The sequence below is a fragment of the Struthio camelus genome, chromosome 11, assembly GCF_040807025.1.
Source record: "Struthio camelus isolate bStrCam1 chromosome 11, bStrCam1.hap1, whole genome shotgun sequence".
NCBI classification, from domain to species: Eukaryota; Metazoa; Chordata; class Aves; order Struthioniformes; family Struthionidae; genus Struthio; species Struthio camelus.
The window spans coordinates 13,337,437-13,409,295 of NC_090952.1; the positions used below are offsets into that span (position 1 = coordinate 13,337,437).

The following is a 71,859-nucleotide window of genomic DNA, read 5'->3' on the forward strand; positions in this document are numbered from 1 at the left end:
TTTTCAGCATCTCACATCACTGAGCATTGTAGGATTCACAACAGAAGCAGCAGATGAAACGAAGTGCACGGCCTCTTGGAATAAACTTGCACAGCCTTTCAATCAGCACCATGCTTCCTTGCATCAATAACTTACCTTCTTTATGTCTTTTCCCTAGATCCAACCTATTCCAGGATGAAGTAGCAATTAAACTCTTACAACACAGTTACACGTAGGAGCTTTGTACGTTTCAGTTGTTGTGCTTCTATGTTTATGTTAAAGCATTTTTTAATTTTACAAGTCCACGTTTCTACACTGTGGGCTTGAGGCAGTGCAATGAACAAGATGTTATACCCTGCGTCTGTTAGAGTAAGATAACCATGTACCAATAAGATGCAAGCACTCCTTGGTTTTCATGTGATAGTTTTCACATGATTATTTTTATGCTGCAATGAAACACTGCTTTTCTTTCATAGGAAGAGAGGACAACAGCTCTTTTTGTGCTGCTTCCCAGGAAGCGTAACAACATCTTTAGCTTTTAAGACTGACCACTGAGAGCCCCCGCAGTTCCACTGCACAGTAGGGCCACTAATGCCAGGAAGAAACGGAGTAGTCACTGCATTTCAAATGAGCATTGGTCAGCCCTAAACTATGGAAGAAATTTTAATGCAATAAAAGACAGTATTTCTTGGTGGACAGTTTAATAGAAGTTAGTAACTAGATGCCAGATTTCTTTCAAACAGAAAGATCTGCTCCCCTGATAAGTAATTTACTAGTTTAGGACATGTTCATGGTGTTCTTAACTAGACATAACTCTCTTTTAAGACCTTACTGATGATTTAATAACTTTATCCCCATTTCACTTTCAGAAGTATTTTTAATATCCATTTACAGAACATAATACAAATTGGTAACAATCCCAAATTTGAAATATTAGCTCATAAGCAGCACAACTGATGTTATCTGCTTTTTAAAATAATAAAGCAGCCATACCAGCATTTTTGCAGACCCTCTGCTAGGAGAGAGCAAGAAATGACTGATAAAAAAGCGTGCAGGTAGCATCCCATAAGTTGATGGCTAAAGAACACAGAGGCACGAAAGGCAGAGAGCGCCTTCAAGGGCTCACACAGCAAAGAGCCCAGCTGCGGTTCGGAGAAAGTTTCTTCCCTGATGAATAAGGTTTTAGTGCATACAGACGACTGGCTCAACCGTGGATGCAAGAAAAACCCATGAATCAGAAGTGACATCCCAGATGCACTGGGTGTTTCTGTTCCCAATCTGAGCCCTGCAGCTGAGGTACGTATGAATTCAATCTCTATTTTTAACCAATTCTATTTGTCAATGGACAAATCTATCTGCTTTGTGGTATTCACCAAAACCCAAGCTGCTGTTTCACATATTTATTTAAAAAAAATAATTTCAGAGGGGAAAAAAACAGTAAGCAGTCCAATGGCAGATTTATTACAGTTTTGGCAAGTAAAGGGAATGAATCTACTTTATGAACAAAAAACAGCTATAGATAAGTAAACTGAAGAATTCTTAATCAAATGATAAACTGGAAACAGCATATGCAATATATATTTATATATAAATATACTGGTTACATTCTTCTTAAATAGATTATACAACATTCATTAGCATCATCCAAAAGTATTTCTTCGTGGCAAGAGATTCATCTTCCTTTATGGCAATATAGTCTCTCCATAAGTTAATATCCACTATGACAATTTTAGGATTTTGGGCTAGAATCAGTATTCAACACCACCAGGGTAAATCCAGAGCTAGTGATTTAAAAACAGTTTATAGGAGATCTCAATGCTGTCTCTGAGACTTAAAGCCATATCTGCAACAGGTAGAATAGATAGAGCGCTGGTTAGGCTGTGGGATCTACTTCAAAGCTCAAATTTGGATTACAGCTGGATTCCCATGGGGAAAAACACTGACTCTGCTCAGGATCCCCAGTTTAAGATGCATTTCCCTTTTTCTGTAAACAAATGTTAACAAAATAAACTCTCTGTACCCTGTTAACCATTTTGCAACATAAAAACAAGGAGTTACTTGGGGTAGTCTTAAGAGAATTCAGTATAAAATCATCCTAGTCTAAGCACCATCAGTACCAAAGTGCTAGCAAACGGCACAGTGTTTTCTGATTGAAGCCAAATTCCCTGCATTTTGGGTTTCATATTGCGACTCTCAGCTCCAGCAGAACTTCGCTTAAGATTCCAGCTGTGACAGCTAAATCATCCAAGCTCCGTGTTTGCTTTTGGGCAGCCTTACCGTCTACTGAGATGCCCAAAGTGCTTCTGAACTGGCTGCACTACAGCAAGCTTGCTGCATCATTAAGAGAGCCCAGAGCCTGTTGCAGGACCCATCCCACCCCATGGGGCAGCGGTCAGGTATGTACCTGCAGGGAGCTGCTTGGGCCCCCACTCCAGTGCAGCAGGTACTTAGCATGTCCCCTGCAAAGACCTTGGCATGATCCAGGCTCAGACCCCCCCCAGCAGAAGACGGGCAAATCCCCTGTCACATTGCACAGTTCAATTCAGCAGTGACTCTCCCTGACCCTTCACGGGACGCCCTATCACACTCCCATAGCACAGGCTTGTGCGGCTGCTCCTGTTCCCACCAGGCTCTAACAGAGACTCCCACAACTTGCTTGCTTGGGACCTCTTTGGCTTACTCAGCTTGGTCCAAATGCTGACTGGCTGTTACTTCGGAGTCTGAATACGAAATAGTGCAAATTCAAGCTTAAAGAGAAGAAAAAAAGACCACATTACCTTTATTGAACATTCAGTTAAAAAGACAAGGATCCATGAGATGAAACCCCAGTCGTGGGGGAATCTGAGACAGTTGGCAAATCTGTAAGGATTCTTCATGATTGTCTTCAAGGAGCATATTTGGTTTGGCTTGGTGCTAGACACTTAAAATTATTTGCTAATGTGATTTTACCTAGCAGCATTGTGGCTAATTGCAAACTAGTTTGAACACTAGTCACAGCACACAAGGACACCTCCCTGGCACTACTGAAAAAACAATCCCGGCAGTTATGGATTCCTTAGTGCTTTTTATATCCAAGTTTGACTCAAAATGTTTTTTGTTTGCACAGAATGGTGTGAATTCATGCATACTGGTTTCGCTGGAAGGGAGGCGGGCCACATTTGTGAGGGTCAAGATACCTTTATTTGGCCATGCTCAGGCAGATTAAGAGGCCAAAACAGAACTCGGCTTGATTCCTATTATGGGATGCTGGCTGCAGTGCATTTTAAAACAATACTCATTCGAAGAGGCTGAGATGTTCAAGTTTGAAAACGTGCAGTAACAAAGTGCCAGGGCACCCTCTAAACACAGAGACCCACGCGCATTGCAGTAACCTTCGCCACGTGGCAGCCTGTACACCGTAGCCCTCATTAAAGCAATATACCACACAATATTTCTTGGCCCAATCCATAAAGGGGCTTAATTTCTCTCAACTCCTTTTCCCCTCAGAATTCAGCAGGAGGGACATCTATAGCATAGCTCCTAGTGCTCTCCCCGAGGCCATCGAGTGCCTTGCCAGGCCAGCATCAAGCCAGTTTTGCTGACTTGAACATAGAGTTGCACTAGGGGAGTTTTGCCTCTTTATTCAAGGGGTCTGCTTCAAAGCAGGATCTACTTATTTAAAACCATAAGGAGATGAATTTACAAGGAAGCTAAAGGAAAAAAAAGTCATATTTACAAACAGTAACACCTCCACCCCAATCAAGAAAAAGCCTTACCTCTGCCCATGTGCTTATGTTCCTAATATGACACTGGTCTACCCAGCACTTCTGGACACTGTTTGCAATGACAAAGATAGCAGAGTTTAGGCTTTAACCGAGAAATGACGCATGGATATGCTCAGGCAGTCTTCCTCACCTAACTCTGTGAAAATTAATTACAGTTTTGTAAATGAGTAAAATGGAAAAAAAAAAAAAAACACTCCACTTTTTTCCCCCTCCATCAAATTCATGCCGTGTGGTAGACAAAAGGAGAGATGTTTGGAATGAACGCTTCCTCCCCCTTATGCCTTTGTCTACAAGTGTAAATACTATTGGAATTTAGTTTTCCTCCGTTTATTTATTAAAAGTCTGCATTTGCATTAAATAAATGGGCCTTTGCTGTGTTCATCTTTTTTATGATGTTCATGTAGCAGAGACTTCTGAAATATGTTTGGAATGAACGCCAGGATACTGTCTAAATTAGAATCAGGCTCCAAGTATCTTTGTACAATTCGATTATGTCATGTGTTGTACTCTTATTCATGGCCTGGGAAGGAGAGTGCAAGGGTACTTAATATCTGCATAGATTCAATTAAAACGAGTGCATCAGACACTCACTAGGTCTGGCTTTTGCCTGCCTCACATCTAGTACAGGCTAGCCGCTAACCCTTAACAGAAAAAGGTAAAAAAGAAAAAGTAAAAAGAAAACAAACACACACAGTGGAAATCATCATGCCCATATATATGCCTGCTGACTAACACTGTTACTAACCTTTCCAAAAAGGTACAAAGTCATGCAGTTTACACTTCAGTCCCTATAGTCTGGGTTACGTTAATGTTAAACGAATAGAATTCAGAGGGAAGGCAGAAAGGTCTGCCTGTCATACATGGTCATTTTGCCTGCTCTTGCAGCTTGCATTTCAAGCATTACTGCATTTCTCCATGCACCCTGAATGCTTCCCTTTCCAGAGGGTATTGGCATGCTTGTGGCGAAAGCAACCAAACCAAATAGGCACATGGTGAAAGGTGGCATAAGAAAAAAAAAAAAAGATAAATTTTGGTTGTTTCCATTCTGCAAATCCCTTCCCAGAGCCTTAAAGTCATGGTGATATGCAGAGTATAAAGAGGTAGCAGACTCCTTTCCTTGTATGAGAAGTGGTTGGCAGTTTGGGGCCCAGCAACATCAGCTGTGAAATGCACACATAGGGAGGCTCTTTATATTATATACACAACTATAACCCAGAATAAATAGTACAGTTCTGATTCATAAAGGTATTTCAGCTTGATTGTTGTTGTTTGTTATGGCTGGAGATGGCTTGCTTTTCATCCCTTCTGTCCCACCCTTCGACACATCAATGAACAGCAACCTTGGAGCCCGGAGCGTCAGTAGTATCCTTTTGTACTCCTTTCGAAAATTCTGGTTAAGAAGCCCATAGATCACCGCATTGAGGCAGCTGTTAAAATAGGCCATAAAATAGCTCAGGACAAAAAGCCATTCTGGAATGTGCGGCTGTACTTTTGAAGGATTAATTGAAACAGCAAGGCCAATAAAGTTTAACGGTCCCCAGCACACAGCAAAAAGGACAAAAACCACAAACATAGTCAAAAAATTCCGGATGTCAGCTGCTCTGAGCTTCTGCTTGCAGTCTTGTCTCACTCGGTGTTTGACTTGAATCACCAAAATCCAGATCCGTAGGTAGCAAAATGTCACGATGGACAGTGGGACAATGAAATGAACCACCACCACTGTGATAGTGTATGAAGTACTCACTGTCTGGGCAAAGGTGCAGGAGTAAATCCGGGGGTCATACCGCAAGGAACCAACAAAGAAGTTTGGCACGATCGCCACCACCGTCAGTATCCAAGTCAGACAGAGATAGCAGCAGGTGTTCTTCAGGTTGAAGAGCTTATCATACCGCAGGCTGTGGCAGATGTAGCAGTAGCGGTTGATTGCAATTGCAGTGATGTTGAAAATGGACCCGATGACACTTAAGCCCATCAGGAACCCACTTATCTGGCAATGAACATTCCCCATTGTCCATCCATTATGGAAAATGGCACTCAAGATCAGAGGATATGGATACACCGCAACTACAAGGTCTGCGACAGACAAACTGACGACAAAGATGTTGCCTACAAAAAAGGAGAAGAGACCGTGAGAGGTTAGCGTAGGTCTGGATAGACAGCTTCCAACTCAGAACTCCTGTCCAGGCCTTACTCTGCTCATAAGCTCCATTGGGAGTGAGAAACCCTAGAGAAGACGACCTTGCTGTGCTAGTGACAGCAAAGGAAAGTAACTAGGCATCATTAACCTGGATATTCTTCCTTAAAAAATTCTTAACTGGAAGCTTATATTTAATTCAGCTATAGCCCTGAATCAGGTTCCTAGTTTGCTATAAGTTATATAAGAGTGAATGGTTTAGCTCTCCCTGCTATGCATCCAGCACCACTGTAGTTACCAGCATTCGCCGTCCTGCAGGGAACTTCATTCCTTTAAATGCTATATAGGACACAATACTTTCTATAATATAACGACACCGTACATAAGTGCTGTCCATCATGGGCCAAAGAATCTGGGTGGGCAGGTTAAGTTTTTAGTGGTTTATTATTGCACTGACAGCAGTTGCATGGGACAGGCCTTTTTTCTCTCCTGAATAGGAACACCTTCACCACAATTTTGCAGTGCTCATGCAAAGGAGCCACAGTACAGTCAGCCTGCATGTCCTTATGTTATGCAGTGTGTTTTCCTATTCCTTTAATATTAAAGTGGATGTCCAGTGCAATATGAAAGGTCAATCACTCCTATACTGTCTGGGCCTGGGCAGGGAATATGATTAGTAAGCTGCTGTCAGCTATCTCTGCGGAGTATATGTTGCAGGCTGCCCATTTAGGCTTTAAAAAGAAGAGTCTTGAGAGTCTGTGCAGATATGAAATAATTTAAGCCTTGCTGGATTGGACATGGCACATTTTATAGAGCAGTACCTGTCAATTACACTGCTTGGAGTAAAAGTGGAGCGGCCTCCAATGAGCTGGGCAACCAGTGATTTTCTATAGTGGTTTCCAAACACTGGGGAGGGTTGCAAAGCTTAAAAGCACTGCCTGCAGAAGCAAGTGACATCTCCACACCATCGAGAGGTGTGAAATGAACTCGTTTAGTGTTGGAAATTTTTCCTGGATAATATACATAAATAATCCTCCAAAAGGGATCAAAAGCCAAGCCTCCAGCCATAGAGTAGCCAGCTATTTAGGATTATGTCTTGCTCCCTCTCTCCCCCGTTGATTCTAGATTATTTTCCTATTTTTTGGCGGAGTAGAGATGCAAATGATGCCTCCATGCCCGAGTCCTGCTGCACTGCTCTCTGCTACATCTCCCAGGTCCTCCCTGCACAGACATCAGGGTTAGTGCAACGTGGAAACCAATCACTTGCGGATCTGCTTAGCTTGGATGATCTTGTCCTTAAGGACTAGTAAGACACAACTGGTGATTGCCCTCCATACCAAAACTGCTCTGAGTGAAAATGTGAAAACCAGAATCTTTTCTCTTCTTGCAGAAACATCCATCAATCTGCTCCAAGAACACACTGAATATGCAACAAAGAGCAGAGGCTACTCCAAGCAGCAGATCCAAGGCAAAGAGTCGGGCTTTTGCCAGGGGAAACATGAAGGACACATACTTCTTCACTGGTGGAAACTTTTTGTTTTCTAGCATCTGAACAACTTCCCATGCAACACACTCACGCAAGTTACAACCTCAGCTCTTTGCAACGGGAGCCTGCTGGTTTGCTATGCGCGGCACACAGGGAGCAAGCCTGAAAGCCTTCGCTGCAAGGCAGCTGCAGGCAAACGAGGCTGCCCAGAAGAGCCAGAAGCAGCGACGCAGATAGGAAACGGGCCTTTCCCGGGCTGCTCACACATCCATCCAAATGTGATCCAAGGCTTGTTTCCTTGACCTTCTGTAGGATGAGATGAGACTCTCGCTCCCCAGAATTTCACAGATGGGCGAGAATGGGAATGCATCTAATGTGTGGTTTTTTAAGAAGGTAAACAGCAGTCTCCTGCTAATGGTTTTTCACATGTCACTACTGAATCTTTTTACGTTTTTCCACTACAAAACAAAGGAGTCCTGCCCACAAATGATATCAACAGCACTTCGTCTCAAAGTTAAAATTATCTGGTTTCATGATATTATTTTCCGATTATCTTTTTTTTATTTTGCGAACGCACGACTACAATTTCTCATTAGCTTTCACAATGTTCCCCACGTTTTTAACTTTTACTTGGTGTAAATTTGTTTGTATTTCACTGTGCTCTATTTCCCAGTTATTGATTTGTGCATGAAGAAGCACAAATGGTGGAGAAAGGCAAGTATTAGCTACAGCAACTGTAACAGTCATACAGACTTGACCACCTTTTCCAAGAAACTTTATATCTTTTTATATGCCAGAAGTCCAACACAGAATTGTTAACAGTTGGAATAGAGAGGTATGACACACTGTGAACAGTGTAATCCATAGATATTTGGAAAAACCCACAAAAACAACCTGACACCCACTAACCACACAGGCTGTAAGTGTGTGCAAGTACTGCAATGCAGGGTTGAGCCCAGAACATCTTCCCTAGTGCTCCTTCCGCCTTTAAGCTCCCTTTCTCTCTCCCATACGCCTATAATCCTGTTTCTGTTTAGCCCAACAGCCTGCTCTTGCGTTCCAGTAGTTCCCTAGCCTTGCCTCTCATTTTGCCGGGATTACCTCACAACACAGGTTATCCGAGGACTTATTTTCAAGTCCCAGCACTAGGTTCCACACACACAAAAATACCTCAATGAGTTCAGCAAATCAATATACCACATACGTCCAGGTTTTCCCTGGCAGTCTGCCCCAACACCACCTGACTTCCACACAAACGCACATCATTCTTCTGCAGAGATTAACGAAGCAACGCTATATAAATACAAGGGTCATCGGCTCTGCCTGCCTTAAGGCACGGTTACAAATCCCGTGGTGCCCAAGCTCCAGCAGCTGAGACCCCAGACACAGCAGTCACGGGCTGTCCTTTAGGACACACAGGCTCCAGAAGTTAGAGTAAAAAGGAAAAAAACAGGAGGTAAAATATTTTTCTGAGAATTGGCTATATTAATACACCCTCAAAAAGTCCAAACAAAGTATCCAAAAGGCTTGTTCTCTGTTATCCATAGAAAGGGCTCTTGCACTCACACTCCTTGTTGAAATTGTACAGAGCTTTGCTTGCTTCGGGTTAACAAGATGCAGATGTTCAACGCTGTTATGTGTAAACCCAGTGCGGAAACTGAAAAGTCTGGACTGCGGAGAACTGCCCCAAAGCAAAGCAGAGTTTGGTGGATAACTCCGCGTGCCCGGTGGGGTCCAGCTCTGCCCGAGAGGTTGTGCTGCTCTGGTGGCCGCTCCCGGCCAGCCCTGCTCAGGCACCACGCAGCGTGCGGGGCACCTGGGAGCAGCTTCCCCGCCGCCAGCGCACCGCGCCACGTCTGGGGCATGTCAACCCAGCTACGCCAGCCTTGGGCTCAGCAGGTGAGGAGGTGACCTGTGAGCGTGACAGATGACAGCTCGGCCACCCTGCTGCCCCGACCTGCTCCCACCCGGGGAGGGCGCAGCCAGAACGACTCACTGCTGTACTCCAGCAGGCTTAAACATACAAGCTGAGAAAGCACACAGAGATACACATTAGCTAAATGCTAAAAGTTTACTGGGGTGACTGATATGTTTGCGGTGACACATTACTATTTGTGGAGCATAATAAAAAGCATCTTAAACATTAAGTTTCTTCTCCCAGGTTTTATGAAAAACTAGACAGGCTCAGGTCCAGAAGGAGATAAACTGGGATTAAAACTGACACCAGCATCAAAGAGGGATATATATTTATAATAAGTCTCAGTAAACAATTTAACAGGCCATGACTGTAAAGCAAGCCTCTGACGACCACTTAACATAACCTAATACTCTCTATTTAACCTTCCAAAGCTTATGTTCACTGCAAAACAGAAACAAAATGTACTGTTTGCCTTAAGAAAGAGATAAAATCATAAAAGCTTTATTCAGCATGCAACAAGACTCTTTATTAGCTTTTATAGCCTCCTTTTCATGTTTGTTTTTAGCTGTCATTAGCCATGAGTTTGCGTGTATCTCATTAACCTCCATTCTGCAGACCTGAAGTACATGCTCAGTCCTACAAATTAAGTGGCAGTTCGTAGCAAGCACTTTCAGAACAGTTTTGTTCTTCTCTTTTTACAATATAAAGATACTACTGAGTGTTTGCAGTCACGCTGATCATACACCGCTGTATTTTGGACTGTTAGTAATACTGTAATGGGAAGGGTTCCTGACCCAGCAAGCCTCACTCTGACAGGCGTTTCTTACATCGCCAACTCCAGAGGATCACTCCTGGGAAGCAAATATTTGCCCGGCCAAAGAGCATTAAGAACGATGCTTCTATAAGGGGCTATGATCAACATCATTGCTCCTCCATGCAAGCTCTTGGCTTCCAGGGCACTTACTCTGTGAACACAGTACATGCAGGCAACAAAGCAACAAATAAAAAATCCCGGACTGTTAATTGTTGTCTCTTTTCAGCATTCTCATGAGCACTGATACATCTGATGAGCCAGGATGAGAGCCTCGCATGTACTTGCCCATTGTGATAACTGAAAACGTTTGATAGGGGAGCACAAGCAAAAATCAGTGACGTTATTCTGGAGATACAGACAACAGAAAGAAAAAAAAAAATCTGTTCTTTAATTTATTAATCCACAAGTACTGACTGAAGCTTTCATTGCAGATTTAGGAAGCCTGTTCAAAAAAAGCAATAAACAAGAGAAAGAAGAAAGCAATCAACCAATTATCTAATTTTATTCCATCAGGATTCAGAGTGGGACAAAGCGTGGTTTCATGTAGCTAAACAGACAATAGAGTTGGGCTGCCAGCTGTTCTCAAATTCTGACTGCGCTGCATAAAACGATACAGAGGGTAACGAACACTCAGGAGAGAAGAGGTATCCTAAGTCTACAGCGTCCTTAGGATGTAAGGCTAGAGAACACGGAAATATCTAATTTAAGGACACAGTAAAGGCACTTCTGGACAAAAGCTTAACACACGGGGATAATTCCACTTTTGCTGGGCAAAAAGTCCTTTGAGACCTCCTAGGGCAATCAGGAAGCCAGTGAAGATCCAAAACGATCCTTCCTGCATATGCTTTGGGACATTGCCTGTTTCAAAGCACCCTCCTCTTCCCTGGTAGACTATCTAGGGATGGCTGACTGGAGCCGTTATGTTTATCCATACATATCAGAGTGCATGAGCACAGAAATAAACTCTGCCAGCCCATGCAACCCCAAGCCCACTATTTATAAACTGTTTTGTAAAGTGCTCTGAAATAGGAAAGGCCCTGTATAAATATAAGTGTGAGTTGTTATCGGCATCCATTGAACTGACACACCAGAATCCATCCTCTCCTGGTCCCTGACAGCTGCTCTGCCGCCATTTGCCATCTGTTAGTATTCTGAAATAAAATCTGTGAACTTTGGTTTAATAGACTTAATAATGCTCTTTTGCCGTGGCTGCTGGTTAAAGTGCAAATACAGTGATTCCTACTCAGCTGGCATGCCGAGTACAGAGTCAGAGCTGAATTCACAGCTGATTTTAGTGATAAAAATAATATTTGACTGTTCTGGTGAGTCCTGCAGAATCAGCCCAGCTGAAAGCCAGTGAGCTGGCTTCTGCTCCTTCTTGTGCTTCAGTAACGCTGTTTGTTTGCTAAACCCTAGTGACGGCCCATTGCTACACCCATGGAAACCCACTGTGGGGAATGATGCTACCCAGTTGCAACACACAGCTTGTTTTGGCCTCCATGCCCTGCAGCACTAGGGATGAGTCTCTCTCAAGTCCAAGTTCTTTGCGCAGTAGGTGGTTAGGGGTAGGAAGCAAACTTTTTCTTCTTGTAACTCTTTCAAACTGTATATGGAAATGATCAAGCTGTTAGAAAAATCACCACATAAAAATGTGTCTTTCAGTGAAGGACATTTAGCCTTCAACTGATTCTGGCAAAATCTTGTCTTGTCCATCTGTTAGAGACAACACGCTTTCAAACACAGCGGCCCGTCTGCTGGTTAAGACTTAGGACAGATCAAAGAAATTGGGTGAGGACCCTCCAAGGTGTGCAGGCTGTGCAATATGTCCTTCTGTGCTTGCTGAGAAGAGGTGGACACTCAAAGTAACCAGCTTTTTAGGAAGACTCACAGGCACTTTTCATAAGGCTAACTTGCGCACACATACAGGTTCACTTTTGGGCTGCATTAGATACTGCAATATCAAATTCAAATATTCTTTCTAAAATACACTGCAGTATCTTTTTAGAGAGTCAAACTTGAAATATGGTAGTATCATAGAGCACCCAACTACAGGTTGGGTAGAGCAAGCAGAGTTTTGCATTTGAGCAAGCAGAGTTTTGCATTTGTCTTACAGGACACAGATTAACTCCACACAAAATATTGTCCTGAATCCAGACCTCACTCTCTCATGGAGCCTCAGGGCAGAACTTTAACACTTCAAGTACTCCAACTAAAATGGTATCAGTATTGTTTCTAACACTGCGTCCAACAAGACCAAAAGACTACATAAAAATCAGTCTGTTGCCAGATTAAGATAAGAGATCATTTTTAGATAAAAAAGTAATCAACAAACGAAACAACTGAGCCTAAATCAGTAATTAGAGGAATAACAGAAGAGCTCAGATTAACAGAATATAGGTAAACTGGGTATGCACACTCAGACAGAGCACCTGAAATTATGCATCCTCAGCACAACTGCCGTAATTTCAGAAGGGCTTGTATGCCCAAAGAAAGTTTTTTCCAATTCTCAGTTGATCTAATGAAAACAATTTCCTCTTCCTGCAAATCTTGCTTCTTCATGAACTTCATGAATTCCAGTTCTTCGCTGCCAAGACAGAATATTCTGTGCCATACAGACTATTTAGCTGAAATTATTTTTGCATCTATTTTAGAGATTGCCAACAAATGCCATTCCTTGAACCACAATCTATCTCATATAGGGCAGGGCAAATCCCAAACAAACCCAGGGAAAATGGGCTTGTGAATGTTATCTCTGTAAGTCGTCTTTAAGAGCATGAAACTGAAGTTGTACAGGACTGAACTTTCCTTACCATTCTACACGCAAATCTTAGATTCATTAATTAAGAAAAAGCAGTCTTCAAAGCCTCAAGAAAGGGGAAGGCAGCAGCGATGCAGGGAAGAGAGCCATCAAGCAGCAAAGCTGCAGGATGCAGAACTTGCAGAGGGAAAGGAGACCTGCTCACAGGCAAATGCATACAGCAGCCTCTCATATTACAGCTGCATTTAATTTGCCTTAGCTGTTAAATCTGCCTTCATTGTAATTATACAGCGTCCTCCTCCTCTTGCGATAAACAATGTGTGTTATGTAAATACACTGTAAATGTGGTTAGCGGGAGATAAAGGGAGGACAGGCCTGTTTCTTTCCATCTTAACTTCTCCCCCAGTGCTCCCTGACATTCTCCAGACTTTCATGCTTGGGGCTTCCTTCCACACAAAGTTGGCACCCCAGCATCCCAGGGCCCGATGGGTCAAATGCTGGACGCCTTCCTAAACCAAAACTGGCCTTCTAAAGATCCTCCCTGATCTGGGTCTGGGATGAGATATGCCGTGGCCGAGTGAAGACGTTGCTGTTCATGTTTTGCGGGCAGGGGCCAGCACGCTGAAGTCAGCAGAGCTGCGCTCACAGGAGGACTGTTCTCCAGGGAATCTCTGGGATCATTGTTCCTCACTATTTTTTTTTTCCAATTTATTTTCTATTTGCCCATCAGCATAAATGTTTTCCAGACTGCTAAACTCTGGAAGCTGCTGATGCCTCTCTGTGAAGCAGAGGCTGCAACATAGCCTCTTAACCTTTAACACTTCAAATATGTTGACACTGCTCCACAGTGGCTGACTTTGGACTTCGATTTCTGCTTCGCCTCTGGAGAGGCTCCCAGCTCCCAGTGACATGGCTGGGGAATAGCATAATGGAGAAAAAAACATAGAGAATGCATGTTTTTAGAAAGGCTGAGCAGTCCATTATATAGCCTGCATCATTTTTGCCTTTGATCGTGGACTAAGGCTGGCCCAGCACAACAGGGATGGAAGGAAAGGCTGCTGAAGGCACTAGTAGAAGGGAAAAGCAGCAAGGACTTAAAACAAGGGAAATGAGGTGAAATTAAGGCCTATTAAAGAGTGGAAGGAGGGTTTGATTCTACACAATAAAGAGGACTGGGATCACCAGCCACCTCACATAATTGAGAATGTTAAAGAGAAAAATGTAGGAAGGAAAAGAAGTCCTAAGAGAAACAGCCATCAGAAGAGGAGAAATGAGCAGTCACAGTCAGCTACAGTACTGAGTTTGCACCAAGTAGGCTTTTCTATGTTTTCTAATTAAAAGGTGCAAAATACCTACCAAATACACTCTCCATCTGCAGCCATCACCCTTACATCTTCCCCTTTTTACCCTCTACAGGACCCCATAGAAGAAAAGAAACTTGCACTGTTTGTCTCCTGCTTCAAAGTAGGGCTGCCTGCACCTGTCTGTGCAGAAATGCCCTGAAGTGAGAATCTTATAAAATATTTTCTAGGATAGCACCAAAGCTCAGAATAATGCAACACCAAAGGAAAGGATAACATCCAGCTAAGGACATCTTGAAAGAATTTGCCTACAGTTAAAGCACAGAACTATGGGGAATTTCCCTATGTAGAAGACAACTGAATTTCTCAGGACAGATCCTCCCAGGCAAAAGGATGAGACAAATTCATAGGAGTTATATTGAAACACTCACAACAAACATCACTGAAAACCCTTTGCCAACATCAAGAAGGGCTTATTAAAATTAATTAATGAAAGTACCTTCAGTGACTAACTTTCATGAATAATTTCAGAGCCAAATGCATCCATCACAGAGTCCACCATTTGCACCAACAGTCTCCCAAGTAGATGAAGATCATATGGAAAGTGAAAGTCTAAACATCTTACTATGTATGCTAAGAGCTGTACATAGGGGATTTTAGTTTTACAGACATTAAAATGAGACTGAAAAAACAGCATTGTTAAGAAAAACACAGGCTTTAAAAAAATGCCTAAAACCAGGGGTCTGCTGCAGGAGCAGGTGGTATTCAAGGCAGGAAACCCATTCTGCTCTGCACAGCAGCTGCCACCACAGTTTGGACAAAGAAACATTACCGGCATTCCACTCCTCTTCAAGGTGTTGCTTAGATTCAAGATAACGTTTCATCCAAAATCTGGAACGAACGAGACTACCGTGTCTGTGTGTAGACTACAGTAGTTTACAGTATGGTACTGGTACATCTTGTAATGTTGTACTACAATTGACTGTTTTTATCTTCTGAAGATCTTAACATGTTTTTTCAAATATTTGTTAGCCCATGTTATAAAAGCAGATTATACCAACAAAACATGGAGTAGATTGAGTCCACAACCCCTTCCAGCCCAAAGTTTTTTCTCAGGCAGCCTCCCGCTGGACCCGATAGTGAAGAGGGTACTGCCACAGCACCCGTACATGATGAGGGTGAGGGATCATGAGGAACCAGACAGCAGCTTATCTGCTGGGCAACTAATTACATTCCCGTGAATAGTCAGTCCCACAAACCCAGCATCCAGCCCCACAGCACAGGAAAAGTTTGGGCTACCTGAATTACAATTAATCCAGCCTTCCCAATCTGTTAAGGTTGAGGAGTAATTTTCCACACGTTATAGATGGAGGAAGAAAGAGTCCCAAGGTCAGTGACTTAGTGCTGGATAAGTGAACTGTGAAGAGAAGTACTGCATGTAAGCAGGAGACTAGAAAGTGAAATAAAATCTATGCTGGACCTTCTAGTCCTATAACAACTATTCTCTAATCACACTGGAACTAGAGAGTTCCTTTCACCTGGGAACACTTCAGAGACTGATATACTGCACTGACTAAAGTCCAACACAAACAAGTTAATTCAATAAGAATAATAATGATAGTGGGAAAAACTACCTCAAAAATCAAACAATGAATGCCTTAAAAAGACCTTTTTAATTTTCCCCAAAACTAGTCCAGAAAACTATACTTCCCGGGACAGCAGAAAAATCTTTACCTCAAATGTTCTGCAGGGCTTACAGGACTCAATTCAAGTCTGGGGACAGGACAGGCAACAAGGAAACACTGACGTTCCGAGACACTGAGACTAGGGAATGTCTTGTTGGAAGACATCTGCTTCTGGTTTTTTTTCTAATGACTTAGGAAATTTAAACATCTTTCAGGTGCAATGTGTGAGGATATTAAGAGAAAAAAATAGGTTTTGCACTAAGAACATTAAACTTGTTCTGACATGAATCTGTGTGAACAAACTAGGCACAACAGATATGCTCTAATAGTGATCTCAACAGGAAAAGTAATGGTGGCTAATATCCAACGGGCTAGAATGACAGTAAGGTTTCATGGGACTGTGACACCCAAGGAAGCTCCTGAAGTAACTAGCAACACATGTGGGCAGAGATACACACAATAAAGGGAGCTCTTGCATGTGTGGAGCATGCACTGAAAGGGGCTAGTCACTAGGGTGCTGGCAGCATGGTGCAGTCAGTCAATCCCTGGGCTGGGAATCAAAATACCTGGGTGAAGCAGCCGTGTGACCTTGGGCAAAACACCTACCAGTGTCTCCTTGTATCCTGGCCTTTCTCTTTAGCTCCTCAGGACGATAAATATCTTTACTATTCACAGCTTCCAGCACAAGAGCATCACTGGATTCTGCTGTTACACAAACAACATGTTGCTCTCAGCAAAAAACACCAGAAAGATGCTGGGAAAAAAAGCCATTCATATGAGCCAAAGTAATTCTGAGATGCTTAGCTCAGTTGCCTAATCCTGAAATACCTCCCAGTCCTACTTTCTAGCTTCTAATGGTGGGGGCAGGCCTACTTTTAGAGTTGTATAATCACCATCAAGGGATGGTGCTTTTAAGCGTTTCCTTAAACTTTTCTTCCTTTTCCCTTTCTATCTCTATTGAACCTCTCTCAGCAAGAAATGAATCACAGGGATTTCTTCTCTCTGAAACTTCTTAGCAACCATGCCAGGACACTTCAAAGTGGTAATGTGCAACTTTAGCCATATGACTCCCATTATGGAGGCTTAGAGAGAGGGCTACATGCAGCTCTTTAAATACTAACCCCTTGTGGACCTTTAAAGCCAGTCAGTGATTGATAAGGGAGACTTTGCTTCCTCCCTTCAGCATTTTTATGACCAGACTGTATGAATAATAAAGTGAACAGAGAAAATAGAGCTGGAAGGCACCCTGGAAAGTCAGCCAACCATCTTCTCAGGCATAGCCTCTCCCACTGAAAACTACTGGCAAGAGGGAGTATTTCTGGATGAAGGGCATTCCCCCCCTTGCTCATAAATTCATGCAGTTGTCCATCTTGCTTGCTACAAAAAGAGGTTTTAAACAGATGTGCTGGTTGAGTGAACTTAGAAACAAAGCAATAGATCAACACCACCTTAAGTCAGTGTGTGAATTCCCCCCAGGCAGAAGAATGAAGCAGAGAGGAAAACAGAGGAAGAGCTACCGCCTTCTCACACAGGAGCTGCTGCAGCCTTCAAATTGCTAGAAGTTTTTGAGGACACACTTAAAGTTCCCATCATCTCCGAAGAGAAAAACAAAATGGTAAAGATTCCTAAGGTTTTTAAAGAAAAATCTCACTCACTTTATGTAATTTCTGAACAGTCCCCTCTCATTGACCTTCTGTATCCAACAACAGCTGTTTTTGAAGAGCTGTCACTCACAAAGCATGGTAAGATACTACCTTCTGTCTTCTAGTACCTTCAAAACCATTTGTAACCCTCCACTTCCTCTCTTTACTAGGATTCAATAATATTTTTCCTTTAATTACTGAAATTTCATGTTGTTATATCTCCTTAGTGAAGTATTTTTGTTTATCAACAAGCTCTAAAGCAATAACATATTTAAGGAGCTACATCAGGATAGCTCCTAGGGAGAGGCCCTTGCATTCAAATGCAAACACAAATGTCATGCAGCACATCGATCCTGAGCATACTGGCAGTATCACATATCATTAAAAGTATCTTTCTGAGAGGGGTTGTTAGGCCAGGTTTAGAAAGGACCAGAGTCTGTCGTTCTCAGCAGGATTTGCAACACAAGGTAGGCAACAAAAACTTACAGCATGTTGCCCATTTCATTCTTCTGTGGGCCCAAAAAGCAAACCGCTGGAAACACGGAGAGCACAGGAAGATCTAAGGAGAGCTTAATGTGCACTGCAAAGAGCTCTGCAGAAATTCTGTCAAAAAACTGGCTTGGCCCATTGCTGTAAACCAACAAGAGATTTGCACGTTAACAAGAAGCTGAGTGGAGTCCAGGAAATGCTCTCTGCTTTCTGAATGGAGCAGCACAACATGATAAGGTGTGCATTTCCCTGTCAAGCACAAGGGTTCACCAACTACACCACTTGACGCATCCATTTAGGCTGCTCAAGAAACACCTCTGAAAGCAAGGAGGTCACCTTCAGCCAAGCAGGATCTTCCTCACCTACCAATGAAGTTCTCAGCAGACTCAGATAGGTCAGCCCAGTATCTATATATATTTTAAGTAATCCAGGGAGTGATCTGTTAACATCAGAGCTACAAGGAACCAGGGTTTCCAGCTTCAGTAGCAAATTTATGCAAAATGACGGAGCACAGCTACAGGGAAAGTACTGCACTTGCAGCAAGCTCAAGTTCACACGACCCACATGCATACACAGGACCGCTGGGGAACGTGTGCTCCAACTGTCGCATCACCCCCACTCTGGCTGTCACGCCACCCCTGCTCCAGAGCAGAGGGGGCACCCAAGTGTACCTGGGACGCCAGTGGCATTACCCTACGGGGCGGACATGCCACAGGATGTGTGACCATGCCTGCTGACTCAGCAAACGGCACATCATTCAGCCAGGAGCAAACGTGGGATGCATAGTTTAACTGCTAATTAAGACAAGGCAGTAGCAAAGGGCCAAACAAGGGAAAAGGTCTGCTCTGGTCTCCTTTAGGAGTTTGAAGTTTTTCCCAAATTCAGCTACACAGCACATGCTTTAAAAGGAGAGCAATGGCAACAAAGGAGAAACTCTCACGCTAACACTGCCTTCTGATAACAACCATCCTTTTATCACTTATTCTGGAATAAAATTGTAACAAGGTAAATTTATATCAAATGACAAACAGCAGCTGTGGGGAAAAGAAAAAAGTGTCGCACTTCATTAGAACTCTGTAAGACTCTGACAGCCTAAAACGCACCGCTAAAGTGGCAAATGTAGGCAAAAAGACAAGACAGAACACATAGCACCTGTTATACCGAATGGGAACTTGTTAACATTAAGGGTTGTTTTCTCTCTTTCGTATTTAGTTTAAAATCATTGTGTAAAGAAATTCAATCTCTTATAAAGACAGCCTGAGTCATTAGTGCAGAAGTGACACAAGACTCTTGTAAAGATTTCACATTAAAGGGTAACCATTAATACCCAAGTGGTTCCTAAAACCCTACGAATATGTTAATCTAGTATTGACTGGAACCCTCCAAAGCCATAAATCTTTCTAGACTGAAGTTCACTTTCATTGACTTGGTTTTACAATACTCCTTATAAACATCCAAGTATCTAATGTGGAAGAAAGGATACGCACGGGCCTTCAGCATCAACAACGATGCAATCCTGGACCAGGCTGCCTGTTTTCTACTTCATGGCCATACCTGCCCTGAGTATCAGTGTTCCTAAATTCTCTGCACTGGAGGCACCAGGCACCAGTTTCACCCATGAAGGGTGCTGGAATGACTAGGAGGGAAAAGGAGAGAACAACACCTACAGGATTTACATCTGGAGTTGATTTTCTGAAGGTATCACAAAGCCACTGAGAAACACTCACAGCTGAAAAGAAATGTGTCCTGCAAGCCAAGCTGTAGCTTTGACTGGAGAATACAGATCTCCAGAGGGAACAGGAGGATTCTGCTTCAGTCAGATCCAAAATGAATATAAAAAAACAAAAGGAGTTAAATACCTAATCTGCTAACCACTTTCATATTATCCTATAGTTTGAGGATGCAATGCTGACATTTTTAATTCCGTATGTCTTTAGAGAGCAAGAGATGAGGTCACTAGATAATTCTGTATTTAGTTACTCAGCTAGTATCATCTTGGAGCATTGACTGTAGAGCCAAACAAGATACTCACTCTGTTTTTGAGCAGGGACTTTGTCAACTAATTGCTACGTAGCCCTGAGCAAACCACTGCCTCTGTGTGTTTTAGCTTCCTATTCTGCAAATGGAAGATATGCCGTCCTTCCATTCACTGATGTTTGAGAGTACACGGACGTCATTCAGTGGAAGGCAAAGCAGAAATAGCAATTAAAATATTCTGACGTGCTCACCTTTTGGCCCTCAGGCAGTTCTCCTGAACTGAACACTTCATCGTGAACAGCCCCGTGCAGAGCAGTCTCAGGAACCCATAGTACACAAGAACAGTGGAAAAAAGCAGGACAGAAAACTGTGGGAGAAGCACAGCCCTATTTACCTGCCCCGACACTCCCCTGAATCTCCTAAAGTAAGAGAGGTTTAGAAAAAAAGATGCTGAGGTTGCAGAATATGCGACTGTAAATTCAGTAGTCAACGCTTTTCCCACTACACTAGACAGTTCATTTTGCTGCCAGAGGTGCTGTGACTTAAACTGCTTTCACTGAAAAACAAGGACAGAACTAGTTCAGGTAACCAAATATATCACTGGGGATTCAAAAGAGTAGAGGTCTGAATCAGAAGAACCCTTGACTAACTCCTAACTTGGACTTTTGCATCCAGCATAATCCTATAGTTTTCACCGGACTCAGAAATCTTTCACTCTCTAAGCTGGATGCAACTGAAAAATTGAGTAAGGGCACAGTCCACTCCTGGCTGGCAACACTTCTGTGCTTGCTGTTTGTGTCAGCTTGCAAAGCACCTAAAGATCTCTTCAAGAGAATCCTCACCAGCTGATTTCTAAGGGGTAACTGGAAAGATCCATTGTAACTCTCACTACCCAAGAACAAACACTGTTGTCACTCTGGCACAGCATAGAAGTTGCTCATGGCCTTGTAGGTCAATGTCTCAGAAAGCAGTGGTGCAGCTCATGGGTAAACTGTGAGGGTTGCTTGTTTAATTTAGACCTGTTTTTGAAACAGTGGTGGTCATGCACAGCCTGCAGACAATTCCGTCTTTGTAACCGGAGCCCAAAGCTAATTCCTTGTTCCCAGAAAGCACAGCTTCAGGAACCAAGGTCTAGCCTTGGTTTCTAGTCAAGGCTCCTGCTGCTTGCATGGCTCTCAGTTGGTCTCACTTAACAAAAAGCTCACACATACCTTTTGTCTTCTCAAAACCCAACGCTTGTTCACATGCCAGGGAAAAGAGCTTTGAGGTCTGCATATAACAGCGTGGCTTTGTGACCCTGGCCATAGCAACAGCAGTACGTAACAGCCAAGTAAGCTTACACAGCTAAAGCCACCAGCAACCGTACAATACGGTGCTCCATTGCTGCAACGTTCAGTCAGGGAAGAAACGCTAGAAGGTCATTAAAGAGCAAAAGCAATGAAATGTTCCCTATGCCTCCTGACACATACACACAGCATGGCACGGTGCAAGATCCTGCCCCCTGGGCCCAGTTTGGGAATACTGCAGCACATGTCCAGAGATGCAAAGTGAGGTTGCTGGGTGGAAAGGACACCTAATGAACTAAAGTGTCTGCAAAGAAGCCTTTACACTGAGGGTGGCTGGAGCAGCGCTATGGACCTAGATGTGTTCTTTGACAGGAACACACCTGTTTACTCACTTTACTCCACTTTATTGTTATTTTCCTGTTTGCCTGTTTGCTTGATTAGCACTTTCTGCACAACCCCCAGATGGACTGGTAATTATGGAAAACAGAGCACTGTGTATCATTCTTATGGTAAATGCTACTGGTGTCTCCGCTGATCTGCCTGGAAGATAGACATCGATTGAAGAATATGTAGTGGCTGCTTTTGGATAATGGCAACATTCAGAACAATGTCAGCTTCTAGCAAGTCAATTATGGTAATCACAGAATCATACAAAACAGGCTGAACGGATGTGGAGAGGTCATCTAATCCATCTCCTCCTTCCTTGGGAGACAGGAAAAATATCAAGAGGAAAGATGCTTGCCTTGGAGACACCAGGCACCAACTAGCTGTTCCTACCAGGCTCACAGAGTTAAACCATCCTGAACTAGTTGAACTATTCAGACAACTATCCTCAATTCCCCCCAGAAAGGCCCTATGTCAAGGCAGACATACAAACCTGTTGTTATTATATTGTTATAATTGTTATATAAACAGTGAATTACAGATATTCTCAACACATGAAGATGGATTTGACATTAAAAGGACCTACCAACAAAGGATGGACGTGAATACACTCTTCCTTTGTACACATACACCTCAGAATATCAGTGCTCCTTATCTCCTTTTTTAAGCCCAGTTTGCTAGAGAAATGAAACGTGTCTGATCACACTCTGCCTGTCCTTATCCAACAACTTTTATTCCTGATGGTCAACTTCATTCGCATTTCATAGAAGAGAGGATGACTCAAAAAAAAAAAAAACAAAAAAGGAGAGGAAAAAAAAAAAAAGGAAGCTTCTGCACATCCAATGAAAACGGGTCTCCAGTACAGGACGGATACTATGAGCAATTGCATTCATTTGAAAAAAAAAAAAAAAAGTATATAGTGAACAAAACTTTTCCTAGACACCTGGGAATTTGCATGCTACAAAAGCCCAGACTTTCAGAAAAGTTCTTGCTTACATAGCACAGAACCAATCTACAGGAAAATAGGCTTCATTTTGATGCTCAGGGAGCAACTTCTTTCATAAAAACGATGTTAAAGACCAGGAAAACCAGAAGTAACATCACAATATTACTGAGAAGTTGCTGCTTGCTTTAAAGTCAAACTAACTCATCCTCAATGCCTCAGCCTAGAAGAGGAAAACTGAGTATCTCATCATAGGCAAGGACTTATTAGCAGATGCCTCCTCTGAGAATCCAAAAAAGTAAGACCTGTCATAAACGTCCCAGTGGTGGAAAGAGCTGCAGACAGGCTTAGACTTCCACCTTTTATTAGGGACCCTATTAGGGACTCTGTCCATGAAGTTCCAATATGTCAGAAACTAAAATGAGGAATAATAAGACTTATGAGACAACTACAGGCTGGGCGATCAGGAACAGACCTCCTAAACAGGGCACTGAAAGCTGGCACTGAATAATAATGGACACACATACTTGCAAAATTAATAGAGGCTACTTCACTGTTACAGGCAAGCTGTGCAGTAGCCTACAATAACTATGATTTCATATTCCGAGAAATGCAGTCCTATGATGGAACTAGCCCCTTGGCAGAAGAAGAAACAGTTGCAATAACAATACTAAAATTAAACTAAATTTTCTTAAAAAAATGTTAAGAGGGCAATAAATCTAGTTTTAAGTGGGCAACCACCATATAGTGCTGCAATAGAACACAGAGATTATGAGTTACTTAAATTGCCACCCAAGAAAAAAGGTAAGATAGAGACTGAAATGGTAGCCGATATAGATAAATCGGTTCACTAATGGATTTGATACTGGTTTAATCTTCTTTTCTGGCAATGCCCCAAAAAGCCTGCTCTTTCTGCCTTCCCTTACCTAAATGAAATTAACCTATTCCAAAAAATTAAGAACAGTTTATCAGGCCACTGAAGGCAGACTGATTTTCAGTCTGAATCTGTGTTATTCCGCCCAAGAAAGAGGAGAAACTTCAGTTATTTAAAATCCTGAAAACGGAGGATTGGCCAAGTGTCGCATGTCGAGTCTCACTGCTCTTTCCTCATATGCTTTCTGGCTGCTTGGCACACTCTAGTACATAGGTTGTACAAACAACCTTTTGTTCTAAACAGAAGTGTTTAGCTCCTGCTTTAATACAATTTATTCATCAGTACTTCAGAAAACGTAACTCCTAGTGAATCAACCAACCAAGCAGAAATTTCTGAATGAACAAAGTAGGAGCAAAACATTTCACTGTGATTTCAAGCCCTTTTACTTTCTTGATAAAACTGAAGGGTGTTTTTTTTTTTTTTTACAAGAAAGTTTTACATTGAAACTTTCTCTTTTAAAACTGCTATTTTATAACTGATATCAAAACTGCTTTTTTATAATAATATATAATACAAAAAAAATTGCAATTTGTAAAACTAACCCAGAAATTTGATGACTTCGGTTTCTACTGAAAAACATTACCATGTTGTGCTTATATGAGGACGTGCAGTCCTGCCACTGCCCCCCTCCCTGGGAGAAAACATGCATCTCAACATTTGAGAAGTCTCAGATTTGAAACACAACAGGTGAAAACCTAAGAGCAAAAACTGAGGATCATATTTTCTTCAAGTATTACCTGGCTATATTCTGAAATGAAGGCTGAGAAAGAAAATTTGGCTAAAAGATTTGTCTGGAGCCAGAATGCTCTGTCAAGAATGAAATCCTCTCAGGCAAAACTGCAGTTTGGTCCTATCTTTCTTCTCAACCTCTGAGCTTTGCCTACTGGAAATAACAAAAAGCAGCAGCTATAAGTAAAACTCTTAACGTTGTTTCTGTATTTTTTCTTTCTTGTGAGGTGAAGTTGGGGAGAAGGAAACATGTGCAAGAATAATAACACGAAGGCATAAGGGTTTTAACTGAGAAAAAGTCTGAGGAAAACGCTACTGCTAAGATGTACTATGCATCTACTGCAATACAACTCCGAGTGGCTTTCTTATTCTCTTGGAGTACCCAGAGATGTGAGCCCATAATGTCTGGTCTTACAGATGAAAGCAATGGAGCTGACCAGTGCCATGTCCCTTTCCTACCATACTGCCGTCCCCACTGCACAGCCAGCAGGGCAATTCACTCCTTAACTTGAGTTTGCAATCAATGAGAAAAATCAGAAGCAAGAGCAAGACTGGCAGGACAATCCTTAGAACTGTTGCCATTTCATTTTAAATTTTAAAAGCCACCCTCAAAGACGTTTTGAGATGGGCATGACAGCACGAACGCAGCACTGCCGTCTTCCCTGGGCTGCTCTAGTCTGCAGAGCTGGAAGAATGAAGCTGATACCCTATTTCTCTCCCCAGTGTTTACATACAGGATTAGGCATAAAGAACAGCAAAAACAGGAGCTAGACTGTGACTGAGGAAGGGAACAATGAGACAGAAGAGCTGCTTTCTAGATCCTGGGGGGGCAGGGTTTAGTTTCACCTTTGGGAAGCACAGGAGGGGTGACACAGCGGAGCAGGAGGAAGCTCTCTGAAGAAGAGCAGTGCAGAGCTGCCGCAGCTCTCCTGCACTCAGCAAAGGAGGGCAGTCCACCAAAGCCGGGAAAGAGCGAGCAAATCTCTGCCTACTGTCTGACCACCTCCTACTGTGGCTAAAAGTGGGGCCGAAGCTATGCGGTGGGAGTGCTTGAGAAGTCTGAGTGGTCGGGCACCGCACACTCACTGTAAGGCCCCCAAAAGATGATTTTTGGATTATCCATGTTAAGGAGTTTGTTGTAAAGGAACACAAAGCTGGCATTTCTCTATATTACGAAGAGCAGCTATCATCTGAAAAGTGGAAATGCATTCGTACTGTAACGGTTCTACTGACACTATTTCAAGGCCAGTGAAGGAAAGCCTTACTTCATCGTGCATGAAAGACTTCTGATTATTTACAGGATTCTTTCCATGGATGCGTGTCTCACGTTTACATCCATATTTTTAACTGCTGTAACAGCCACACAAATATGGAGGGGATACAAATTCAAGAGGTTAAAAATGATGTGCTTATAATTATGATTAACATCCATTACAAAAGCATCCAAGGAACCTACCAATCTCTAACCCAAGGCAAAATGGAATTCAGAATTTACCAACCCTGGAGATTGGAAACTATTTGGAAATGGGAATGGCATTTTGGAAACCAGAATGACAAAATGGAAAATATATTTCATCACCCACATGACATCCAAGACAAAACTAGATCTTGGATAAAGTCCAAATTAGAAGTTACAAACTTCTTCAGTGCCGTGGGTCACAGGGTAGGCAATCATTTAGATAGTTACACAGATTTTGATTCTGGCTTATGATATCCTCAAAATGATTGCCTAGCTACACTCATTTACCAGAGATACACAGTCACAGAGGCCTTAACGGGAGGACACCACACAACTTCATCCAGAAATAAATAACAATTTAAAACAAAACACAACAAAAACAAAACCACTTCATCTTCACAAGAGATTGGTGAGACACTGAAAGGTTGTGGAAAACTGGAAATATCATCCATGCTGAGCACATAAACAGAAGTCCTGTTATAAAACCTGTAAATCTACATCCCACAATCTAGAGATTCCTTCAATTTCTTACTGTTCCTGCCTTCTCATTTCCATCCCACCCCTTGGTGCTTTCTTCTATTTTTCAGCAAAGGACAAAGAGTAGCAGGTGTTGTGGCATACCTGATACTTTTGCACACCAAATCACCAACTTCACCAGCCTGGTACTTCCTTTCTCAGTACTAGCAAGTTTCAAGGTAACCCTGTCCCTTACATTTTTTTCTTTTCTTTTCTTTTTTTTTTTTTTTTGGTAAGTGGGACGTTTCTGACAAGCTGTGAGGCCTGATCCTGGGCACTGAAGTGAGTATGTATGCTCTCACTGCTTCTGTAGCAATAAGATCAGGAACATCACTTTAAAAAATTGTTTTGAAGGACATATTTAACAAGGTGGAGTATTCTTAGGCAATATCACAAATTAAGCTCTTGTTTATGGTGCTTTTCTGTTCTTCAAATTCCACCTCATCCCAAGGCATGAACTGTCCTGTTTTCAAGTTTTAGGAGGAAGGAGATAAAAAGCATCAAATACCAGACTTGTTCATAAAGTAACTTTAAATTCTCCCTCCCTTTAAAATTTTCTCTCTTGGTTGGGAACATATTTGTGGATGAATGGATGAATTCAAATAGTAGTTTCCAATATAATAAATAACAGGCTTTTGCAGAAATGACCTAGAGCCCTAAGGCAAAGTATTGCAATATAAGCTGTCTTGGACAAACTGCAGAATGCTTGCATTTTGCTTGTTTTTCTTTTGTTTCAGTTTTCTGTGCTTTCAGCTTTTTATATAAATAATGTCTTATACTTCTTGAGTACCCCTGAAAGCAAAAAGTGTTCAAAAAGCCAAGTAAATAAGAGCTGTATTTACCACATTAAATTATTCCACAGAGGCCTGTTAAGGTAATGCTTTCTCACACCTTATGGAGGCTAAAGGGTTCATAAACAGTCTCAACATGATAACAGCATATCAAAGCAGACCTGTGGGTCATCTAGTCGCTTATCCCATTGCCAGTAATTGCCAGAACCAGCTGCCTCACAGAAAAGTTCAAGAAAACACATACTGGGCAACAGTGAGATAACGTGCCTTAAGGGAACACTCCTCCCTGACACGCAGCCAAGCGCGCTACAGTCATATGTAGTATTAATAAAACATAGCAGCTCAAAATGAGTGAGCTCATTTTTAAATACTACTGAAGTGAACATATGATCAGAAAACCTTACAAGGCTGTCGATGCACAAAGCTTTCACTTAACAGGTTACTTAAATCTAACTTGGAACAGAAGACATGAAAGAAAGCAGTAGTGAATCCTAGGTGGGGCAGTAGATGCTGTGACTGCTACAACATGATGCTCTAGGAGCCAAGGCTCTATTGGTGGCCAGAAAACAGTTAGGATGTTTTCATGGAAAACACACTCTTGCAAATCTGACAAATCTTTGCCATTCTGGTGCAAGATACACCTGAATCATTTAAGCACCTAACTTCCCAGTTAGCTCAGAGATCCCCAAGAAATAGCCATGGTCCATAACCATGCCTCCCGAGTGAGAACTGCATATAGGGTATGAGGCTCCCATAGGTTAAAAACCATACAACTAGCAGAAGCAGCCACCTGTACTTGAAGACAACCTCCTTACCCAACCCAGATGCACTTCTTGTCTAAAGGAAGGAAGGAATGCATCATTTATAGAGTGGTCCAAGCTTTATTCCAGCAGAAGGCCACTTACCAGGAAAGGCCACCTCTGTCAAATCTCCTCCAGTATGTGGGCTCTCCACCTCTGAGAGGAGACTGCCTGCAGGCTAAGGAAGTTAAGGACAAGTGGGTAGAGCTAGGTGCTGAATAGGCAGCGATCCAGAACATATTCCCAATTGCATGGAGCTAGCTGGAACATGTTTTTTGCATGGAAGCATTTTCTAGTGAGTAAAGAAAATCAGAATCTTCAGGTGAAACGTGCTGACATTTTGACAGAATTTTCAGTGGCAAATGACTAAATGAATTATCTGGACATGTAAATGTGCTTCAACATATCTTATCTCAACGAACATATATGCAAATACTCTGTTTTATTTTATATGCACATTTACATATTTTCATGTTTCAGCAGGAACAAAATGTTTTCATGAGCTGAAAAGTTTTTCAGTCTACAGGAAGTGCTGCTTTTTGCTCCAATTCAGAACAACAAAAAGGAAACCTGGACATTGCAATTTCCCACAGAACAGAAATTAGAGTTAATCCCATTCTCTTCCTAAAACAATATACAAAGTAAAATTCGTAATCTTTCTCTGGCTTTCCTCATCTGGCAGAGTGGAGAAATCCCATACAATGATACGTCCTGTATGATTGCAATGGAGAAATCAGAGGCTTACATCTGCAGAAGTATAAGTCCTGCATTACTAGGGTTTCCCTGGCTGCAAGGGAAAGAAACATTGCCTCCTGGTGATTAAGAATGTAATTATTATTATTACACTGAAATACTTTGAATTACATGGTACATTTTCTTTAAACGGGCACTATCGTTAGCACAAGCTGATGTGAACCAATGATTTATTCAAAAGTTTAATAACCCTCTTTGTTATCAAATGTGCTGTTATGCTCAGCACATTTTGCTCAGTATACTGCATTACTGGCTACTTGCTACAAAGAGTTGATTTAAATTTAGAGAGAATCTTTTGGAAAAGTTTTACCCTGAATATATATATATGAATTATTCCAGTAAACACATTGATCAGCAACTACTGATTTGTTCTAAATTCTTAAGATTTGTGTGTGCATTAGGAGCTCAAGAAGATGCTCTTTTTTCATGACAGCTTATATGTAAAGAAGAATGCCAAGAACTATTGCCCTGGCTTTGTGCAAACTTGTACAAGAGCGCATTGCTGTTTCACTTGCCTGTATTTTTCCGCCCAAACCCTGTTACCCTTAAAGTTCATATTCAAACAAAGGTTTCTTCTCAGACCAATTCTAATATCGAATCACTGGTAAATCAGGAGGAGGTCTGCCAAACAGCACTGTGAAATTGTGAAATTTCTGCACATAAAATCAGAATCAGACTTCCCCCATGGTGACATTAAGAAAATACCTCCCACCTTGCCTTTTAACCTACAAGTGGAGGAAACACTTCCTCCACTTTCTGGACTGCAAAGACTATGAAGTCAAAAAGCCTGGTTCTACTGGCTTTGCTGCAAGTGAAGTCTTAAGCAAGAACAGCCATGCAAGAAAGAGGAAAAAAAAGTCATTACAAGTTTGCCAAATACACTTCTGACAAGAAACGATACATCTATTAACTGCTGTGTAATTGCAATGTACTTTTCTCAGTGAAACTCCCCAAAAGATTTTGCTTGAAGATGTTCAGTGGTGAGCAAAAATAGACTACGCCATCTGTGATGTGCATAGATATAAAACCAATTCCTCCTAGGTTACTTCACCTTTGAATTTTTAAAAGATCAACCTATGAAACAAGTTCCGTTGTTTTGTTCTCAGCAGTTGCTACAGCCCTTTATAAGGCACATGCTGTTCCTTCTCTTAGAGACACATATTTCCATACTGCAGTTTCTTATTCTGTCATCATTTTCAGGGTAACAGTTCATATTTGGCTCTCCGGAAAAGGAAATACTCCTAAAAGGAGCATCAAGGCTGAGAATGTGTAAAGTTGGCAAGAATAATACCTGCTCCCTAATACTCTCCTTTTATATACTCAGACCAGGAAATCAGATCATTTGTAAGAGGTATTGCCTGATTTACAGCCTACTCTACACCACTCTGCAAGACAGCAAGTCATATCTGCGAGGTGTTTATATAAAATGCTACCCTTTGATTATTTTGCTTTGCTAATTAGATGAGAAATAAGGTTCTGAAGCACTAGGGTGTTAAGAGTCAAGCTACATGGCTTTTCATAGTTTTTCCTGTTCCGTGTTCAGGAATACTTTCTGAATTGTGTAATAAATTAGATCTAAATCAAAAGTTAACTTAGGTAAACACATGCACTAGTGGTTGATGCACCTCTATCCTATGGATGCAATCAATTTTTTTTCTTTAAACACCACATTTCAAGAGAACATCGAGATATAAACTAGTATGGAAAAAGCCTGCTGTTCAGACGAAACAACCTAGTTGGCTGCATGTGTCTGCACAAACCAGGTTGCAGGCTTGTCCCTCTTCTCCCAGAACAGTGGTGTAGACCATGCATCTCCGTTCAGTCCCCCTTAGCCTTTAAGGAAACAATTAATACAAATACCTGGGCCTCCAGAGTCACTGATAAAATGACTTTTACAGAAGTTGCAGCTTTTGGAAAGACTGCAAACCTCGAGTCACGCATGCTTGGTATATTAGTGCCCAGGCAAAGCAATACAGGACCCCACTGTGCTAGGTGCTGCTCTGACGTGACAGATATGGTCCTGGCTTACAGTGCAGATAGGTAAGATGAGCAAAGGGGCAGGGAGAGCACACAACGTAAAGATGCCCACATTACACCTTTCCAGCCACTTAAACTCCTCCTGGTGCAGCTTTGCAGAAGAGATGTCACAGAGCTGGACCACAGATCGGACACAAATCTTTCTTTCAAGTTCCATGTCAAGATTGCCTCGTGCTACCTTGAATTTTAGCTGTCTTCTTACTTCTCAAGGTACTTCCAACACAACCTTAGACAGATGCTATTAATCAGTAAAGAAGTTAAGATAGCATGATTCTGAGGAAGACAGGAAAATGAAAGAGTCATCAGGAACAGACCTAATGTATTAGTAGCCACCAATGCTACTATTATTATTGCTGCTATTATTATTAAGAGAGTTAATATATTTAGGTAGCCCATAAATGTTTGAAAACTGGGGAAATATTAGAATAATGAATCCTAAAGCACTTGTTGATAGACAATGTAGGAAGAATTGTGTTCTCTGTTACTGAAGTTGAGAGTTTTAGAATGTCACTAGCTTTCCATGGCTTGGGAAAGCATTTAAAAGCAAAAGCAATTTTAAAAAGGGGGAGGGAAGGAATAAGGCAGATAAATTAATACAATGTGAGGTGAAGCTATAGCTCCACAGGCAACGGATCAATAGATACACATCCTACTGCTAACCTTACTCAAGAAGCAGCAGCTTTAGTCCTGATGCATGTGTTGAAATTCTGCATTACCAGGCATTTCTAATAGACGGGCTCAGAAGCAAATCTGAAGATGGGACAGACACATATACACACACACACCTTTGCTTCTTCCAGATACCTCAGCTCCACAGCTCCTTGTCTCAGACTGAAGCAGCAGCATCTAGCGGGTCTAAAGCATGGTTGTCCAGCGGCAGCCACCCTGAAAAGGATGCTCCTGTTACAGGAGCTCCCTCCATGCTAAAGAAATCACATCTGCTATCTTACTTCCTAAATGCAGAGGGTAAGATTAATATAAAAAGTCCATGGCACCACTTGCCCCTGCACTGCATCGCACCTGGCATTGTACCTGAGGAGGCAAGGGAAGGCTGGCCTCCCTTAGAGCAGCTCTGAAGATCCTATAACAGTGATGCACCCTGCTCCAGTCCTTCCCTCATCTCAGTCAGAAAGTAATATTAAAAAAAAAAAAAATTGTACAAAACCTGGTTTGGGGTCATTTGGACCAACTGCAGCAAAATCAGCTGGTTCTGCCCTAGGGCTCTGTTACATGTGCCCTCCACTCTCATCCCAGCTGCACACAGTATTACACGGCACAGGACAGCAGAGCCCAAATTGCAGTCACATGGGAGGAATTAGGAACAGTGATGCGGCAGCAGCTTGGGTCAGTCACTCAGGACAGACCCTGAGCTAGCCAGCAAAGCTATGAGCAGTGTGGCCACCTCAGCACAAAATTTAAATAAAGTCTCAGAACTCACTTAAGAAGCTGAGTAAATATGCCCACGCTTATCTGGGCATGTTGCTTGTGTTTGTGTTCGAACTATAGCATGCAGGACCTGAGCTGGACAACCTAAAGCCAGGAAAGGAACAGGTCCATGGGTTCCAGCCAGCACCACATTGCTGCGTCCCCAGTTGTGCCTAAGAAACCTCCTACAAATCACCTGAAAGAGTCAATGTCTCAAGCACCAGGATATTCTCCATGGAAAACATACTCTTCTATTTCACAGTTCTCTCTGTTCTCAGATCCTCAGTGCCGCAGACATGAATACCTCAAAACACAACTTCATTTCCCTGCTCTGGGCATTTCACTGATTCAGTATCACAACATAAACAATTAGACAAGTTCAAGACTGTTAAAAGTACACTGTCAGTTTGTCACTGTGCAGTGTGTCACACCCTCTCACTCAGCCACTTTCTAACTACCCTCGCCCTCCACAACAGAAAATGGAAAACATTTCTGACAAATAAATAATCATAAAAATCACAGGGGGTGGGAAAGGTATAAGAAAGAGGCAGTATTTAATTTAAAGATCGTTTCAGCTCTTGTAACTGAACTATATTTCAGCTTCATGCCATACTTTTTCCAACTTTGCAGTGAATTTCCACTCAAACTTTACCTGTTGCTAACTTTTGTGCCACTTCAAGGACGTTTCAACAGATAGCTCACCTGCCGCAAAGCAGGCATTTGTAAGGAGGACAAAAAGTGCCAAATCATAAGTCTTTTGTGCTGCATCGTTTCAACATGATTGCTAAGTACCTATCTTCCCATCAGAGCAGAGACATTCCAGGATTTTGAGCTCTAGGACGCCCAGGGGAGACGGGCATTCTCTCCTGGCACTTTCCTCTGGATCCATCCTCTGTTCTCTTCCATTCTCCTCAAAGAATGCACAAAGCAGCAGAAGAACAGGACAGGAGCTCAATAGACTATATGCACATCACAGGCATGGCGGCGGCAGTCCCTGCACGCAGTAGGCTGCCTTGCCCAGGGAGCCTCTGTGGGGAGCTTCCCGTCCAGGTCAGTGATGGCTCCTTGCTGCAAGTGCCAAGGCAGAGGATATGACAGAGACACCTTGCCAGTGGGAGGGAGATGTCCTGGGACCAACACCTGGAATAGCTCCCACAGGCTGTTATGACAGGTACATCATTATTAAAATCGCAATGCCAGTGCTCTGGTGAGGCACAGATTTTCTGTTGGGGGACCATCCCTCTGAGAGACAACTCCTGTGACAGCATTTGCAAGCAGGATGGGGGAAACTTCAGAAACGCAGGAAGGGATGATAGAACTATTTACTCAAATGCCCCCCAGCTCCCACTTGGCACTTAGATGTGGTTCAGGTACCAGTTCTAGGACTTACCAATTATCGTGACCTACAGGAAACCTTCTGTTCCTTCAGCACAAAGAAGAACAAATTTATGTTCTGCTAGTGGGGTTATATCCAGGCTGCCAGAACAAAAGCAGCTGCGCCACCAAACTACCTACAATGCTTAGTGCGCTGCCAATTCAAATCCCACCCAATTACTTTAAAAGGATGCAGTGCACGTTGAAAAACCCCACTTTGAGGAAAGTCCAAGAGTTAAAACAAACCAATCAAGCATACAGAACCAAAAAGTGGCCTGGGCTTCCAAAGACAGAACCTGCGATATACTGCCAAGTGCCTGTCCGTGCTGGCACCTTCATCCATGGAGCCCGCAAATATTCAAATGTATTTAGATGCCCTAGACAGAGCACATTTCCCCTCTGATCCTGCCTGGTTTCCCCAGGGAAAGAGCAGTCTGAGCAGTATTAGAGAAGCAAGCGTGCATGGAAGGACATGAACAAAAGTTAACATTTCACAGGAACCAGCTTGTCTTTCTCTTCTCCTACAGGAAAGCTATATATGTGTATGAAGCCAGGACTGCTCCTAGGAATGAGTGCTTTCCTTGGGTTATACACAAAGCTCATCAGCTATTCCCCACCACTTCAAAACGGACTTGTCTTAGATGTCCATGCCAGAAAGCAAAACCAGGCAAAGGATTGCTCAGCAATTCCTCTTCATTCACATGCAATATCCTTCCACCTCAGTTTGGTGGTGATTTTACCACAGGTAAGGATGGCTTGTGGCTAAGACCTTGGCCCCACAGCTTGCCAGTTTTGCAGTAAGGACCCTGGGCTCATTCGCTATCAACTTCTGAGAGCACCATGGGAGTATCACCCAACTCCTAGAGCCTGACAGCAATGAGCACAGGACCACAGTGCACAGCAACTTGCATACAGTTTTGCAGCACAACTGTCCTCTCCTTAACACCAGAGTAATGTAGGTGCCAGCCACCTATCTGCCAATTTTTACCCTCTGCAAGCACAAACCACCAAAACCTCACTAGCGAACCTCATCAGCAAGTACAGATGCACGTCCGTTAAACGGGTGCCCCACACGCATATCAAACCAGGGGATATTTGCTTGGAGGTGTCCATTACAAAGTAGCATCTGACCTAAATCAGATAACAAGCGCATGGGGGCCCAACACATTCATGCTACCTGTGAGGGAGGCAGGGCGGTGATGGCGAGGAGGGCAGCAGCAGGCTCACGGGAGAAGTTTTTGCTCAGGCATTATGAACACTGTAAGGGCTGGAGAAAGGGGATCACAGTTTGCCACCTCAGTTACCTCTTCATAGCACAGTTTTGTTGATTGCTAGGAATCCAAACCCACTTAAAAACAGGAGAGAGGAAAAAAAAAAAAAAAAGGGTTGCCTACAAACCAGGATCACATTCCAGGAAAAAGTATCAGAGTTTGATTATTGTTTTCATTTCACATGGGAGAAAAACTGGGTATCTTTTGAAATTTCTCGCAAATGGGCAAAAGAATCACTTTCAAAGATGAGAAAAAAAATTGGGAAAGACTGGTTCATTAGCGCAGTGCAAACAGTTCAGCAGCAGCAATTGATTCTATATGATTAACGATCAATCAGAAGAAATCCAGCCAAACCGCTAGTAAGGAAGGACAGGCACTTCTAAGGGAAGGCTGAAATAGTCCAGCACTTTGTAAGCCCAGTTTGTTGCTTGCCCGCTGCTCTATTTCCATTTCTGTATTATTTACCCCAAAGTATATTTGTTATTTTAAAGACTCCACAGAGAAGGCAGAGAGGGCTGTGACTGTGCTAAGGGACACAAAGCTGGTGTTCACCCAGTGGTTATTTCTTGGTCCCAAACTAATTTTAAAGGCTTTTGTTTACACTAGGATTTAGCAAGACCTTAATTAACAGCTTCCAAGGGTACATCCACACCAGGAAAGAGAGCACAGGCTTGTCTCAGTAGCAGACTAGCTTATTGTCTTAATCCGGCAGAGCAAGCCACCGTTTACAGCCTCATGGCCTTGTATACAGCTAACCCTATTTTTTCCACCTAGGTGTTCCCGTGAGCCAGTTCACAACTCTGTCTTGACTTTTAGAAGGACTTAGCTACATTATGGTAGACAACATCATCTCACTTTTCCATGCTAATCTAGACTAAGCCAGGAAAACTTTGTTCACGACAGAGGTCCTCCTGAAAGCTGAGCATTCTGAAGTCTCCAGGGAGGTCCTGGTCTTTAGGAATTGGCTGGCCAGCATCTGACAGAATGACATGGGTACAGTGCATAGACGGTCTTACAAGTTCTCTGTTTTCCAGTGACAATAAACCTGGTGTATCCCTGAAGGGCCAGGGAACTGCCACATATGCCCAGATATTCTGCCTGCTCCTCACCTGGGCGAGAAGCACCCTGAAAGATGGCACCTTGCAAGGCAGGGTGCTCTGCAGGGGCACAGGCAATGCACGCAGAGAGGCACTGCCCAGCTGCCTGTCCACTCGGTGCATCACAGCAGCAAACACACAGGATCGCCTACAGGAGCCGTGAGCTCACCTATCGGCTAGAGCAGCAGAGGGCTACCTATCCCACCGCTCCCGTTTGCTCTTACTGCCAGCCACTATATATAGCTGAAGGCAATACAATGACCTTCTTGAAAGCACAGATTAGCATTACAGCATATTAGCATTACAGCCTCCCATAGAAATGGGAAGTCCTGCCTCCCTCTATCACATCTGCCTTCTTCTATAAGCCCCACATCACTCTTCCACCTTCCCAACACATACTCCCGTGAACCCGCATGAGAGGGACAAAGCTTGGAATCAGTACTGTAACATCTCATCATTTCCATGTCTCCCAGCTATGCTTATTTTGAAGGTTTTTTTTTTTTAAGAAAGTTTTCAACTTAACCTGATTAGTTTTGCCTAATCAGTTTTGCCTAGGAAAAAAACACAAAAAACAAAAAACAACTGCTTAAGACCTTAGACATAAAATCAGATCTACACTCCCTAGACTTCTGGCTGATCTAATATTCAAATCTTAGATATTGTAGAAAAGGTTTATTTTATTTCTAGTCTATCCTCTGAAGTCAAGATATAATCTCTGACTATATATATATATATATATGTTCTGACTATATATATATATATATGTATATATACATATATATACACACACATATTTATGTATCTCCCCATAAAAGGGAACAGTATACTTCATATTCACTTAATTTCTCCTTGTGAAATAGAGCACTGAGAAATTCAGTATTGGGGGAAGGTAAAAAAAGAAAATAGGCAGAACTAGCAATGGAAAAAAATAGGACAGCTAAATTTTTAACTTCTCTTCAGCTTTTCTGCTGCTGTTTATTGAGATGCTGAAATCACACTCGTGATTTATAAATAAGTTATTTGGTCTTTTCTGAGGTTTATATGATTACATTTTCAGGCAAATATTAATAGATTCTGCTGGTGTGAGAGTTAACTGCCCTCTATCAGAAGTCAGAAGAGTAGATGTGGGAAGAGAGTGTGAGAGAAGGTGATAGAGTGTGAAAGAAAAGCCAGAATCTCAATTTTGTCAACCACGCGAGCCTCCTCTAAATGCTACTGGAAACTTCTTGCTGGGCTATTTTACATTGTCGCGACTTGCCTTGAGTCTCTGTACCAGGAACTGGAAAGGGTAACTGCAGTGCTTGACATAAAGTTAACATGCTTTAGCCCATGTCCTCAAGGCACAGCTGGCCAGGCTCTTCCTGAATTTCAGCTCTGACCACCCAGATCACACAGAAAAGCCACAGACCCGGCCTGGAGGTGCTTTAAGGCTTGGCTACTTCCCTTGCTGGGGAATGAACCACCTGGGCTGGGGCTTGCTTTTATTTGGGCTGACACCTGTCAATTTTGCAGAGAAGATATCACTCCAGCATCAACAGGCTTCCACTGCCTTCCCAGCTTCTCCTGCACTTGAGGCAACTTGCAAAACCGTTCTGAGTATCTCAAAATAAAGGAGGAGGAGGGAGAACCTTGACATATCTGGTAAGTGCAGAGACTAAAGAACATACTAAACTGGAAAAGAGTGAGGCTAACCCAAAACCTGTGCCTGGTTCCCCCAGGTGACTCTCTAACAATGGCAACGCAGACATCTGACCCAGGAAAGTTTGTTGGAAAGGTGCAAGTAACAAACCACAACACACAACCCCTTGCTGCAGCTCATCACGTTGACCCTGGCCAAAGCTAATGACATAGGCTATTGTTCTCTCTCCCTTTCTATTTAAAAGGGCAATGATTTGCCTGAATGAGGATTGGCTTTGGAGTATGTGCTTGGCAACTCCAGCAGATAAACAGTCAGCATTTCCACAGGATACCATAGGGTTCTGAAAGAAATCCATTTAAGTTAGTTTAGAAATATTATTAAATCCAAGAGTGAATATTTTTAATATGATATAATCCATTTTCCTAGTAACCAGCCAAGAATAGCATTAGATTTTACTTGGAAACGAATAACAGTGAGGGGGAAGTGCCACTGCTCTGCCATCATAGCCTTAATGTTTACAGCCAGGGACACAGAGCAGGAGCCTTGCGCGACACCTCTCCCAACGTCCCCAGCCCATCCCTCGTCCGCTGTTGTGCCTCAAAAGACAGCTCCCCGGCAGCTCCTCCCTTGCTTGTTACGTGTGTAAGCCTCAATCCTGCCTGCTGACATCGGGATGACTCTGCTCTCCTCTAAAGGCTAGGATCTCTCCATTGGCCATAAGGCTGTCCAAAAGCTGAGCACTACCAAACACATTGAGAAGGCAAATTCACAGCAATAAATAGGCCAGGCAGGAGTATTTCAGCAGCCTGGAGATGGGACTTGGGGCCAATGAAGGAGAAGTGGAAGGACGGCAAGATTTGGACAGATCCTGCCATAGGAAGTGTTCAGCAGGCACAAGAGGAAAACACACGCATTGGGTAGATCCAAAAGGACCAGCCCTAAAAACAGATAATCTGCTCGTGGCCTCCAGCACTTCTACCCTAAAAGCAAATTCCCACTCCCAAACCCATTCCCATGCACCAGGACCCCAATTCTTTACTCTCTCTTATCTTCCCTGTGTACTGCACACACCATAAATCCTACACCATGCCTCCATGCAGGTCCCAGCGCTGGTTCAAGCTGCTATCCAAGCAGCAAAGACCACACAGGAGCAAAAGTCCAGAGGTACAGGAATAAGCTACTGACCCCTAATCACTTGAGAGTACGTGCCCATGGGAGGTTCTCCTCACCCCACAGAGCATATAAAAGCAATTTAGTTGCCTTGCACAAGTCACAGGAAAATCCTGGACTACCTGGAGAATATCTAAGCAGCTATTTTAATCCTTTCTCTAAATCCCTTTCCTCTCAATCTTCCCACAAAGCAAAACAGAACTAAAACCACAAGCAAGCTGTGTGCCGCCCATCTTGGTCTATGTGGGTGGCCAGAACACCACGGGAAGCCCCGCACCTCACAGAAGCCATGCTGTAGGCACTCTCCGAGGGAGGCTCTTCCCTGCCTTCTGTCTGTAAGGCAATACTTCCCTTCTGGGAGTAAGTGCCTGGACTCCAATTGCTAAAGCATTCAAATGTAACTACGCACATGGATTTTACTCATCCCATTAAGATTCAATCTGCTCTAATTTCTACTGCAATATCTGCAGAAATAAAATCCACACCTAAGCTCTGAAGGCCACATTCAGGGCCAGGAATAAGCTGAAGTACATTAGACTCCATTTAACATGGCAGCTCGTACAGGCTCTGTGCCTGCTCATCACCTACCACAAGGCCAGATAAGTTCTTCCTCAAAGACGCTAGGGTTTCTTGAGCCCAGCTACGTTCACCTTCAAACAGAAATGTCTGCAACACACAGAACTGCTACTTCTCTCTACTTTATGTTTCAGCACAGGAAAGAGGAAGCTTCCTTTTGCCTGCTCTTGATGAACCCTCTCATGTGGGCTCTCGTTAGCGCATCCCTCCATCCCTCCCCTCCTGCTGTGGCTAGACTCTCACCACCCCCATCAGGATTCCTACCTTTCCCCTTCTTCAGTTTCTACTCATCCTTCTGCCCAGACCTTGTTGAACCCTTCTGCCTGGCTCTTTTTAATCAAGGCTCGTGAGCCACAGCCACAATGTGTTCCCTAGCAGCTCCAAAATCCAGCTTGGCCTTGCTTAAAAGTCACCTTGGACCATACTTAGGCCAACAAGAGCAGCACCTAAGTTGAAAGACAACCAGGAATTCAGAGCATGTAGGATCCTGGGCTGCCAGACCTCAGTCCACTGCAGTCCTTGCACAGTTGTCAATACGACATCTGAAGGTGATGCCATAGATTGTTTAACAAACCAAAATCTGAGGTCCCCAAGCAGAAGATTTTGAATGGGCGATCTCAGAGGGCAGTGACCCATCGGTCAAAAACAGACTTCCAAGTTTCAGGAAGGGGAATGGTTAAACATGAGAAAGCTATGCCATTGGCTTCCCTGTATTTCTTCCACAAAGAGCAATGCCATCGTACAGGGGATGTCAGGGGACAGAAATGTCCTTAGGCTTTGGCACAGCACTCTCCTTGCCAACCTGCCTAAAGAACAGTCCTGTTCTCCTCCGTTCCTGCCCTCTGCCACAGGATGGACTTGTAAGAGATGAAACATCACCCATCCTGGGCAAAGAAAGAAAAGCAAAACTAGCCAACCTGCAGAAAAAAAGGGGCCCTTCGTGCAAGGGACAGGACAGAGTAAACACCTTTCGGTCAGGGTCAGCGCGGAAAAAAATGGAAACTCTCAATTTTTTCCAGTGTTCAGAGGAAGGGACAGCCAACCCGATATTCTAAAGGGCACAAGGCCACACAGTGTCCTGGCCCAGGTTTAATCAGGACAAAACTCTCTCAGAAAGATGCAAAGAGAAACCACCTCTGAATTACCTTCCTTTTATTTATAGATCATCAGGTGATGGCTTCTCTTTTAAGCCTTACAATCTATTACTCTGCCAATCATCCAGGCAACAGTTACTTTGAGAGCATATGCCCACCTTCCTGCTTCCCAAAACATATCCCAGCTTCTGGTGAAGGACTGTCAGCAAGATAATTATTTGCTATTACCTAAGACACTATTTGGCCCTCTGAATCCTTCAGCAGCGTCAAGCTCTGGGCCAGTAGTGCTTTTTGGGAGTGAAAGGCCTTTGCTAGAGGCAAAGAGGGGCAGAGGGGCTAGAAAGAATTAAAGAGGAAGAAAGGGAGATGAGCACCAGGCTGAGGCCTGTTCCTGCTGCGAGGTGCACAGGGTGATCCTCCCAGGGATACGGGGTATTATTTTGCCTAGTACAAGGAAAACGCAGCTGCATCCTCCTGTTGCACGGAGACTGGGCCTCGGCCAACAGAGTACTTTGTGGAAGAGCATAGCTTTATACCAACACTTCACAGAGAAAGAGCGAGCTATTGCTAATACACGGCAGCTTCACAAAAAGCGCGTTTACATCCACAGAGGAGCAAGGCACATCGTGCTCCTGTGCTAACGTGGCTCAGAGCCCAGGCAGAGCAAGCTGGTGCTCGCCAGCACCTGCCCATGTAGTCCTGCCCTCCAATTACATCAAGAGGCCTGTCCTTTCCTGTAAAGGAAGAAATATATGACAACCATCCACAATCAACCGTGAAGAAACATGCTTCCTTTGTTGCCTTGCAGATTATAAAGCATAGCGCAGTGGGTTGTAGAGTTCCTAAGAGATGTAGATGAGTCTGGCACAGATTTTCCTACTCAGAGAAATTGTACTTTAAATAATTTGAGGCTAACTGTAAAGAGACCTGCAACAACACATAACAAAGCCTGTTGAGCACTGTGCAAAGTCAAATATACCTTGATTCTGAAATGCTAGAATTACTGCTCCTGGTGGAAAGCTGATTCATTTCCCCCAAATCATGTATTTATTAAAATACAATCTTCAACTTAACCACATACCATTTTTCCATTAACTTTCTGTTACACCCAAAACCCAGGCTGGGCATGGCCCATTTAGTGAGCAACTGACACTATTTTATCTCCATTCACTATCTGCACACAATACGTCATGTACTCTGCTGTGTTTAAATCCTACTCCAAATAAAAAAGATCATCTTGCAAATCAGTGTGTCACAGGAGGGACCAGTGGAAATTTCATCTAGAAGTTTATGGAAGTTTCACAAAGGGGTTCCTGAGATCCAGCACTCCTAAAATAGTTCCTTTTATATGAACTGCAAGATATTTTTTTTCTGCAAAAATAGCAAAAAAAAAAAAATTGAAGGCTTTGACCTCATAAAGTTTATGACATGGAATTCCCTGGGGATCTCCTATTGAACTGTACAAAGGACCAATTTAGAAATACTTCTGAAGCTACTGCACCCCAGAAAGGCTTATAAACAGCTCACATCTAGGAGACCTATCGTTTCCTCCTGCAGCTCTCCATGAGCAGTGCAAGCGCTCCCAGAGCACAGCCCTCACTGCAAGCCCCACTCACTCTCTGATCAGGACGACAAGCCCAAGCCTTCTCCTTGGTACCTGGGGCACATTGCTGCTCCCAGCTCCTTTTACAACCCAGGAGGATCCCAGCGCAATACTGTGCGGATGAGAGATGTGCAAGAAAGTGCTGGGTTGGGAACCTGACCTGAAACAACACAAAAGCTGGAGCACATGAAAGTGACTGCTGCATTAGTGTCAGAGATCTCTCCAAACCAGTCTGAGCCCAGGACTGCGCCCTGTGGCTGCAACACAAAGAAAAGCACTGTTGCAGCACTCACAGTATCTTTTCGTCTACGCCTTGCTGTGCAGATCACCTTCTAAGAAAAAAAATACATCTTCTTTCTCTCTTCTCCCTCCCCGTTGTTGCTGGTTCTTGGGAGAAACAGGAGAACAAATTCAGCCAGGGAACGCAACAGCGAAAGAGAGCCTCGGGACTCCAGCTGAAGTATCTTCCCAGCTGTCCCCGTTAACACTTCTGCTCCTGTCCCTACCGACTCTGTTAGGGTTACCTGCAGCAGTAAACCAGACTGAGACCGCTCCTCATGTTGCACTGCTATTACACTTAAAGCTCACACTTTAATCCAAATTGATTTTCTCGTGGCACCGTGGTTTTATCCCCATGTGACTTCCCCTTCTCTCACCTCCCCAGGCGAATGGCCCTGTTCCAGTGTCCACCTGTGCCATGGAGAGGAATCTGCTGTGACGCACAGCCCTGCTCACATCCCGAGGAGGAGTCTGCCAAGTGACCCCAGCTAATCACTCCTGCCCTTCAGTAAGGTAGCACAGGACCCAGCGACACTGCGGGAGCACCTGCTGCAGCTGCACCAGCAGAGCAAGCTGCAGCATGCCGGCACTGCTCCTCATGCCCCCGTTTGACAGCACTGCTCTCCAGCATCGCTCCGGAGCATTTTACAACCTACAGCAAGGAGGGAAACATCCTGCTCCAGGTAGAGTTTGGATACTTGTAAAGAAAAAGGGAAACCCAGGAGCCCCAGGGAATCGTGTGGACAGGCATGTGCCTGCTTTTAGACTGAAAGAAGGTGTGGAGAGAAGGATCTTTACCTAACAGGAAGAAATCCGAAACTTCCAGCCAACATGTTACAATTACAGAAATACTTGGCCCAAGAATACCAGCAGGGACTGCTACATTTCCATGGCACAGACAAGCCCATCAGCCACTGGGCGACCACTACACAGAGAGAGAACAATCAGTCCCTGCCAGTAAGTCCGCTCTGTCTGTTCCCGAGCCTGCACGTGCACTCAGGAGTACCCCATCTGCTTCACCAACAGGCCATGTTCTACAGCTTCGCTGTGGCAAGGTGAAGCAAAACCATACACCCCACGAAATCACCATGCCACCAGACCTGTCTGCAGCAGCCCTAACGTTACCATCAACTTTTCCAAGGACGACGGCACAGGGGGCATCACTGGCAGTCAGCTTGATATGACAAATTCATTACTGGCCTGTTGAGTGAGCCAGTAAGGAAGTTAAAAGCAAATGTTGTCATGGATCATTCCAACAACAGCAGACAAACAATATCAAGGCCCTTTTTCAGCAGCTCGCCCACCTATGGCACAAGCACCCCCGTTTAACAGGAACGGGGTGCTGGATGCAACATTTCCACGTAAGAGGACCCAGGGCCCTGGGAACGAGCGTGCATCTCCAGATGCCCCTCGAGCCCCAGCAACCCACAAACTCCTTCACTCGGCATTGCAGGCAACTGAGCTGCTTTCCTCCGTATACACATCACTGCCTCTCTCCCTCCTCCACCCCAGGGCAGGGCTCCCCAGGATTCATGCCAAAAGGGACAAACTGTTCCCTTGACAAACAGCACAGTTCTCACCTGAAGTTCAGCAGAGAGCCAAGGCACCTGTTCTATGGTCCCTAGCATTTCAGAGGGTCAGAAGCTGGATAAATCTGAAGCACTGGTGGGAGGTCGTTACAGACAAATGAATCACCAGAACAGATGAGCAGCTCCTTAAACATCTATCTGCAATGTATAGAAAGCAATGATGTAATTTCAGTCTTGTGACATATGCTGGGGGGTTCGTGTTGCTAAATAGATACACTTTTTTTTTAATATATATTTTATATATATATATATATATATATATAAAATAATTTCAAAACACCTACATATGGTAGATAGCTTTCTAGGACACAAACCAAGGAAAGCCCGTAATAGCTGGAAGAAAACCAATCACAGTTCTCAATAGCATTTGAGATACGAAAAAAGAACATGGTCTAATGTAACACTTTAAAAGGCCAATTTCCTAAAACCAGAAACAATCAGGCACAAAAGTAACTGAGAGAAACCACCTAAAATATATACATACATACATACACACACACACACACATATATAAATATAGTGCCGATTTGGAGATGTTTAAAGATACTTCAGAGGCCTGAAAACAAAAAGCCATATTCAAAAAAAGTTTACTTTGTTTAAGAAAAGAACTGTTTAAGACAGGAGCCTAAAGAAGAATTTAAGAAACAAATGTCTGTAACAAATTTTAAAAAACATATTTTTAGTAAGTGGAAGTCAACATATTTTATAAAGAAAGCTAAAAGATATCACAAAATTAATGGCAATAGGTATGTCAGAAGAAAAAAAAAAACAACAGTCTATTGATATAACAGGCTTGATGCTAAAAAAAAAAAAAAAAAAAAAAAAGTGAAATTATCCATGATGAAACAGAAGAGGTAGAAATTACAAGAAATTACAGTCCTTTCCAGATAAGGATGATTTATTTATATCTCAGCTATAACAAAATTCTCTGAATTCCAGAAGCAAGTCAGAAGGCTACTCAACATCTATTAAACATTTTTCACATCTGTGAGACTATAAAACTTATACCCAATACTGCATAAAGGAGCTCACTGAATCCCTAACATTGACCATTGACTTTTTTTTTTTTTTTTTGCACACATCACAGGACAGTCAGGAAGTTCCAGACATCTTGAAACAATAAATAAAAAACCCAGCTCAAACAAACAAAAACTTAGTGTCGTGCCAATATTTTAACAGGGTAAACGGACTGACCCAGGAACTATAGGCTGATTACCCTGACTTTGGTCCCAGGCAGAGTCCTGGAAAGGCCAAAGCAAGCAGCAAAGTATTAAAAGATGGAAACACAATTAGTGCTGGTCAATAGACTTTTATGGTAGGAGGACTTGTCAAATTAATCTGGTATTTCCTCTGAGATTACACATTTGGTTGACAAAAGTAACCGTGTTGACATAATACACATAGACTTCTGTGCAACATTTGACTGTGGCCAGTATGACAATCTGAGAATAAAAACCCCAGCACTATACAAACATCAGTGTAGTCCATATCAAGTAGATTAAAAACTGGTTGAGCCCAGTGACCTAATTATGGTTATACTTGCGCTGACTACCCCCACTGAGGTTTCAGATAACATTCCTACCAGGGACCGGGACCCACAAATCAGAAAGACGGCTCTTTGGCAGCACAAATAGTTAGAGAAAAAGCCAAAAATCTTTTTTTCAGCTGAAAAATGGAGGAGGACAAAACAGTGCCCATGATGCAGACAAAACAGAGACCCAGCCACATGGTCACCTTGCGCCTTTCCCTTGGACGAGAGAAGAAGGCTGACACTGCATCCCAAGATGACGCCTTTGCTGCAGCTACAGCGCTGGGTGCATCCTACAGCATTTCCTGGCTTCAGCCCCTTGCTGCATCAGCAGTTGCAAAGCTGGGGATGGAAAACATCCAGGAACTGAGCAAAGTCCTCCCGAGACCTTCCCTCCTCTTCCCCTCCATCTGTAATCTGCTCCATGACATTCACACTAAGGACCAAAGCATCTAAAGAGGCAGCAACCAGATCCCAGACCACCCGGTACCTATTTGCCCAGAGGCTGCAAAGGGGTACCCACACCCACCAAGAGCATTCCCTAACAAGAGCAGGAGTAATATTGGAGTGCTGCACCCAATCTTGAGGATGGAAACCAGGCAATGTGTGAAGATCGGCCACTGTCTCCCTCTCTCCACCCTTCAATCTCCCCTACCCAAAGCTACCACTGCCTAGACTTGCAGGCCACAGCGATGGAGAGCACCTGTTCACTGCACTGCTTGTGGTTTGCTATTTCATGCCCTCCATATAACAGTGATGTGGTGTTACACAACAGTAGCGTGGAGGAGGAAAACTGCCAACCCCTGGGGGGGTGCTGGGTTTTGCCCATCACCAACATCTTTGCTGTATGCAGAGGGCACTTCCAGATCAGGAGGCTTACAAACAACAGCAAACACCAGCGAGCGGAAGGGGACTCAGTTCCTCCTCTCATCTCAGCAAGAATCATGACGATCACCAAGTCCTGGCCAGGCTGTCACATATACCACACTCCGTAATTCTTTTCAGAAACTATCCAGAAGTTATAGGGATGGTTTCTGTCCCATTATTCCCCTTAGAGAGATATTTCAGGACTATCTTTCTGTTTAAACAGTTCTGTTTGAACAGGAAGGTTCCTACCTTCCTCCAACTTCTAACATAACTTCTGCCATTTATGCCTAATTTTACCTTTTCACTTCTCCCTCTCTTATGCACTTCCTTCACTCCCTGCAGATATATTTACATACGGCAGCCACATTTCATCTCAAACTCCATTTTGCTGGGCTGAACAGGATGATTTTATTTAGTTTCCCACCCTAACAGCAGTCCTCCATTCATTCCCTTGCTAATCCTAGACACCATTCTCTGAACCTGGTCCAGTCTGAGATGACCCTCTAATTCTATCCACTTCCAAATATTTCCTACCACAGATGAGAGTAAATCCTTGTCCTATGTTCAGAAACATGTTACACTGTAATAAGAGAAGTCACTGCACAGGTACAAAATTCAGTTTCCTATCAAGAACGTTTCATCCACATAGAAGTATCTCCATGTAATCTAGTTTATTGACAAGTTAACCTAGTTTCCTCAGACCCTGTCTTTTACCAGGAATTCCTGTTCGTCCAGCGCCTACCACATCTTACGTAACAAGACCATACTTATACAAGTAAGAATTTGCAAGGTCAGGCTATGAAATTGTATGTCTATTTAGCATGGAGGTTTTGAGGGATAAAGACGAGATGGAGGCCTGGGCCCTTGATTTTAAAAACAAACAAATAAATAAATAAAAGTTTCTATGATGAAACAAACAGAAACCTAGGTGCCAGGGTGACCTGAAGCCTGCCTGACTGAAAAAAAAAAAAAAAAAAAGAAAGGCTTTGTCTAAGCAAAAGGTAAAGTCCAGTTCTGCGAACACCTGTGAAACAAGAAACATAACAGCCTTAACTGTTCACAGGTTCATGCTCTTCTTAGGTAGCCAAGACTGCCGGTACAAACCCACATCCCACTCGGGGTGGGCTTGACAGAGATCTCATCACATCCCAGGAGTCAAGTAGCACACGTTAATACATGTTTGAGACAGAGCAAGTGCAGATACCAGCAAGCCCTGGGCCTGACCTTTCATCCTTCTGTATGCAAAACTCCAGGCAACGTTACTGCAAGATGTGGGTTTTCAAGAAATGCATATTTTGGCTGTACACCCTATGTTTTCAGAAAGTTTGAAAGAGCTAGAAGTGTATTTCCAGAGCCTTTGCCCAAAGAACAGACTGATTTATTTAAAAATTTTGACTGTTTGTTGGTGCAGATTTTCACGTTTGTGAAGCTAGCAGGAACCACAAATGAGAAACTGTAAACGCAGATATGCCAGCCACTTTTAGTCAGTCATGATTTTGGGCCTGCCATGTAATAAAAACACCATTCACTTGTATTATTTCCTACATAGGGTCTTAAACTTCGCTCAGCACTCTGAGTACCTTCCAGTAACAACACAGGAAACACAAACATCCATCTGACATATGTTACTCCCTTCCAGAGGGGGGAGGTAGAACAGAGCGATTTTTCTTGGAAAGCCTTAAAGGTCAAGTGTTTGCTTTTAAATTAATATGTTCACCACTGCATACTTGACAGTGAGAGCAAGGTGGTCAGGTTTGTGAAGACTCTCCCAGAAAGTTCAGCCCTTCTCATCCGCACCCCCATAAAAAGTCACAGACATCTCTTCTGGCAGAGGAGCAGTTATGCCCCGTGCCCTTCACCCTCAACCTTTTAAACATCCAGCACCATGAGCACACGGACCCAAGCCGGGAACTTAATTGGAAACTCTCAGACTGCATACACAGGCAGCCCCAAGCATCCAGCTCTCTGGATACCCAACCCTCCCAAGTGTTAACAGCTTTTTGCCATTTACACCATCTTGCTCTTGTTTGCCAGAGAAATTCTGAAGGTTTAAATAACCAACTCCAGCTCACTGTCTGCCAGAACGGGAAGGAGCCTACTGGAGATAACAGAAACATTATCCATGAACACTACTATACAAAAGCTTAATTTCAGCAGCGCTCCAACATGACTGACCCAACGACCAACTGAGGATGTGAACCCTCCAACAAGGAGAAAGCCCTGGGCCTTTCAATGAAGCCAGATTTCCTCTGCCCACAGGCACCATCTCTTTCTGTTCGTTCAGTTCCAGGCAGCTGTTCCTCACCCATGAGCCAATATCCTCCGGGCACTCGGTCACCTTGGTGGAGATGCCTCTTGCGAGACAGAAGGTGGAGGCCCCGGCAAGACCCTGCTGCCAGCCACGCACATACTCTCTGCCCGCTTTAGCCACTGGCTCTGCACAGATGCTGAAGTGTGTCAAGTACTGCAGAGAGCTCTAGCAGGCTGCAACCGAAAGCCCCATCCCAAAGAGGGAGGTCATCTGCCAGAGCCACCAAGGCAGTGCCAGTTTCTCAGTCTGAATCCAGCTTATCCTGCAACATCTTTTTAGCTCCAGGTGATGACCTTGCAGCTGGGCTCTTGTTGCTCCCCTACGAGCTTGCTCCAGAAATGGATGGCTTGGCACTTCCAGGATTTCGCAAGAACTGACACATCCGTAACAAGTGTCATTTTTATTTATTGGACCGGCTTAGCGTATGTTTGAAGGAGAACAGGAAATTCTTTGTCTAAAGGACTTCTAACTGGCTGCTGCACTCCAGATAAGCATCCTTGTTTGTGGGTTTGTTCACATGCCAGGAGGAGCACAAATTGAGCTGAGACCCCATGACTTCTTGTTCTGCGTTCAGGAAGGCAGGCAGTCTGCTTGCTTGCCGACATGGACAGATGCAGGATGTTGTTTGAACATCCTAAACACCCATGATCTTTTCAGCAAAATAAGATGACAGCAATTAGATGCTGGTTAGACATTCTACCTTAACGAACATGGGACCATCATCACTAGTTCGACAGCCTCACCTTCCTGTTCCTGACCTCTCTACTGACTTTGCAAACGTATTCCCAACTTAGGCTGCTGACTGAGAGAAGAACAACGCTCAGGCCAGTGAATCAGGACAGGTCTCTTGATAACTACTACTGCTTTGAAGCGTGTACCTAAGAATTCTCCACTGGTCACGCTCTGAATTCTATGCATAACAAGAATCACTTCCTCAGTTAACAAAGATTTCACTTGTATTGGTTTTACTAGTACATCCCAATGGCTTGTATTTAGAGCAAAAAACAAGCTACTGAGAATTACGAAGATTTAGACAATATCTCTGTTACCACTTAAAGGGAAAGAAAGTTGTTCTTTTACACTTTTGCTTTAATTTTAACTCAACCCACCTAAGAAACGTTCTTAAGACATGAAATGCATTCAAGCAATTAACAGTTTGAAAGGTGATAAAAGCAGCTAAATAGTTTCAGATCTGCTTGCTGCACTTCCTAGCCAGATGACATAAACCATTATTTATCAACTTTTTATTTTATCTTAGCAAGTTTTGTATTTTTCCTTCCCAAGACCACTGATGATAAGCTCACAATGCTCACATTTTAAAATAATGCTATTTAAGATAATTGAAAATACCTTTCCCAACTACATTTAAGTTCTCATAAACCCAGTATAACATTTTCATGTATTGTGGATACTGTGGGCCACGTTACATTTATCAGTTAAAACAGAATAACTCATTGGACTAAGTCACTGCGTCCAGCACCCGCCATAGCCAGCAGCCACATCGTACGCTTCCACTAATAAACTAAGCCAATGTTAAAGTCAGTAAGGCATCGTCCCGTTATTCTTACCCATGGGCTACTTTTACCGAACTCTGCTGAGTTACTCCGTATTTAGAGAAGAATAAAAGAGAGAGCAGGGTCTACGCTTTGTATTATAGACTATAAATACTGGACACATTTCATCACAACCATTTTACAAGCTGTAAAACTAAAGTTCGTTTTATCTCTTCTGCTGTAAAAGTACAGTCACTAACAAAACGTACTCTAAGGTACCTTTTCAGCAGCACTACATAGACTACCTGAAACTTCTTACAGAACAGTGTTTCTTGCTAAAACAACAAAACACAGCAGGCAGGAAAAGGACACTCTCAAAATACGTAGCTTTCTTAAAAAACAGTTAATACTAGCATTCCTATTATAATTTTCCTGGGTTAACTCATTAAAGAGGTCATTAAGTAAAGCCCCAAGCCAGATTTTCAAACTGCCCGTGGAAAAGAACTGGAAAGTCTTTACTCTTTGCTCGTAGTTTGTCATCTAAAGCACAGCCGCTTTACGATGAAAACACTGAAGAAACAGAGGCAAGGCAGGAACCCCAAAGCAAGCGTTGAGCCCTGCGAGAGGTTCTCCCTAAGAACATGAATCATCTCCTCCTGCACCTGACTCTCACCATCCTCCTGACTAACTCCTGCTTTCCTCGCTCTTTCCCGGCAAGCTTCTCACTGAAATTAATGAGAGTTTTACCTGAATTACGACTTCAGGACTGGCTCCTTTATTTGCAGCTGTCCCCGGGAGACAAAAAGTTCCAAGAAGTTGGAGGACAAAGAAGCAACACGGGGAAGAAGAACAGTGAGTGTGCGCGCCGGTTCGCCGGAGAGGGCAGAGGAGAGAGGAGCGGGCGCTGGGGTCTCGCCGAAACCTGCCCCTGCCCCCGCCCCGCCCCAGCCCCGGGAGCCGCCGCCGGGGTCGCGCCGGGCCGGGGCCGAAGTTTGGGAAGCTGCCGCCCGGCTCCCCCCGCGCCGCCGCCGCCGCCCTCCGGCACTCACCGGCGTTGCGGAGCTTCTTGTTCCTCAGCACCGAGAGGATGACCAGGACGTTGCCCAGGATGTCCCCCACGATGGTGACGATGAGCACGGCGGCCAGCGCCGTGGCGGCCCGCGCCGCCGGCCCGGCCCCCAGCCGGCAGCCCGGGCAGCTCCCGTTGCTCCCCGGCCGCTCCATGCCCGCCTCTGCTCTGCTCTGCTCTGCCCGGCCCGGCCCGGCCCGGCCCGCCGCCGCTCCTCCCGCCCCGCCGGGGGAGCCCCGGCCCCGCCGCCGCCGCCGCGCAGCCCCCGCGCAGCCCCGGCCCCGCCGCGCTCCTCCCCGCGGCGCCGCGCACCGCCCAGCCCCGGGGGCGCCGCCGCCGCCGCCGCCGCCCCGGCAGCCCTGCCTCGGGGCCGGGGCCGGGGCCGGGGGCGCGGGGCAGCCCCGGGCGCGGCGCGGCGCGGCCCCTCCGCAGCGCTGTGTCATGGCGCCACCGCGCGGCGGCGGCGGGGAGCAGCTTCCCCGCCGCGGGTGCCGGGCGGCCCCGGGCGCTGGCGCGGTGCGCGCCGCCTTGCGCGGCGGGCGGGTGCGCAGTGTGCCGGCCTGCGCGGGGCGCGGGTGCTGCCGGTGGGGCAGGTGCGCGGGATGCGCAGGTGCCCCATAGGCAGCTGTGCACCGTGTGCAGGTCTGCACAGTGCACAGGCGCGCGTGGTCATGTAGAGGTGTGCAGGGTGTGCAAGGTGAGCAGGTGTACAGGGTGCAGGTGTGCACGGCGTGCTGGTCCACAGTGTGCATGGTGTGTATGTGCATGGTATGCAGCTGTTTACGCTGTGCAGGTGCACAGTGCGCATGATGTGTGTGCGCAGTGTGCAGTGTACACTGTGTGCACTGTGTGGATGGTGTGTCTTTGGGCGCTGTGTGCAGCGCACATAGCATGCATGGTGAACAGGTGTGCAGATGTACCTGATGTACGGATAGGCATGGTGTGCAATGCACAGTGCGTGCAGCTGCACATGTGCGGATGGTGTGCAGCGTACACAGCATTGCATGGGGTGCAGGTGTGCATGGTGCTGTACAGGCAGAGCCCCAGGCCCAGGCAGCCCTAGAAGAAGGGCCCTAGAGAAGACATGCCCACCCTGGAGCCTGGCGCTCACCTGCATGATGAGAGAGGGTGGCTTTCAACCCCCCCAGCACAGGGGCACTCTGTGGACATGCGTGCAGGACGCTGGAGCCCACACCTGCCAGCCCCGCGGGTAGCCCCTGTCAGCCCAACAGAGCCGGTCCTGCTGTCCCAGCAACGTGGGAAGCGAGTGGGCCAGCCCTGCCAGGCCCAGCATAGCACTGGGGCACAAGAAGTAGCCATTTGTTGTTCTAAAACTTATGGTCTAGCCAACATCCCGGAGGCCCTCGCTCCCCTTTTGCCGTCGCAGCAGTGCTGGTCGCAGGGCGCTCTCTGCCGGCACCCCGTGCTGCGGTCCTGCTTGCACCGGGCTGGTGAGGGGTGCCCGGGGCCGAGTGTGCACGGAGCTGCTCCCGGCCTCCGGTGAAACGCCAAAGCGGCTCCTGGGGTCCTGTAACAAGAGTTATGTTTTATTACATCTAGTCACTCTTGCACCTGCTCCATCCGGCAGCCGTTACCCGTGGGAGCTCTGCAAAGCGCGCCACGCGCCCCTGCCAGACCGGTTAAAACAATTAGCTGCCCCCCCCAGCTGGAGGGTTTCACAGCACTGTCCACCCTGCTGGGTACCAGCACCTCTCACCCCAGAGCCGAGCGCCCCAGCAAGCTCTGATAACAGCCCGGTCGCGTGCACTAACCATACCTCCCCTCCTGTTATATGAAGCCTTTAATTTGCTGATCCCCGTTCTCAAAGCTTTTCACAGCCGTCAGCATCTCTACTGCCCTGATGGAGAAACCGGGTCAAGACGACAGATTTTTGCCTACAGAACAAGCCGCGTGGGAACGCGGGTTAATGCCTAGCGGATGCAGCCAGCGCGGCGGCGCTTTGCCCCCGCCGGCACTGAGCGGTGCGTTGAGCCGCGCGTGCGGGGCAGCCCGCAGCCAGCCCTGCGCCGGCGCGAGCAGCCCTTTTAACCCCGGGAGCCGGCAGGGGATGTTTTCCTACCCAGCTCCTGCCCTCGGAGGGAAATAGCGAGACGTGAGAGATGACAAGGGGGCACAGGTGAAGTTTTGCATATTTGCCATGTCACAGCAGGGTTTTGTCAGCCTCCGCTTCCCCGCTGCAAACGCCGCCGCGCCGCAGCCGGCACGCTGCCTGACCCTCTGCGGATTATAATCCATCGGACACCCGAGGCAAAACCTTCCTCAACAAAACTTTTTCAAGCGATTATTACAGAGCAAAACACTTTGCTCTTGTTTTAACTCTTTTTACTAATTCTGAAATGTTTGATGCAGAATCCCAGGCCAAAATTTCCAACTGAAACGCGCCCTGTGGGCTTGCCAGCGGCCGGAGGAGCCGGGCTCGGCGGCACCCTCCACCGCTTGGGCTCCAGCCTGGCGCAGAGGTTTCGGGGCAGCGGCTCTGCTTTGCTCTCGGCCAGCGCGAGTCCCCGGGCTCAGCCTGGTCGGCCAGCACGCGCCCCGGCGCCTCGCGCCTCCACTCCTGCCACCGCATGAATTCTCAGCTTTATTTAGAAAATAAACCTGAAAAATAGGTTTTGTGGGCAGTGGAAATCAGCCACAGTGCTGTGCTAGGTGCCCGAGTCGGGGCAGGAGGTGTTTTAGGTCAGCGTGCCCGGAGCAGGCGGTGAGCCGGGCCGGGGAGCCGGCTCGTGCTCGCAGCGGCACTGAGCGGCGCGCGGCTCAGGCACAGCCGCCGTGGCTGAGCCACGCCGGGAGCCAGATTGCTCAAAACTCCCTTTCATCCTTTTCCAATGGCTCAGGCATGCTCGATTTTGGAACAAAGTGGTTTTCTGAAGCGAACGTTCAAAATAATGCGTTTTCACATTGTCGAAAGAGCACGTTTCAACTTGAAGCTTGGTTTGGTCGGGCTTCTCGGTTGAAAGGCGTTGTTGAATTCCATGTAATTTTGCAAATATTTTCTCTCAATCTAAACCCAACAATTATGTTCACAGCTTTCCAGCTGATTGAGGTTCAGTCGGATGTGGCAGGGCCTGCTGGTGGCATAGGGGCAGGTGCAGGAACAGCTCTCCTGGCACTGCATCCTTTCAGCACCTTCTACTTTGAAGCCATTTGATTTGGCCAATTGTTTTAGACACTTTCAAATGCATTTTAAATGCAGAGAACTTGGATGTGACTTCAGGGGCTTTGGACTTTATATGCTTCAGGAGAACAGATGTTTTGGGCTTGCTGGTAGAAATGTGGTTTGAAACTAATGAAGGTAGTGGCTGATGTCAAGGCGAAAAGCTGCCTTTCTATGCACTTGGTAAAGGTCCATGCAGTATTATCCTTTCTTCTCTGGCTGGGAGGACTTTCAAGAGTCCAGAAAAACCTACTCCCAAAACGATTATCCTCTGCTAGCTCAGAAAGTTGGGCCGGGATAGGACTGGGAGGAGCGGGAAGCCGGCGGCGGGGCAGGAAGGTGCCGTGGGAAAGCCCGCGGAGCCTCAGCCCCTGCCAGCTGCCTGGCCACGGCCCCACGAGCCCCAGCCAGCCGGGCCATGTGCCGAGCCCCACACCGGGCGAGCATCCCCAGCTCCCCTGCATCCCCCAAACCTATCTGACACCAGCCAGCAAACTCTTTTCCCATAGCTTCGGGGGTGTGGGGAGGGGGGAAGGTCTTCCAAGCCAATGCACGGCCAAACAACGAGAGACCAATTCATAATTTCGGTCAGGGAGGGCAGGGAGGGAGGGAGCGCGGCGGCAGCAGACCGGGGTGGTGATGCCCACACGCAGGGGAAGAGCCTGGCAGGCAGCGGGGAGTAGGAGCAGGAGGCACCCGGAGGCCGGAGGGATGCGGGGCACGGCGCATGGGCTGGCTCTCACCGATGGTGGCATCCCCTCGCCGCATGAGCCTGGTGGGGGGATGCCACCCCACTGGAGCCTGCCCCATCACGGGCCCTGTCTAACGAGGGCATCTTGCCGGGAACCAGCTTTGCCTAATGATAGCAAATGGTAGCTGACTGCTGTATAATTAAGAGGGTATTAATACAAGTTCTGCTCCATCACACTGGTCTTCACGAGTTTCAAGGCTGAGGTGGCTACAGGTGGTGCCGGTCCCCGACGGAGCACCTGATACGTGCGCCAAAGCTGCCCAGCACGGGTTTGAGCCTGACTTACACTTAAAAATATTACTCATGTTACTACTCCTGGCAGAGCAGTGGGAAGTAAAGGGGGTCACTTTTAATTAAAATGCAGCAGCCAGGAAAACACAAAAATGGCTTTTCATCTGGTGACTTCTTTCGTTCATAGATGTTCACCCATAATTTATATCTGCAAAAAGCAGTCTTCTTCCACCGCACAGCAAGACTGCCCTAGATGGGTAGGTCTGCCTAGCTCTACAGGCACGTGTGCATCTGCACAGTTATATCAACTAATCTCTCGTAAGACACTTCCAAGAAATTATGATAGATGGAGTGAGCAACCATTTTCATCACTGGAGGTGATTTAGATGAATCATTTTCAGGCTGTTTCCTCCCACCTTCCTGCTAAATGGACTCTTCACTGCTTCAATTAAGAAAAGGCTAGTGCTCTAGGAAGCAAAGGCAAGGAAAAAAGGAAGGTGGAGGTATCAACAGGACCTTTTTAATTATGCTTTACAGGAGCCTCTGACGTAAATCATACTGAATAAAAATATCCACAGCGTGTTAGAAGAATTTAGGCTCACTTGACTTCACAAAAACCATGAACGTGATCATGAGAGAAGGCAACCGAATCAGGGTCAGGATCCAGGAGCTCCTTTGTACCCAAACCGCAGTTGTTAGGCTATGCACACACAGAAATACAAACAGCAAAGCAAGGCGAAAGTAATCAGTGCAACATACCCAAACACAGCAAACACTTGTCAAATGCGCCTTTTGAAAAAGCTTAATAACTTTGATAACAATGAGGCTTAAAGGGGCAGCGCCTGCTGCTGCAAAGTTTTTTAGGCAACATTTTCTCCTGTTGGGGAGCAGCACCAGTGGGGAGACATGTTCCCAAAGTTACCCCTGATTTTTGGTGCTGGCTCATACCTCTTAAAGATGCCAGATTTTCTGGGAGGAGAAGGAAGCCCCATTGGCATGGGATGACACCTCTCGGAGAGATCCCGCTGGAAGCAGGCAGCTTGCTCGGCTGTCCAGCCGGCTCGGACATCTAATGGGAATTAGCTGTTCGCAGCGGCAACGGGCAGGGAGTCGCTCACCCCGCGCAGATCGCAGGACTCGCTGCTTGGCGCCGAACGCCTCCGCTCCCGACCCTGCCTACCCAAGCGCTCCACTTAGAGTTAATCCAGGTATATTGCAACAAATGAAAGCTCGCATAATTGAAAAATAGCTGAGGCATTAATCTTCCTTCTCGGTACCTTGAGTCCTATTTAAAAAGATTATTTTGTCTTCAGAGACAGCTTTAATGCTACTTAATGAATCGCTTATAAACGAAGGATTTTTTTTTCCTGCTACAGAGGGACAAGCTAACTGCTACACTGATTTTGTCAATGTAGAAGAGACAATTAAGTTTTGTCAAGTACACAAAGATAACGACTGTTCTCCGCAAATACCACCATACTGAATTCAGCATACTTAAGGCCAATTTATCTTGTCCTTTTCACTGAGCCTGCTTAGTGGCGGCGACACATCTATTTCCTTCAGCTGGATCTGGGGAACTCTTGCTGCTTACCAAAACAACTAGTGCTCTCTTACCCGCCCCTGCACCCCGCAGGTTAGCGCTCGATAAGGAATAGCAGGCTGGGAAAGTCAGAACCCGAACCGGAGCTCATCCAAAGATATTTTAGTGTCCAGTTTCCAGACACTAGAGGGGACGAGAAAAAGTGAGAAACTGGAACATCAGAAAACCTCCCCCTTAAACTCTAAGATGAATTTCTTAGCTGCAGAGAGGGTCTGGGCAAGTCGTCTTGACAAGCGTACCTCCTGCCCTGCAGAACGGGCAACAGGCAGGACCATGGGGCGCAGCTGTTTGCACGATGCAAATATCTCCCAGGGAGCTGCAAAGGTAATTTTGCTGCATGAAGACGCTATTCCTAACCTTTGCAGGGGTCCCAGACCACACCTGCTCAGCCCGCTCCCTTGCCCGTGTCCCCGCGAAGTGCCTGCCCCGAGCCCTGCACCCACACGCACAGCGCACAGATGCTGCACGAGGCCGACTCCTGCCCTCCCACCGCACCAGGGCTGCTGAGTACTCATATTCACTTCTGGCGAGAACAGCAGGCAATAAAAGGTGTAATTTCTCCACAAGCGGGGCTTTTGACTCCAGCAATGGCCTTTCGAGCAGGCCCATAAGCAGATGCAGGACGGGGCTAATAAATCATTTTGCAGTCTCTTCTGTTCGCCCCGCGCGCGGCTCCCCCACGGCGCAGTTTTGTCTTGCCCAACCGGCGCGGCGGCTCTGGGCCGCCGCGGCTGCCCGAGGGCTCGGCGACGGCTTCGCCTCCCCGCGGGGTGTCCCACCGGCACGTTTTACGCAGCCCCCTCCCCGCACCAGGTCTTGACGGCCGCGGCTCAGCCGGGCACATCTCGCCGCCCTGCCCGCACGCCCGGAGACGCCGAGAGCCCCCGGGGCCTCGCGGCCCGGTGTTTCTGCTCGCTCTGTCACTTCGCCGTGGGGCGCCGAACGAGGCACGGCGCGCTCCCGCCCCTGCCCTTCCTGGGGACGGGCCCCCCGGAAACAACGCGCGCCCCCGAGCGGGGCCGCGGCGCGAGACTCCAGCGGGGACAGGGAATCGCCTCTATACGCCTGCAGCTCTCTAGGCGCACGTTCACAGCAGCGTTGCTCCCCTCCTCGACTTCTCCCTGCCTCGTTGGCCCTGGACGGCTACGTATCGCAGGGCGGCACAGCGCGCGCTGCAAGAGAAGCCCGGCCTTGGGAAAGGCCGCTCGCTGCGCCCGCGATAAGCGGACGAATAACAACCGCCTGCTCTGAACAGCCGCCACAAGAGAGAGATCAGCAAACAAACGCATCTATTTACGCCATCGCGCTCGCCGAGAAGCTCGAGACAAACTAATACCCTCGTGTTCAGCCGCTTCCCTTTAACTGACGTACCAGCCTCAGGCAGAGCGCACAGTTCGCTCGCCCAGAATTGGCCTTTTTGTTAATCACTGAAGAAGCCCTAGACACAGGCCTGTTCATTCAGCTCAACAGCTTAACACTAAAATCTCAGTGAAAAGGGAAAAAGGGGAAATTTTGTATTCCTTCTGTACTTTGAATATTAAATGACACTGCCAACGTTGCCTTGGAACGAAACATCAAACCACTTCCTTGCGCAGAGATGTGTGTGATTTAAAAAGAATGACTTTGAGGCTAATTTGCCGTTCCAAATCTCTGGTTTTTTCCCTCTCAAACTCGAGGACACAACATGAACGAAATCAGAGTTAGCCTCATTAAAAACAAACAAGCAGGGTGACCTAGATTCACTCTGCATCTCAGAAGGAAGTGACGGCAAAAGTTTAAAACCTGCCGTTTGGGGCTCCGGGCTGCGGCACATTTGGGTCAAAGTTTGCTGCGATCAGCTCGCGCTTTCCAAAGAAGCTTCTGCTGAAGGGAAGGTTTGTACGGCAGCGGCTGAATTACGCGTGTGATTTGTACAGGCTCTTCTAGCAAACAACTCAAGCACTTTCAACACGTGTGAAGAAAACCAAGCTCTTTCCTGCAATATTTTCACTGACGTGAACTCAGCTGTCTGCGACCGCGGGGACCGGCTGTCCCAGCGAGGGAACGTCGGGGCGTTACGTTAGCTCTTGCTGTTGGCCTGAGCCCCGCGGCAGCCGGGGGCAGCTCATCCCAACCCAACGCAGCGCCCAGCCGTAGCCTGCAGCCCGGCCACGGCGAGAGCAGGGACACAACCTGAAAGGAGCAGCCTGCTACACCCTGGTCCCACCAGCCCAACATCTCCATCAGGACCCATTTCCCTCTGAGCGCCGAATTCAAGCCAAACAACAAGGACGCACATGCACGCACGCACACCCCCAGCTAAGCATCTCTACTCACTTGAATTCAAAGCACCTCCCACTCCCCACCACCTAGGAAATACAGAGGGGATGTTTTATTTTATTTGGCATTTAAAGGGATCACATGGTCTTGTAATGGCAGAAAGCAAGTTATGATTTTTCTACTTTGTAGCTAAAGCGTCATAAAAAAATTAGGTGCAAGCATGTATGTCCACACAAAGCAGGTACAAGAGTAACAACCCACATTATGACAACTGTAGAACTGCAAGTCACCGGTTGCTAGACTGAAATGTTTTGTTTTGTTTTTTAAATAGCCTGATTGACTCCCTTCCCCACCCCCCACCAAAAAAATCCCAGATCACAGAGCCTTGCTCCCAGTGAAAGCAGTTTTGTTGCTCTGCCAAATTAACTGGGCTGTTTAGATGATAGATGATCAACAGACACAAGACTCTGCCCAAGTCATGATCACACTGAAGGAAGAAGATATTAATAAGCTGGCTGGTGGGGTTTGTCACAGCGAGCCGGGAGCTCCGGCGCCGTCGTGCTGCTCGCTGCCGGTTGCTGCCTCCCATCAAAGCCCCCAAACTAGCCCGTCCATGCTCAGAAGAGAAACTCAGGTGAGGCCAAAACTGTTTTACCCCATTGCGGTAAGCCGGGAAGACCGAACTGACACATTTTGTGGCTAACAGCTCTGAAGGGAGTTGAAATGCTCTAACTTTTGAGGAAGAAAATAGTTTTCCTCCTAAATTGCCCAACAATGGAAAAGTTGCTTAAGGTGCTGCTAGTTCAGTGCTTGTCAGCAGGGCAATGAATCGAAGCGGAAAGAAAGGAGAGCTGGAACATGGCAGCCTCCCTGGGGAGGAAAGACAGTGTCTGCAGGACACTGTCTTACTTGTCTGCAGGATCTGCCTTCAGTTAGAGCAAAAGACAAACCTCTCCGCTTCTCCCTGGCACATCCACAGAGCTGTTCAACAGCAGAGGCTGAACCAAAGGGGCTCCTCAGGGCGGGCGGCTGGAGCCGGCCGGGAGCACCCGCCGTGCCCTTCCCTGCAGGAGGGAGACCTCCTGGGGTGGCTGGAAGAAAAAGAGCGCGCTTAGGATTTTTCTCCATTCAGATTCCTCATCTAGTCCCTTTTTTTCTCAGAAAACAACAACCACTGCCTGCTCTTTCCTTCCTGAAAGCCAGTTCTCCTTCAGTTGCTGCTTCTCCCCTCTCCTTTTTGCCTGGAGCCATCACGCTCGACAGGAATCCCACTGCTCCCGGCAGCCAGACCCTCTGCTCCAGCCGGGAGGCGGAGCAGGTCACATCGGCGTCCTGGGGTCTCTCACAGCCCCTCACCTCCCTCTTCTCCCCCTGCTTCTCCTGGCCCCAATCCCACTTTGGGATCCACAAGAGGAGCCAGGCCCATCTTTTGGGCACACCAGGCTCTTACTCAGTTTACCTCAGTCTGTATTTGGGAAGCATTTTTGCAGAGCTCAGAGGGGTTAGTGAAGAGGCCAGAAGAGCTCTCCTGCCTTGCTGGTGGAGCGAGCCCTCCTGGGGTGCCATCACACTCTGCTCTGCTTCATTTTCAGAAAGAAGCGGTCTAGAGAAGCAGAGCAGAGTTGTGAAATGTGGAAGGAGGGAGATTGGCTTGGGTAAGGATCTCATTTTAGCTCCAGATTCACTTTTCAGACTTGACCTGGAAGGACTGACTCCACTTGAAGCTGGGGACACTTATCTGAGCAAAGACTGCAGGGGGACCCCATGTCCCTCCCCCAGACACTCACTTTCCTGCTGGGTCTTTCAGCAACTAAAGACTCAGTTCTGCTCTCAGTAACTCTTAAAGGTTTGCCATCTGGATTTTCGCTCTGCTCCCAACCAGCACCCATAAGTATCAAGAAACATGTGCTTCAACCCCAATAAAAAGGAGTATTTATGTCTTCACAAGAAGGTGAGAACGGCAAACCCCAGCAGTGACAGCTTCCCCCACCAAGCGAGCCTGCAGCAAAACCTCTCTGCTGATAGTTAACTGCCCAAGGAGAGAGTCCCTGAGGCGGCTAAAAACCTGCAGCCCCTTCCCGTTAGCCTGGCCGGAGCAGCTGCTATGCCTGGCACAAGACAGGGAAGCTGCTGAGATGCTTTGGGCACTTTGCCCTCCCCATTCCCCCTCTCCTCGATTTGTATGGCAGTCCACCCGGATCACACGCACGCCTGCAAACATTATTCCTATTCTGCCCAGCGTTAAACCTTAGCTACTTCTACCAGGGCTGGGGGGTAGCGTAAGCCTAGCAGAGCCATGGTGGCTGATCCACCTGTGGCTGCAGCCCCCTGAGCTGGCTTGCGCCCGGTTTACCTGGCCGGATGCACCTTTATTGTAGGGGAAACTCACAGTTTATGCCACTCACCTGTCAAATTCAGTCCTTTTCTGTTGGCCATTGATTTCCAAAGGGAAGGCTGAGATTGCCATGTTTTTCTTGCGCAAGGGGAGAAATAAATATCCTGAGAAAGAAAATAAATGTGGGGACTTTCTTTGCTTAAGCAGACCTTCCCTCCGGCTGACAAACCTTTGAGGAGCCCCTGGACCTGGGTAAGGCTGAAATTGCAACAGTTCACTGATGCTCCCACAGCTCAGCAGCCCAGGGGCTGAGCTGTGGCTCCTGCAAACTTTACACACGTGCAGCAGTAAACCCCTCCCCACAAGCCACCACTACTCACCCAGCGCAGGAGGATGGCGTTGGCATGCTTTGCTCAGGACACTGAGCTCTTCGTTACGCACTGAGCAGCACCTCTGTGCTTGCAGTAATAGGGGCCCAGTTATCCACAGCCATTAGCAAGATCCTGTTTTGCTTCATCCTTATTATGGGAAATAGCAAGCTCAAATCCAGCAGTCATTGGAAAGGTTTCCTCTTATGAAATGCGTTGCTTTTTCCTGTCGATTAGGAGAGGAGAGCTCTGCAGCCCTGTACAAATTGCCCTGTGAAAGCATAAATAGGAGTACACGGGAGCTGATTGCATTCTTAGTGACAGACTTACTTAAAAACAGCTGATGGAAACACAGAGGTCAAGAGAAACAAATAGCATAGTGTGTGATGGTGATCATCATTAATGCAGCAGCACTGAGGAGCAGGAGGAGACGAGCACCTGCGCCATAGCCTGCCTTGGTGGAAGCACGGCCGTTTGCAGCCTCATCCCAGAGCCCTGGGAGGAACAGAAGTTAACGGAGGGGTTACAGCAAGCTGACATCAAAGCCATGATTTTTCCCCCTTGTGAACAGATTAGCTGCTATCAGGCTATTGCTTTGTTGCCTATTAGCAATACGTACCCCTCCAAAAATTTCCACAGAAGAAGATAAACACGCAGGTTTTTCAACTCCCTTCACTGACCTGGTCCCAGCCACCAAAGGGACTTTGCCATTGTCATCACCCTCAACAGCCACAGGGTCCTACTTGCATTCCTTTTTGTGGTGGAGAAAGGGTTTACGCTACAGGAGCTGGAGCCTCCTAGGTGTCAGACCAGGCCTGTGAAATTTGGCACTGGTCGGGAAAAAGAAAACGACTCCCACCTTTCAGTGTGCTCCCACCAAAGGCTTTGACTTCACCAGATGCTTCAACATACATCCAACTTGCCGCAAACAGCTGTGGTATTCTTAAGCAGTGAGTGATCGCAATTTGAGGGCTGAGTTTATACATCAAACCTTTAGTACGGTGACTGGTAAACAAGCACACACCAGCAAGCACCTCTGTGCAAGCAAGAAGAGAGATGGGGGTTTCACACTGCCAGCAGCCGCTCACTCGCCTAACCAGAAAAGACAAGGGTGTTTAAATTTCAGCTGAATCTCACAAGAAGTCATGTCTCCCTGATGTTTGCCCGCTCCAAAAATAAAAAATAAGAAAGTACCTGAGCATTTTAACCATCCGTCTTGGAGCTGCTCTCTTCTGCCCTTGCAGACCATGGCATGGGGTAGCCTCTTCTGAGCCCTTTTCCTGCCAGACTTGCCAGCTCCTCCCAAGCTTGGGCCCTGGGTGCCCGGGGAACAGGTCTACAGCCCACGAGCCCAATCCAACTGCTGGTTCCTGCCAGTAGGGCAAATCCACGGCCCCTTCCTTTTGTGGAAGAAGGCCATGATATCTCTTTTGTCTTCAGGTTGGTCCCTGTTCAGTCAATGAAGGGATTCTTCAGGAAAGATAGATTTCCAGTTCACTTACAAGCACCCACCTCAACCAGACTGCCTTATTTTCCTTCTAGGATCTGCAAGCAGAGCTACTGGTGATTAATTTCTGTTTATTTAATATTGTTAATTTAGAGGCATCAGAAAGCAGCAGCCTGACAAATTCACCATGCTTTTTGGCTTCTAAGTCAAGCTCTGCCAGCAGACGTTTTCAGTTTTGGTTCTCAGATCTCCATTACAGTCTGGTCTCAAAACAGCGAATCCACCAGCCCTCCAACTGTGTATGTTAAACTCAGCAGTCTCAAATCTGTTACTCACGATCCACAAGTTTCCCTTGCTTTTCACGAGCAATAGGTGTCCCTCAGATGTTTCATTCATTCCAGGAGAGCGATATTCTTCAGATATCTTTAGCACAGTTTGATGCCTGTTTTTCTCCTTGTACCTGATTGTATGTAAGCAAAGGATAGTTCCTCTGATCCAGCAACGTTAACAGTCTCGTTCGTCAGTAACTCCATTTGCCTTCATCACAAGATGAAAATTGTGCTCAAATTTCTTCTGCTTTTTGGGGAATTCAAGTAACACTGAATTCCAAGTGCCTTTTGTCCCCTGCTGTGTTTAATTCTGTTCCCTCAGTTCTAGGTGCGCTCTTCTCTTTCTACAGACATTGCTAGTCTCAGGTTTTACGCGAACAACGAGAAGTGAGACCTGTGGTTTATAACTAACATAATATTTTACTTAAAGTTGACTATTAACTTTAGAGGAAAGAGACAGGAAGAAGAGGAAAAAGGGAATTGCCTAACTCAGGCTCACTCCGTTTGCCTACAATCCAGCTAGAGAAAGCACGCTTGGAGTTTTAAAGTAAATTATGAACTTTTACATTTTGTTTTAAATGTACACAAGCCTGTTAATTTAACATACAGATAGGGAACTTTAAATTAAATATAAATTCAACAATGAAAACAGTTGTCAGAGATATTTAAAGTTTTTTTATATATGTTTTACATGTGCTTGTTTATATAAATATACACACATGTATGTGCATAGACATGATTTATCAGCCATATATACACATGCAATGTGAGATGTTGCTATGGTAATCTTAATTTTATATTCCTTACATTAAGGAGAAGACTGTAAGTTGTTTGGCACAGAGACTCTCTTTTTGTTATAGTATGTGCTGCATTTAACCCAGTGGGACTCTGATCTCTGCCTTGCGGAGCTATTGAAATAGAAATAACTGCTTACAATAATATCACCATCACTATACAGTGACCTTGGATGCAGGTTCCTTTATAAAAAGAGAAATAGAAAAAGGAAGGAAGAGGCAGACAGAAAAAGAAACTGCCCGTGCGTGTTAGCATGGAAATACACCGCGCGGGCTTTGACACGGGCGCGTCATGGCCGCGCGCGGAGAGCTGGGGAACAGAGGCAGCGCCGCCGCAGCCCGCGGCACCGAGGGGAGCAGAGCCGCCCGCGGGACGCGACCCCTGCGGGGCTGGATTAACCACTCCGCAGGACGGCAGCAGCACCGGGGAGCGGACCTGGGGCCTGCTCCGAATTTCGTTTTACACTGACGTGAATCAGCAGCGACTCTGCCAAAGCCAGTGAAGGTACGCGGGTACCAAAAAAGCTGAAAAGCAAAGCTGGGCTCCATCACTGCCAACGCCCTGCCGTGACCGTAGCGAGAGGCTCTCCATCTGCTCCGCCGGCACCCGGCATCCCTGAGGCGACGTGCCAGGACGCGGGGACCTTCTGCCTCTGCCAAGCGCTAGCACATAGCCCGCAGGGGGCACAGCTCCCACGCCCGGGCCCCAGCGAGGGCTGCGGGGGCTTTGCTCTTTACCTTCCCTCCGTGGGGAAGGCTGGAAATGAGTTTCCTCAGGCTTTCCAGAGCCACAGGAGAAGCTGTCAGGAGATTATTAAAGTCGATCTCCAGAGCAGCCCAGCTGGTGCCTCTAAGGAGAGTCCCAGTGCTGTTGTACCACAAAAGCAGCAGAAAAAGTGCAGTTGTGGACACAAGTTGTAGAACTTTTTTCTGTTCAATGTGGTGGACACGTTACAAAGTACAGCGACAGGAGGGAGCGGGCAGCGCTAACGTTGCTCATAGGCGGGCAAGGGAGATGCAGCACCTTCAGCAGTCACAGGGATGGTCAGTGGCAGGACAGGGAACCAAATTTGAGTCGGAGCCTAATGCCTTAACTTCTAGACAGTTGTCTCTTCACCCGACCCACCTGCGGGCAGCGTGAGCAAGCAGGGCCCAAGGAGCCAAACGTGAAACGGGGAACGAAGGAGCCAGACGGCACCCGCAGAGCCTTCCCGACCTCCTCGGCTGAGCGCCATCGGAGGCAGGAAAAGGGCGTTACTGAGGCCAGTGTTAGTTTGAGTGGACGGAGAAGCAAGCACTGATCAGCACAGTAACGCTATTGCGGGCCTCGGCTCCGGTGGCAGAGCCGCCAATCTGCAGATTGGCGGCTCTGCCAGGACCTGCAAAGCTGGTGAGAAAACCCCGGCAGGTCCTTCACAAACACAGGCCAGGAAAGATCACAGCTCTGGATGCTGAAGGTGCATCCACTGATCATCTTTAAGCAAAACATCTGGAAACAGCTCCTCCTCACAGGAGCAGCAAGGCAAAGTTCAGCGTTCTCTGTGTCTCCTGCAAGAGCTGAAAGGCACCACAAAGGCAGAGAAACCCCCAGCAGAAAAAGCATCAGAGTTAGCACAGCCACGAGCGCGAGAGGAGGGACGTAACTCCCGGAAAGGAGCAGTCTGCAGGAGAGAAGGCACAGCCAATCCTCACCCCTGCCTGGAGGGCACCGGGGCATCGCACAGGGGTTTATTAGCCTCCAAAAGCCAGCGGGACCTGAGCCCCCTCCTCGTGCGAGGAGAGATGAGGGCTGAGAGCTTTTGATTGCAAGAGGACTGGCGAGTTGCTGAAGTTGGAGATCTGTAAAATTTGTGGGCATGTCACACGCCCTGCAGAGGGAAACGCTGCCTTGGATTTCTGGTGCAAAAACCCCTCACCTGAGATCAGCTTTCTGGGGCGTTTGTTTTCTCCAGATTGATGATGTTTACAACTCCAGGCGTCTTTTCATTCATTTATGATCTCTGCTCGCGAGCAGGTCTCTTTGGGACATTGAGTGACAAGTATTGTTCCAGTGCCAAGGAGATGGGCCTCTCAGCTGCCTGTGGCAGGCAGATCGGTGTGAAATCATGATTTATCTGGAGTTAAATTAAGTTATGTCTCTCTTCCCTGCCTGCCCTGGCAGTGGCTATATGCAGGTACGCTGTATTTCTTCCTCTAAAAAGGAAGACATGGGGCCATTTACCAACAGCTAGAGATTAGGAAGTGCCCCAAACATAAACGCCAAGACAAAGCTCATTTGAGCATGTCTGAGGCATGGAGCTGACAAGTGACAAACAGCAGAAGCTGAGTTCGCTCGATTTTGGCTTACGCAATTGTTTGGGGAATCATGGGAAGAAAAAACAGGTGAATTATTGTCAGCTGCAGACTTAAACAAATGGAGACTTCAAACAAAATTGCATTGCTTAGGCATTCAGACGGGGAAATATTTACCTCACGTGCAGAAATAAATGTTATAGTTTATGAGTCATATAAAACCTTTTATGCTGAAAATCCCCCTCTGGATGAGGAGGGGGATATTTCTCATTGTGGTCTTGATCCATTCAATTTATTTGCAGCGCAAAACGCTCAGCAGGGCTTTAGTTTCCAGAAGGGCTAGGGACGGAAGGGACCCTCGTCGCGGCGCCTGCCCGGAGGCCGCGGCCGGCTCCGCGCCGCCTCTCTCCCGCCGGGCGCGCGGAGCGGCCGCGGGGCTCTGCGGCGGCAGAGGGAGGAAAACGCTCCTGCGCCCGATTCGCGTGGGTCTGGGCGCCGGCGGCTCGGCCAGGCAAAACGCGTCTCGCGGCGCCCCTCGGCCCGTTGGGACAGGCGCCGCGACCACGGCGGCCCCCTGCTTCCCGGGAGAGCGCCGCTCCCTCCGTCGCGAATGATGTCTTTGGGAAGAAGCCTCATTTTTCACCAGTCGTATTAGGAGCGCGGGGATGGACGACCACCGCGTGGCATAACCTTGATAGCCAAGAAACTCGGTGTACACAAACGTGAGTCTTAAAACGGCTCTTTCTGAGAAAGATTAGTGTGCGGGGGGGGGGGGGGGGCAGCCTCATGATAGGCCACCAAACAGATTCGTATTTGGAAACGGAGACTTTGCCCCAAGCCACCGCACCCGCTCTCCGTAGGCCTACGGACGGCCGCTTCTGCCCGCAGCTCCGCTCTGCAAGCCCTGCTTGTTCTGCCGCGCGGCCCCGTGCCCTCTGGACGTCCAGCGCGGCAGCAGATACGCGCAGAAACGGCGCCAGGCTGCCAAAACCAAGCCACCAGCTCCCCGGCGGCCTCCGCAAGCTCCCAGCCCCGCTTGCACGGCGAGGGAGGGAGGGCTGACGGGCCGGGGCCACGTTACCCTCCCTCTGCCTCCTCCAGCCCCTCCGAGCGCAGGCCTTAGAGGGGAGAGAGCAACGCGAAGGGGCCACGAGGCGGAACCGGCGCCTTCCACGGAGCGACGCCGCAGCCGCAGCCAGGCCCCTCCCGGCGGGGCGGCCAGGCGAGGGCCGCAGGCTGCGCCGAGCGGGCGGCAGCCCAGCACCGGGGCGCGCAGCAGCGCGCAGCGACGGCGTGCAGTGCGCGGCAGCTGCCTCAAGGTGGCAAGCCAACACTGCGGTTTCTAACGCATGCAAATAGCCGCGCGGGAGGGAGAAGGGGCTGCCTCCGAGCAGAGGGCTATATTTTCTTCGCAGGCCATGTAATGCCAGAGCAGGATTTAAATTGCAGTGTTTATCAAACAGGTCTGAGCCTTCTCCTTCCCTCTGCTCTCTGTTAAACACTGCCCATCTTGCAGAATTTCCGTGACTTTTTTTTTTTTTTTTTTTGCCTTGCTCCTGGTACTGCATCAGACCTCGAACCCAAATGCAAAGTCTGAGGAAGAAATTGCAATGCATCCATTGGCACCAGGGAGCCATACAGCTAGTCTGTGCTGATAATAATTTATCCTAAGCCTTCTAGTGGCATTTTATGTCTTTTTGCTGTAGTGCTATTACAGCTTTGATTACTCCATTTTTATGTTTGTCAGCACAGCATATGGGCAAGATAATTTGTATTCAAAGTATTAAACTGGTAATGTAAATTATTAAAGACCCAATTCATAAAAGCCTTACACACCATATGCAGATTCCTTCCCCTGAACTCTCTCCTCCTTCTCCCCCCCCATTTTGCAAACCGGACTCGCAGCAATTTGAGCAGAGCCAGGACTGCCTGCAGCCCAGCCGTCATCCCGCGTGCTCCCTGCGGCCACCTCCCTACCCACGAGGGCACGTTGGGATCCCCTCGATCGGTCTGGACGGGCTCAGGATGAGGACTGAGCGCCTTCCCCTTCCCGCCAGTGCTGCCCCGGTCCATCCTGTGCGCGACCCAGTTACCCCCACGCACCTGTCAGCCCAGCTCAGCTCAGCATCTTTGAAGATACGATAAGCAAGAAACGTTTTTTCCCCTCCACTTTTCCCCCTTGCTCTCATTTGCCTATTGACCACCCTCTGAAGGGTATAAGTCTTTCAGCGCAGCCGTCCAGCGGAGGCGTCGGAGGGGGCACACGGACCCGCCGCGCCGTCTCTGCCTCGTCTCCCATCTCGGGCTCGGCGCACGCGGGGCCGACAGCCTGTCGTTAGCTTTGCTATTCAGACTCCGTGTAAAGGCGAGCCGTAGGCCAGCACCAAACCCTGCTGACACAGGGCTGCTTCTCCCCGAGCGCCCTGGGATTTTACCAGGAATTCAGCAGTGGCTCAGAAGGGATGAGGGGGTGAAACCTGCCCATCCTGTGGGGAAATTTGGCTTTTTCAGCTGTAACCCCTGCAATAACGGACAGCTAGCTCCTGTAGCTGTTTACCAGACCATATACAGTAACATCATGTTGAGCAGATGCTGTCTTCTGTTTTTCTCATTACCAAGATTTACTGCTTATAAGCTTATTATTGACTGAGGCTTTAGCCTCTCTTTGGGGTTGAGGACAAGGGAGATGCTGCAAGCAGGAGCTGCTGAGTTTGCAGCGTGCCCCCAGCAAAGCCTTGGGGGCTGAACTGGTGCTCTGAGGCAGAGGAAACCTGGTTTTGGAGGAGGTGGCCCAGAGCACTCCCGTCCACAGCCGAGAGGTAAGCCCGGGCGCTGCCGAGTGCCCGGTCCATCCCGTCCGAGCAGCTTCCAAAGGTGGCTGAGGACCAGCGGGGCAACCCTGGGGCTCTTGCTGGGTGCTAACACCCTGCTGAGCTGGCGGTGCTGCTGAAAGACATCTTAAAGCAGAGCAAGATTTGGGGCTCTAACGCCTAACTTCACTTATTCTGCTTAAAATCATGCACATCTAATAATCTAGGCTCCTTTCACAGCACACAAAAGCTTTGCCAGCGCTGACAGGAGAGGTTATTAGGAGTATTGTCCTTCCAGACAGCAGGCATCGTAAATAACAGCCTGCAGCATGCCTGGCACTTCACGTGTATATACATATATACGTATATAGTCACTGGGATTGTTAAATACACGACCGGGGGTCATTGTGCAGTTTAACTCTCCTCTGTTGCCTGTGGAAATTGGAGAGAGAGACCTCTGAAACCATTAGGAGAAAAGACCTCCTTGTTTCATGACTGTGACTTGGGCCTCTGTCTCCTGGCATTCAGGTCACAGGTGTCACCAGGGTTGCTCTTTTGGGGGGGGGGGGGGGAAGGAGAGTTAAGCAAAATAAGCCCAGGAGATCCCTGCTGATAGAGATGAAGGCATGTGGCTGCTGGTGTCCAGAGGCCCTGAGGTGAGACCTGGGCCCACCAGGTCCCACCACCCGCAGACCTGCCCTGGCTGGCTGCCCCACAGGAGGGCAAGCATCATCTCTGTGTCCCTTACCCAACTCCTGCCGTGGGGCCATCCCAGGGAAGGGCCCCACGCAGGAGGAGAGCCCAGCCACCGCACAGAGCTGGGTGCCTGGAGCAGATGGGGTGTGGGAAAGGGAGCCAGAGGCGCTGGTGGCACCAGGGCTGCAGGAGCCAGGACCAGGGCAGCATTTGGAATGGCTCTGGGTCCTTGGAGCCCAATAGCTCAGCGGCCCCTCGGGATGCTTTTTGGGACAGCCCACCCTCCCCTCAGTGCACACGAGGGGGCAGGAGCAGGGCAACCGCTGCAGAGACGCAGTGCACGGCCAAGCAGCAGGGCTCAGCTTGGCATTGGTTTATGCTGTTGGCGCAACCACATCCTAACGCTGTGTTTCCGAGGAGGGCGCACTCGCCCCTCCGACCGCAGGAGGAAGGGGAGGATTTTATACCACCGTGGGGCTTCCCGAGGTTTGGCAGCCAGCCTCTCTGGCGGGCCCACAGGTGCCCTGGGGGAAGGCACACCACTCCTCCAAGCCTCTGCTTCTCCATCCGTAAATTGACACTAACTACATGAATCACCTCCCTGCTCTCTAGTACACTGCTGCTGAGCAAAGGAGCAGATTTATTTCTTCAGCCACGTACTACCTGTCATGCATAAACTGCTCTCATCATCATCTCTCTAAGCTCATGCAGAGAAATTATAAAGATATCATGTTTCATGCCCAGTAAGACACAAAGGCACCCCAAAAGTAAAAAAGCTCCCGGTACCCACAGGAACTCAGCTCTGCTCCCCCAGTTAGGCCTTCAACAGGGACCTGTGCCTCTGCTACAGGCCAAGCTGAGGTCCTCCGCCACCAATATGGAAAAAAAAAAGTCAGCATCTTCCAAGAGCATCCAGGTAAAGCCAGGAGAGAACACTCCCGCCGATCCCGGTGCCGGGCTGGAGCGCAAGGAGAGTGCCAGGCGGGCCACTGATTTTAGGCTAAGCCCATGGAGCAGCAAAGAAATCTGTTCTTTCAGCGGGGACAACGGCAAGGCAAAGCACCGAGCCACAAGCAGCCCGCACCGGCATCCACGAACATCTTCGAGCAGGGCCCTAAGCAGACAAACCCAGCAGGGAGGCGGCAGAGGCTCTGACGAGACTCACACCTCTGAGGAGAGGGTCACAACCTCCTCGCCGAGCCAAGGTCTAAGCAAAAGCCAACTGCCGCTGTCACGATGCCGGGAGAGGCGAGGGACCGCTGAGGAGCTCGGCTTGCGAGCCTCAGGAACACCAGGCAGGCACGGGAAAAGCCTCGCTCTTACACCAGGGTTTGTTTGGACATGGAGCACTTCTGATTTCTGCCTGGCTTTCGGTTACTCGGACTCTTCCTCTTACCAGCATCTGATGGCAGCTGTGCCAGGTACAGTAACGCTACAGCCAACTGGTTTAAACTTTCCAAGTTAAGAGAAGGTGTTAGGCAAACGAATGCGCGCGTAGTTTCAAGCATAACTGAAAACCTCCCGATTCATCCCGGAATCGCTCTGCTCCACCGCGGAGCTGCTGGCGGGCAGGACGCTCGCTCGCCCGCTGCTCCGCGAAAGGGGCCGATGCAGCAAAGGCGGCACCCGCGCCCAGTGCTCCCGCCCACCCGCCTGCCTCCCCGCAATGCAACCTCCTCCAAAAACGCAAATTAAACCGGGAGCTTCGTGCCTTCGCTCTGTCCCCAAACCCTGTGCGTCTCTGAGGCGACACGGCTTGTTTGGCAGAGGCGGCACTTCAAACGGCCCCGGCGCAAGCCTGCAA

General features: G+C 46.7%; 1 protein-coding gene and 1 long non-coding RNA gene across 3 annotated transcripts; both read right to left on the minus strand.

Moving 5' to 3' along the window:
• Window positions 1-1,028: 1,028 nt before the first annotated feature.
• On the minus strand, window positions 1,029-51,152 carry GPR50 (G protein-coupled receptor 50). Of its 2 annotated transcripts, XM_068957268.1 has the most exons (4): window positions 50,946-51,152; window positions 5,084-5,849; window positions 3,735-3,792; window positions 1,029-2,726 (listed from the first exon to the last, which is right to left on the minus strand). In XM_068957268.1, the coding sequence occupies exons 1-4, from the start codon at window positions 51,118-51,120 to the stop codon at window positions 2,688-2,690; spliced, it is 1,038 nt and encodes a 345-aa protein (XP_068813369.1). In that variant the 5' UTR covers window positions 51,121-51,152; the 3' UTR covers window positions 1,029-2,687. The 2 variants fall into 2 exon arrangements, with proteins under 2 accessions (XP_068813369.1, XP_068813368.1); XM_068957267.1 differs by having other exon boundaries at window positions 1,029-5,849.
• A 6,833-nt stretch (window positions 51,153-57,985) lies between these two features.
• LOC104142196 (uncharacterized) lies at window positions 57,986-63,885 on the minus strand. The gene is made up of 5 exons (XR_693669.2): window positions 62,882-63,885; window positions 62,547-62,779; window positions 61,700-61,958; window positions 61,390-61,483; window positions 57,986-60,075 (listed from the first exon to the last, which is right to left on the minus strand). It is a non-coding gene; the product is annotated as an uncharacterized lncRNA (long non-coding RNA).
• Window positions 63,886-71,859: the final 7,974 nt, after the last annotated feature.

What these genes read in the sequence shown, in the direction of transcription:
- GPR50 (XM_068957267.1), bottom strand. Translation starts at nt 51,120, where the DNA reads ATGGAGCGGCCGGGGAGCAACGGGAGCTGCCCGGGCTGCCGGCTGGGG. An exon ending in CAAGAAGCTCCGCAACGCCG is followed by an intron (nt 5,850 to 50,945) that starts GTGAGTGCCGGA and finishes CCTTTTTTGTAG; the next exon opens with GCAACATCTTTGTCGTCAGT.